Source organism: Tiliqua scincoides, chromosome 4 (genome assembly GCF_035046505.1).
Source record: "Tiliqua scincoides isolate rTilSci1 chromosome 4, rTilSci1.hap2, whole genome shotgun sequence".
Taxonomy (NCBI): Eukaryota; Metazoa; Chordata; class Lepidosauria; order Squamata; family Scincidae; genus Tiliqua; species Tiliqua scincoides.
This window is the reverse complement of record NC_089824.1, coordinates 30368273-30440361: the sequence shown is the minus strand read 5'-3', so window position 1 is coordinate 30440361 and position 72089 is coordinate 30368273. Positions and strand designations below refer to the sequence as shown.

Here is a 72089-nt window from a genome sequence, read left to right as displayed (position 1 = left end):
AAAAGGGCACCCCCCCCCCAGATTATCTAAGAGCACAGGCAGGATTGTAGGGAAGGAGGCGGTCCCTCAAATACCTCAGACCCGAGCCGTAAAGGGCTTTAAAAGTCAAAACTAGCACCTTGAATTGGGCCCGGAACAGAATCGGCAGCCAGTGTAGCCGCCGGAGCAATGGCTCGACAGAGTCAAACCAACGTGCCCCAGCAACCACACGAGCAGCCGCGTTCTGTACTAGTTGTAATTTCCGGACCGTCTTCAAAGGCAGCCCCACGTAGAGCGCATTGCAATAATCTAATCTAGATGTCACTAGGGCATGGGTTACTGTGGCCAGGTCAGGTACGGTCGCAGCTGGTGAATCAGCCAAAGCTGAACAAAGGCTCCCCTGGCCACTGCCACCACCTGGGACTCCAGGAGCAACTGTGGATCCAGGAGAACCCCCAAGCTGCGGACCTGCTCCTTCAGAGGGAGTGCAACCCCATTCAGAGCAGGACAATAGTCCAGCACCCGAGCTGTGGATTTCCGAACCAAGAGCACCTCTGTCTTATCCGGATTTAATTTCAGCTTGCTCACCCACATCCAGCCCCTAACCGCCTCCAGACAGTGATCCAGGACCCCAACCGCCTCCTCAGAATCAGGGGGAAAGGAGAGATAAAGCTGGGTGTCATCAGCATATGACAGTGGTCAAAACACAACAAAGAGGCTCTTAAAGGCAGTCAGATCTCCCATAGCCTGCAGGCCCATAGAACTAGTCAGCATAAAAAAAAAAACCAAATATGCATATTTTAAAAAACCCTAAACTCAGAAATCTAGTGTAAAAGGAAATGTCTTTAGGTCCCATCAGAAAGCCTTAAAGGAGGGAGCAGTTCGTAAACTGAGAGGGGGAGAAATCCATAGAAATGGTGCCACTGCAGAGAAGGCCCTGCCCCCACCTACATAGATAGTGGCACCCATAAAAGGGCCTCCTCTGATGACTGGAGAGGACACTCCGTATTATATAGAAGAAGGTGGTCTCTCAAATACCCTGGTCCCAAGCCGTATAGGGCTTTAAAAGTCAAAACTAGCACCTCGAATTGGGCCTGGAAATGAATTGGCAGCCAGTCTTTACCTGAACTTTAAGTTTCAAAAACACCATGAAATGTGCGGTGTCCCTCAAACACTGAAATATCCAGTGAATCCTGTGTGCACTTCTATGTGCACTGTGTGTACAGTGAAACCCAGTGTGCACTTCTATAACATAACTATCCATTTGAAGAGCGAAGATCAACTCAAGCCCCACACTTTATTTTAAGGGAGAGAGATGCAAAATACATCTTAATGAGCTCACTGAAAGAAAGCCTTTCAAACATTGTCATTTACTCGTAAAATAAATGCTATTTGCCAATGGCTCGCAGTGCATTAAGTGTTTGAATAGCATCTGTTCAGATTAGGCTGACTTCCTTTTGTAAGTACTTTGGTTTCTGAACAGATAATCTTACTCCACAGACTATTTATAATCTACATAATTTTGAGCTCCTTAAAGACAGAACGGCTGCCATGGTAATTTTTGGTCAGCAAAGAATTCCTATACATATTCCTTGACTTCATAAGAGGCCTGATACTCATAGCAGCATGGATTGATGGGGTGGAGGCAGGTTGCAAGCCGATGTCCCCAAGATGCCAAACTTACCAAGTTCTCTGACACCGAAAGGCCAGTGAGTGAACTGTGCTTTTGTAACTGGAAACCACTCTGTTGGTGCCAGTAGGCGTTTCACTTAGTTGCCCATTCAATAATTTACATCAGCAGAAAATTTGCCTCATCTGTACAACTCAATTTAATATATCCAAGAAAAAAAAAAATCAGTTTTTCCTACATCAGCAGGAAACCACAAAAGGGGGGGGGGGCAGGAAGAGATGCTTAAACTATTTATTAGGGAATTATGGTGTAACAGCCCAATCCTAAACTGCAGGGTGTGTAAGGTTGAGGTGGTGCCAAAGTGGCTACCATGGCATCCAGCGTGTGCCAGGCAGCTTGGGCAGCTCCTTTGTCCCCTTCCCCCGGGTAAGGGAAGTAGCCCCGCAATGGGGGCTACTTTATTCTGCAACTGCTCTTGAACCGGTGTAGATTCAAGGAGACCCATTTCAGGGCACATGGCCCTACACGGGGCTCAGGATCCAGTGGGGCTGAGCTCCACCCAGTCCCGCCCCCTGCTGCCCTGCTCCCCCCATTACACTTTCTCCCCACCCACCCCTTCCGCCCACCCTGGAATGCCTCCTCTCTGCCTCCCCCCCCACCCCATTCACCACTCCGCTGCCTGGCAAGCCGCTTGTGGCAGAACAAGGGTCCAGCACCAGAGCTGGCCCAACGTGGGCTTGCGCTGGACTAGCTCCAGCTCTGGGCCTGTGGTTAGGCTTGCAATTGTGCTTTATGGCATGTTTGCAACAGTACATGCCAGTAGTAAGCCAGCGCTCACAGTGCTGGATCATGCCCTCAGTCTCTGTACATTTACCCAGAAGGAAGTCCCATTGAATTCAACTGAGTTTATTCCCAAGTAAGTGTGCAGAAAAAGACAGTACAGCCTCACAGTGCAATCCTATGCAGGTTTTCTCATAAGAAAGTCTCACTTTCAATGGGGCACTTTCGGTTGCAATCCTATACACACTTTCCTTGGAGTAAGCTCCACTGGACACAATGGAACGTATTTCTGAATGACTGGGATTGTTCTGAGATCTCAAAAAAAGATGCCGAATCTACACCAGCAGCAGCCACGGGCCATGCGGATGTGAAGAGGGACAGTTGCTCTTCCCCTGCTAAATATAAGAAGACATCACTTTCAAAGGTGCCTCTTTGCCCAAAAGCTACAGGGAAGATAGCAAGACAATAAAGCAGATAAAACATTACTAATATTAATTCTAGCACAATCAGGTGAATTAGGGCCCAATCCTATCCCATTTTCGAGTGCCGGTGCAGCTGAAATGCATCCTTGAGGAGAAGGAACAAATGTTCCCTAACTTGGACAGGCCTCCATGATTGTGGTGGGCTTCCCCACCACCCACATGATGCAGCACATGCCCCATTGGCATGGCTGCACTGGCGCTGGAAAATTGGATGGGATTTGGCCCTTAGTCCCAACCACTGAAAGCATAGGCTTATGCCAGTAGTTCCCAAACATTTTTGACTGGCGGCTCCCTTGACCTACTGGACCATTGGCTGTGGCTCCCCATTACAGCTACATTCCCATACATTGTAAAGAGTGGAAGGTTTTTCACGAGGTTTTTGTGGCTTCCCTGGCTGGCTTCCATGGCTCCCTGGGGTCCCACTGGCTTCTGCTGTTAGGCCACCCTTTGATTTTGAGCAGCTGCTGTTCCTCGGGGACATAATCCATGAATTCTATTGAAATGTCATTTTGTGCAAAGAACACAATTAAGATTTTATGCAAAAGGCTCCTTATGTAAAGTACATCCAAACGACGCAAATATCAACAGGGCTTATTAAAAGGGAGACTCACAAATCATGAATGCAGGACACCGCATATAAAGGAGAAAAATCCGTACGACTCCCACCACAGCACATCAAGTTTTAACATTTTAAAATGGCACCCTAATTCAAGATAATGCATCAAAGTGTGTTTATAAACACAGCTTTGTAAAATGTTAATAACATCAGCCTCGTAAAGAGTTTATACTCTTGTCAAATCCGTAAAATGCTCCATTTCCATAATGTCGCATTCCATATTCGGAAAGCAATTAAATATATTGGCTTGGATTCTTGCTGCCACAAGCAGAGCACAGAATTTTGCACACATCCTCTACAAAAACAGCTTCTCTTATGGGTCGGGGGATCTTTCAAAATAGCAGGCAATGTACTGCAGTCAAATTTAGGAGGAAAAAAGGGGGAAAAAATGGGGCTCTCCCTTGCAAAGAAGAAATGCCTTCCAAGATCACAGTTACACTTCTGATCCAAGCCATAAGAATAAATAATGCAGTATACTTATATTCCATTTCAAAATAAATGAAAACGTTTTTATCCAAAAATCTTTAATCAAAACAGGGTCAGGCTGCAATCACATAAATTCTTACCTGAGAGCAAATCTTATTGACCTCAATGGGATTTACTTGTGCTGGGGCACCCGTGGCACTGGGTGCAGCAGTGTCAAAAGGGCAACCCATGCATCCAGCGGCCCTGCAGAGGACACCGGAGGTCTCCTTGTGGGAAGGGGTCATTCCAAGGAAAATTCCAGGCCTCACAATGGGGCTTCTCAAGTCTGCAACAGCTATTTTGCCCGCACAGACTGGAGAAGCTGAAAAGCCTGACAGAGAGGATAGGATCCAGCAGGGGAGGCCTCTGTTTGTCCCGCCTACCCACCCGCTGTCACAGCAAGAGAAGAAATAATAATAATAATAATAATAATAATAATAATAATAACAACAACAACAACAACAACAACAACAACAACAACAACAACAGGTATTTATATACCGCCTTTCTTGGTCTTTATTCAAGACTTTATTCAAGGCGGTTTACATAGGCAGGCTTTATTAAATCCCTTATTAAATAGGGATTTTTACAATTTCAAAGAAGGTTCTTTCTTTCAAGAACGACTACATTCAAGGTGTTTCATTCCGATCTGGCTTCACATTCTGGCCTCCATCCTCCCACGCTCAGAGCAGACGGAATAGCTCGGCTTCAGCTTGTCAGCTGCTCCAAGGTCGCACGGTGCCGGTGGCCTCGAACTGGCGACCTTGTGGATGTTATCTTCAGGCAGACGGAGGCTCTACCCTCTAGACCAGACCTCCTGCCCAGAATAAAAGAGGAACTGTGAAGGAAAAGAGATGGATGTGTTATCACACCCGCTTGGGAACATGCGCGAATTGGTCTCCACATGTACCCAAACAAGCCTGTTAAAGGAGCTTAGACTATTGGTCATAGCACTTGTAGACAATATTATATATAAAGGGTCTATTTTTCTGTGAGACTGTATTACTCTTATTTAAAGCACCTCTGCTAATAATATTCCATTCAGTGGGATCTCTCCCCCACACACAGCTCCATTCTCCCAGGAAATTCAGAGAGCATTATCATCCAAAGTAACCTATCAATCTGTTTTAAGTCTTGTTAAAATATATATATATGTTGAACAAAGGATGAAGACAATGTTCTCCTTTCTTGGGATGTTAAAGCTTTCTGTGTTTCCCTGGAGAGAAAGCCGCATGGGGAGGGGGTGATTTTGAGTGAAGATAAAGTGGTAAGTTCCTCCTGCCTTTTGGCCGCCCTGCCCCACCACCACATCTCTTTTCCCAATCACAGCCTTCAGAAAGCTGCTTTTCATTTTTAAACAGAACTTTGGCAGCATGTTACCACATACATATCTAAATATGGTGCTGACTTTGGTCCTATCAATGCAAGTTTTGTATGACTGTGCCAGTGATCTCAGACTGACATCAGTTTGGCTTCAACAAGGGGAAAGACACTTCTGGTGCAGTGGGTGGATTGATTTCTGCCAACTGCCTCTGGCCACTCCTCCATGCTTCCAGAGCAAGTTTCAGGGGTGTGGGTGGCAGTAGGAGAAGAGAAAATGAAGTAAAGCTGGTGCACGAGCAGAAGTGTCCTTTGCACTTTGTAGGAGCCAATGGGAAGCCAAATCCTAAGCGTGATGGGCATGCGTGTTATCACAAACACTGTATAAGGCATGTTTTGAGCATGCAAAGGCCAGTGCTGCCAACAGGAGAAGGTGGCAGTTGGGGCAGTGTGGGCAGGTTGGAAGTGGAAGGGGACAGGATTGATGGTGACGGTGCATGCCATATTCTATCCCCCTTGCCTGGCCTGATCCATTGACATGGATCAACTTAGACTTCTGCCAGTGATATTGGTGGCACAAGTCCAAATTAACCCATAGCAGTGGCTGGGACTTTTCCCCAGGGCATTGGGACAAATGTCCCCTTACTCCAAGGAGACCTTCTGCCTGCTAAATTAGCCTGCGGGATGCAGCAGAGCCCACACTGGCGCTGTTACATTGGCATGGGGGAACTTAAGTAGGATTGGGCTGCTCATCCAGGAAAAACTGTTATCATATTCTTAACATGAGTGTTAGTTTTTCTTTCACATCTTACACTTTCAGTCGGCCTGCTTTGTGCCATGCAAAATATGACCCGCCCAGCTGATTATAACAACTGAAGGTTGTCCCATTTTACTGAAAATTGTGTGAAGAGAAGGAAAGAAAGAACTACAACTTTAGGCTAAAATATGGTTTTGAAGCGCAGGTGTTCTGATGCTCATTGAGTCGGACTATTACATAATTTAAACCACATTTTACAAAATACATAAAATACGTATCTCAGAGCAGAAAGTATAACGTTGTAATAAATCATACCAAGAACCTGACTTATATAAAGTTGCCTGCATGAGCATTATGTCAGTAATTGAGTTCCTGCTCGCCTGCCTGAAAGGCATGAATATGGTGTCTGTACTGCTAAAAGCCAAAAAGTCATTGATGTGCCCCAAACAAGTCAGCATTTCTGCAGTGGCAACATGCATTAACATGCATTGTAATTAACATGCTTTAGCAGTGCCATTGTCATTGGGTGGCTAGAAAATGTCACTGCCTGTTATTTGAAAGATAGATAATCGGTTCCTTGAGTCATAGGAGCAGGCAGTGATTGTACAGGGAGGAGGGAGCCTGAGAAGAAAGTGAAATCAGCAACTTCTTAATGCATTGGGTCAGTCGGCCCCCTATCTGCAATTAAACCATCCATCTTGCATTGCAACGAGCACCACCAAAAAAAGCAAGCAAGTGATGGTCACACTTGCAAGCTTCAGGAACACTATTTTGGAGAGTGGGAGAAGACATTTCTCATGAACTTTCTGTCCACTGAAGGCCATGACTAATCAAATCATAGTGTGCCTGCTATTTTTCTGCAAATAGCATGCATGGGGTTGATCTGGATCAGGACTGCAGGAGAGGGGAATAGGGGTATTTAATGACTGGTGCATTGTGTTCTGGATAACTGCGTCCCAGTCAAATGTATCCCAGTATTGGACATTTGCGTCTCTCTCTCTCTCTCTCTTTTTTTTTTTTTTTTTTTGCATCCCAGACTCTTGTGTCCCAATATATGTATATTTATATTAGATGTTCATTTTATTTTTAAAATGCAAAGGTAAGGGATAGGCAGGGATGTGTGACTCAACTCGGAAGACTCAATCTTGAATTGCCAACCAGGTGTTCTCCCTGACTCGTTCAGATTCCAGTTGCACATGTTTTGGAACCAGAAGTAACTCCGTATTCAAGAGAACTCCACTTGTTTCTGAGAATGTGTCTCAGAAACAAGTGGAGACACAGGCTTGAAAACTTGAGTCTTTTGACCAGCCACTCCATGTGATGTCTGTGTGTGCTTGCTTACTTTCTTTCGCAGCTTCCACAGCACCTCAAAGGACTTTGTGGGCGATCCAGGAAGCTGCATTCAAACTGCACATGCAAGCAAGTGAAAGGACGGTAGGTCTGGCTCCAGGAGTTGTGGGCAGCGGTGAAAGGAGGGAGCTTTACGTTTCGTTTTCAGGGATGCATGAGGCTGGGACATGAGGAGGAATGAGAAAAAGATTGGGCAGTCAGGACAGAGGGGAATGAACCTCCTTGTCCATTTCAGAAGGAATGGACCATCCATTGGCCAAAAAGATGGCCATGTTTTTCTATGGACAAAGAAGGGGAGAATAAGGAGCCCAATGAAGGGGAGGGAATTCTGGCTACCTGGATACACGGAATCGATCAGCACTTTCCGCACTGCTGTCCTCACTCAAAGAGCAGATGGATGTTCTTTGTTTACAGATGGAATGGGGACAGCAGCTCCATTTTTTCAGCAGAGCTGTACCCAACTCATTTGCCAAAAACACACTGACTCAAGTCAGAGTCCCAAAGACAAGTCCAGGCAAGGCTGTCTAGACAAGTCCCCACAGTCACCCATTAAGACTTATGCACGTCGAGTCAAAGGGGAAGAGGCAGGGCTAGATTCAAATTTAGCCACAGTGAATTGGCATATCCCTGGGGTTAGGGCTGGGATAATAGTTTTAGCATAAATGACGTGGGGTTTGTTGCCCAGTTATAATAATAATAATATAATATACAGTATTTATATACCGCCTTTCTTGGTCTTTATTCAAGACTTTATTCAAGGCCGTTTACATAGGTAGGCTTATTAAATCCACGCAGGGATTTTTACAAATTGAAAGAAGGTTCTTTCTTTCAAGAACGACTACATTCAAGGTGTTACACTCCGATCTGGTTTAACATTCTGGCCTCCATCCTCCCACGCTCTGAGCAGATAGAACAGCTCAGCTGCAGCTTGCCAGCTGCTTCAAGGTCGCACAGTGCCGGTGGCCTCGAACTGGCGACCTTGTGGATGTTAATCTTCAGGCAAATGGAGGCTCTACCCTCTAGACCAGACCTCCTGCCTCGAATTATACTGGGATTCGAAAAACCGGGACACCAAAAAATCCAGACACAAACATCTAGGAATGCCAATTATCCAAACAGAAGCATCCAGGATGCAAATACCCTAGTACCTGGGTCTTTAACTGTACTGTCCACTGCAGCTCTGCTCTTTATTGAGACCCACACACATGCTTGCGGGGGGAGCTTCCATTGACCCCAAGGTTTTTTTTCCAGGGCACAGGATGCCTGATCTCGATGGGGACCATAGGAATGAGTTTAAAGCTCCCTACCCTTACCCTTCCCCCAAAAAACAAATGTGGTATGTCCAATGCCATGATGAAAACCACATCTAGCTTGGGTCTGCAGTTCTTTACCTAAAGATATCAAAGATTAGGACTGAGATTTTCTGCATGCAAACTTTCCATTTTATAAAGAAAAAAATTGATGGCATCCCTTGTAACATTTATTTATTTTATTCTTCCATTTTTATTCCATGCTTCTGCCAGCAGGTTGCCATGGCACTTTACCATAATACAATCAAATTAAAAATGCAGTAAAACCACAATTAAAATTACATTTAAAATCCATTTTGATTATTGTATCCAAACAACAGAAGATGACAAATCTGGAGGTAAGAGAACCCAAGGAGACAAATCCCTACTGAGAGTTCATTAATAAATCTATAGGTACTTGTCTAGGCTATCAAAGTGTTGACAGAAATGTCTTCATCCCCTTCCTAAACATATGATCATCAGAAGAACTTCTTTTAGAAGAGAATTACATTGCCACAAAGACCCTCAATTTGGTGGCCAGCTTTTGAGCTGCTCATGGCCAGGGCACACAAGAAGCCTTTGCCCATGACCTTAAGATTTACATACAGGTTGTAATGGTTGGTTGGTTGGTTGGCAACCTTCAGTCTGGAAAGACTATGGTATAAGCCTACAGCACCCGGTATTCCCTGGTGGTCTCCCATCCAAGTACTAACCAGGCCTGACCCTGCTTAGCTTCCAAGATCAGGCATGTGCAGGGTAACAGTTGGCATCATTTTTTTCAAATGATTCATCATACAGATGAATCAGTCCTGGAACGTGCTGGAATCCCTAGCATGTATTCACTGCTGAAACAGAGACGCCTGCGTTGGCTTGGTCATGTCGTGAGAATGGATGATGGCCGGATCCCAAAGGATCTCCTCTATGGAGAACTCGTGCAAGGAAAGCGCCCTACAGGTAGACCACAGCTGCGATACAAGGACATCTGCAAGAGGGATCTGAAGGCCTTAGCGATGGACCTCAACAAGTGGGAAACCCTGGCCTCTGAGCGGCCCGCTTGGAGGCAGGCTGTGCAGCATGGCCTTTCCCAGTTTGAAGAGACACTTTGCCAACAGTCTGAGGCTAAGAGGCAAAGAAGGAAGGCCCATAGCCAGGGAGACAGACCAGGGACAGACTGCACTTGCTCCCGGTGTGGAAGGGATTGTCACTCCCGGATTGGCCTTTTCAGCCACACTAGACGCTGTGCCAGAACCACCTTTCAGAGCGCGATACCATAGTCTTTCGAGACTGAAGGTTGCCAATACATCATACAGAAGAATTTAATTATCTCTGCCAGTGTTTCTCAACATTTGTCCCCCATCGTATCAATTCACATGATCCACCTATTGGAAGAAAGCACATTTACAGCACCTGGTGGGTAAAGAGCACTGGCACTGTTCCTGCACCAGTCAGGTACTGGGCCCAGCACCGGCAGGAAGAGGACGCGCTGCCACCGGGGGCATGTTCAACCGCTGGGCAGAGATGTAGCCTCTGAGGGCAGGAACAAGTGTGGAGGAGGGCAGGGAGGGGGGAGGAACTGGGGCAGCGAGTGGGGCAGGATCGGTGGAGCTCTGCTCCGCCACATCCTGAACTCTGTGTCAGGCCAGAAGGCCCGACACAGAGTCTCTCAACTCTGCACTAGCAAAATGGCTGGCGCAGACTTGAGAAGCACCATTGGGGACTTGGGGCTTCCCCCAAAGAGACCTTCGGCTTCTTCCCAGCACCCATAGGATACAGCAGTAGCCGCTTTGGTGCTACTGCTCCAACAGGCACCGGGAATTGGGCTGTTACTGCTCAACCCTGTCCCCTGCCATGTTGTAGAATGCAGCCGCGCCAACGGACATTACGCTGCATGCAGTGGCGGATGCGTGATCAGACAACCTTCAGGAGGTAAGTAAAAATATTTTTTATTTCTAAAATAATAAAATAAATATATGTTTCACTTTCCCCTGATAGGCTGCCCAATCATCTATGGGTCTCTTCAGACCTGTGCCAGGCATTTTGCTGGCATAAGTCTAAGAGAAGAGGAGTGGGGAGGTTTCAAAAAGAGATGATAGAATCCTAGCACAAGTCACTGGCGCCAGGATCCACCCTCCTTCCCCTTCCTCAAGCTTCCGCCCTCTCCCTGTTCCTCCCCAAAACTCTTCCTGCTCTCCCTCCCTGCCCATGACACTCTTCCCTTGCCATGACACTCTTTTTACTGGTGCCAACAGAGGCCTCTGGATCCGATACAACACCCCACTGTTGCCTGTTTGCAGCAGTGGCCCAGAAGCGTGCAACAGCACTCGGCTTTCACACCTCCAGAAAGCACTGTGTGCTGCCAGAACACAAGTTCAGCAGTGCAGGGCAACCGTAGGATTGGATCCCTAATCTGTATCCTACAGCTCTGTAGCTGGCATATGTGGACAGTAGGACCACGTAGTTTGGCGTTAGGCTTTAAAGACCCTTGCTGTAAGATCCAGGTTGGTGTTGCGTTTCAACTATATGTCAATTTTATTTCCATATCAATCCTGACATGGAGCTATACAGTACAATGAAGCTGGCATCTGCCCAACTATTCCAGAGGCAGACTGACGTGAACCTTGACATGGAGTTTGGAATCCACGACAGCAAAAAGGAACTTTTTAGGTGGCCCTGAGACTGGGAATTGAGACTGAGACCAAGAATTGCTTGTTTCGAAAAACAGCTGAGGAAAATGAATGAATTAAAAAGAGCAACCAAGATGTGCTCGGTTCAACAAGCACTTGAACCATTTTGAAAAGTAAAGATGTGACGAGAGAATTGCTTTAAACGGGGCCAATTTATTCTTAAAATGGTTATGAAGAGATAACGCTAACTGCAAATGTTGCATTCACAGTCTTATTAATACAGTGTCATCATAAAGGAGAGATAAATCTTTCTGGGAAAAGGGAGAATTTGTGACTGCAGTGACACCAAGTGGCTAGAAGTCATGCTGACCACCGTTCTGCGCCAGTCCTCCAAAGGTTGATCCTGCCGTTCAGCAAATGGGCACACTACCTGTTTGAGAGCTTGCTTATAACTGTTTTCACCCAATGCTTCCAAATCATGAGCAAAGTAGTCTTTCCACAGATAACGGGTGGGTAGGCAGCAGTCGAAATGGTGCATTAGACATGCTATGAAAGGTTGGGAAGAGACGTACAGTACTGATATCCAGCACTTCAAAAAAACAAAAAAGTCACACCGGGGTGTGTCATGACAGGGCTGCCCTTAGGAGTTGTGGGGCCAAAATGGAAATATTGTTGTGGGGTCCCAGGTTCACAGTCAAGGTATGCAGAATTGTAGAGACTATCATCCCCACGCTGTACAGCCCCACCACCACCACCCCATGGAAGGGCTGCGTGAGCACCTTCCTTCTGAAGTGCTCCAGTGGGAGGAGTGTTCAACCCATAATCTTTATTTTCAATTATTGAAAGGGTGCGCTTTGTCTGCACAGGTCATTGGTGACACACAGCAAGGGTCAGGGCAGGCAATACACACTCACTCCCCCTTCCCCTTTAAGCTCAGTCTATGAAACACACTCTCACTCTCCCCATCCCTGAAATAATTTTTTAAAAAAACTTTCTTCCTCCTCCTATGGAACTAGGGAAAGCTCAGCACAGGTTCCCTGAAGCAACTCAGAAAAGCACTGTTTTTGAGGAATTGCTTCAGTTATCAAAATATTTGTCTGGCAAGACATCCATTTATCTGCAAAGGGGATGGAGCCTGAACTTTAGACCTTTCCAGACATTCCTGTTCTCTCTGGACAACCTCAAAGTAGCAGCAGCAGCAGCTCAATGTCATTGCCCCAGGAAGTGCTCCCATTGTGAGGGAACTGCTCTTCAACAACAAATCATGCCACTGTTCAATGGTTCTGGCAAATTGAGATTCTTGCCCCCAGCTACTGCCTTTGTTGCAGGGCCCTAGTTGTGTTGGAAGTGGGCTATGCTTGCGAAATTGCTGCACAAGTCTCTCCCCTAAAAACATATGCTATTTGCTGCCCACCACTTCAAAAAATACTTTTTACGCCTCTGATAGGAGTTGCTGTACCAGGGGAAAATGAGAGTAAATCAGCCACCACCAGGGAGAACAATTAAAGCAGTCCCTACCATGATCTCCTTATTTTCACTAGCAAAGCAAAACCAGGTGTTCTTCCAGGGTGAGTGGTCAGCAGAGGCTGGCGGGTTCACAGATTGCTAGGAGCCTGGACAAAGTCTGGGCTGGAGGATGGTACAATAACTTAAGGGAGCGGGTGAAGCACAGGGCAGAGCCCATGCTTTTTATGCAGAAGGCCCCTAGCATCTCCAAGCAAAGCTGGTAACGTTCCATGCCTGAAACCCTGGAGAGCAGATGCCTTCAATATAGATCAGCGGTTCTCAAACTTTGTACCGTTGTGACTCACCTCATTCTCCTTGCTGGGTCATGACCCAATGCTCCCTGTCATGCCGCAAAGCATTCATAGGATCAATAGGAATGGAAAGGATTTAAATGCTGCTCCAATCCCCAGCCCCCAGTTCATTTCACATTTTGATTTTCTGTACCTGGACAACAACTGCTTCAGCAGAGCTTATTAGCAGAGCAGAGCAGATACAGATCACAGAACTAAGCAAATTGTTCTATTGCCACAGCTTAACAAAAAAAAGGTTAAAACACACACACACTTCCCCCAACTAAATAGAATAATATGTTTCACATTTATTTAAGGAGTTGTATTTGGACAATCCGTATCATCATTCAAAAACTAGTTTCATATTACTCTTTTCCACTAGATGGCGCTCAAAACATACAAAACTATATAGCTGTGATATCTCATTCCAATGGGTCTTCCAAGTTATGCCCTTCTGCAAGTCTGCTACCTTTCCTCTTTGTTTTCTGCTAGGATCCACACTCCAAGGACCATCCAGTGAAACAAATTCAACTGGCAGAATAACCATAAACATCTATATTACCTATACTGTAATTATAAAACTATACTGATCTCAAATTGACTCGTGATTACACACAAGACAAATAAAATAAATTTCTTCTTGAACACCCCACAAGTCCCACTTCTGCAGCACACTTCCTCTTCTTCCAACACTCTGTAATATTACCACGTCTTTGAGATCAGCATTTGCTTGGTGTCCACAACTTCAAGGCTGGCAATGTGGGGATACAGTTCCTCTGTCTTCTTCCCAGAAACAGAACAAAAAGTTTCAAGGCAACAAAGACAGGTCTGAAGCAATCAGGCAAAAATACAGGTATCAAAAGGTACATACTAAGCAAGCAGAAAAAAAGAACACCATAATCCCCACTTCTCTTTATCCCCAACCATTCAACTCATGTGGGCCCACAAACACACAATGCCATTCAGGGAAATCTAAGCCTGCATTTAATAGGAGCCAGTGTGGAACAATGAAAGGGAATTTCCAAACTAAGAAATTTTCCTAATTGAGCATCTGCTGCTCCAAAGTGTTCCCACTTTCTACCTTGAAAGGGGCCCTAGGACTACATCTAGATGAGTGGAATCTTTGATTTTAAATTGACTTTCCTTCACTCTTGTTTTCCCCTTTTAAAAACATTTGAAGGTCTAAAGATAAAAGCAAAAACAGAAATCTATTGCAGAAGGCTATTTGCCAAAGTGGGTGATGAACCAATGATTTTCCGCTGCTAATGGCTGCCTCTTTGTAACCTCCTGATTCCTTCTAATGGACTTGCCTCCATTAGAAAATCCTTCTGTGCTGCTTTAATTTATCTCACAAAGGTGTGCTTCCAATGCGTCCTTTCAAGAGGAAAATTTGTCACTGAGATCAATATCTATATGTGTGAAGTCCTATCTGTACCCTCCTTTAGAAAATCATTCTCTGTGGGCTGAAAGGAAATAATAGATATCTGAAACTTCATCAGACTTCTGATACTTGAATTTCCATGGCCATATTTGACTGAAGAGCCACTGAAGTGTAATGATGACTGACTACTTCTTTGTTAGGATGATTATTAGCCAATAGTCCTGGAAACCAAGAGACATTCCTAAATGAGTTTCCAGCAGTTGAGAGATCTACAAAAGATCTTTTTCCCTGACTGCTCTGAATGTAAAAGGCAAGCAAAGCAAAGCTAGGCAGAGATGTCTTCAAAACTAAGGGAAGGGGTTGGATATGATCTGCGGCTTCTGGGTGAGACTGAATGGAAGAGAAACTGGGAGAGAGAGGCAGAGTCAGCCGTGTCACTGACACAGAAGTGGCGCAAGTCCAAAGCGGCCCATAGGGGCAAAGTGCCTTACCTGGAGGTAAGGGGAAAAGTTTCCCCTTACCTCTGACTGAACCACTTTGGGCCCCTATCCTATGCTGGATACAGCGCAAGCCTCTTAGCTTGACTGTTCCAGCACAGGATAGGATTGCACCCTAAGTAAATGGGGGTTACACCAACCCTAGTGACATGTAGGCTGTAGGTATGATATTGTAATTTATTCTGTATGGTCTGGTATGGGAGAAGTTTCCATCATGGGGGTGACACAGTGAGCTTTGCACAGAGTGAGACAAACCTTAGTGACACCTTTGACTGACACATTCTCTAATATGACCAAACTAAAGCTATAATGTAATATTGGACCAAAGGAAGGTAGTAAAACTAGCTCTGTTGTTTGTTTTGCGAATATGAACATATAGCTTCTAGCCCTCATTGGCAGATCTATGGAGTATTCCTGCGCTCCTGATCAATAAGGTAAAAGCACATCAAATGGTTCTTATGTAAAGAACTGGGTGCACACTTTGCACTGCATACAAGAATGACACCTCAGCCCATATCAAAGCCAACTCTAGAATGGACAAATCTGTGCCTCCCTTACCAGTTGTGTCCAGTTCCTTATATGGCTGCCCTCCTTATATTGGCAAAATAATAAATGGACATGTGCCTTTTAACATCAGTGAGGTCCATGGCCTCATGCAAATAATCTTATCTCCAAAGGACATTCTTAAGAACAAAGCCAAACAAAACTAAGTTTGAATATAGGTGAGCTTCATTAAAGGTGCAACAACAGCATATGAGAGTGAATATAAAGAAAGGGGAAAAAATTAAAAGCTGATCTTGAAAACTTTTTAAAGAATGAATGTTTATTGTTGAATTTGATTAGCTCTTGCAAAAATATGAATCACTGCCTATAATTTTGTTTTTAATCAATTAAAAATCCTATAAGCTGCTCAGGACTGGAACCTGTCATCTTGTTGTGACTCTGTCTTGTTTTTCTTTAAAGGGGCCAGACTTTGGCTGGCAGGCGGGATCTGGCCCATGGGCCATAGGCTGCTGAGTAATGGGACATCTACACTTTACGGGCAGGAGGTCTGGTCTAGAGGGTAGAGCCTCCATTAGCCCCAAGATAACATCGGAAGGTTGCCAGTTCGAGGCCACCAGCAGCTCTGCGAATGGCGAGACCTTGAAGCAGCTGACAAGCCGAGCGGAGTTATTCCATCTGCTGTTTGGTGTGAGCAAAGAAACGTCTTGGCTGTCCTTCAAGTTGAGAGATGAAGGAGCTGCTTGTCAGCCTGCGTGGGAGGCAACTGGGGGCCAGAAGTGATACCAGACCAAGAAAGATCCATCTGAAATGTTGTGTGGTTCTTGAAAGAAAGAACCTAACTATGATTGTAAATATCCCCTCCAGGGATTTAGAAACAGCCTGCCTACGTAAACCGCCTTGAATAAAGTCAGAGGAGTAATCCAATGACCAGAAAGGCGGTATATAAAAAACCCAGTTGTTGTTATTGTTGTTGTTATTATTATTATTATTATTATTATTATTATTATTATTATTATTATTATTAATAATATTATTACACTGATGGCACTATATAATAGCATTCATGCATGAAGCTCTGATGTTACTGTATAATGCAACTCAGAAGCTGAGCTCAGACACAATAATTTCTCCTTTTAGCCACCAGACCCTTCACGCCCTCAAACTTAGAACAAATATGCAAAATTATGGTCAAGAAATTTATATTTTCCAGATTTTTCTCTCAGTAAAGCATATAAGGAATTAAATCACTCTCTTCAAATTAAATAAAAAAAAATTGTGATTGACATGTACCAAAATACATGTGGTGACTCACACTCGGGACCTGTCTATAACCCCATCCTGCAATAAGATTGCAATCCTATACATCAGTGGTTCTCAAACTGGTGGGTCACAACCCACCAGTTCGTGTAACACTTCCCCCATCCCTTTAAGGGGGAAAACGGAAAAGTGCAAAATGGAAGTGCTCTGCACCTGCTTCTATCGCAGGTTCCAAGCTTCGGGAAGTGCTGCGGAGGGCTGCGCAGGGCTCCCTGCACTTCCTGCAGCCTGATGAAGCCCTACACCATGCCAAGTAAGTCACAAGCACACACCCCATCACCCCCTTTAGTGGTGCGATCCTGGGGATTGTGTCACTGCCCCAGCCCTTCCCCTGCAAGAACTTACTGAGGGAGTAAAGCTCCCTCAAATTTTGAGAAACTTTGCTATACATGCTTACCTGGGAGTAATTCCCACTGAAATCAATGGGGCTTACTTCTGAGTAGACATGCAAAGCTTGCACCAGAAGAATGTTAAACAAGAACTTAAAATGTAACAATGCAGAAGTTCATGCAACAAGTTAATGACCTGTTGGCGGAGATGGGAGGACATGGAATCCATGCCTCACTTTCTTACACTGGAAAAACATAAGAAGAGCCTCACTGGATCAGGCCAAAGGCCCATCTGGTCCAGCTTACTGTATCTTACAGTGGCCCACTAGATGCCTCAGGGAGAACTCAAGACAAGACACTTGCATCCTGGTGCCCTCTCTTGTATCTGGCATTCTGAGGTAGCCTACTTCTAGAATCAGGAGGTTACATACAAAGGCAGACCTCCCATTCACTCTATAGGGCAAATGCCCTATAGAGGCACAGAGCCTCTCGTGCCTTTAGGACCCCACAGAAGCCATTCTGAGGCTCCTGATGGGTTTGGTATCTGTGCTTCCGGTTTTCCAGAAGCACAGTTTAAAGTATTGGGGAACCTTCAAGAGGTTTCCGTGATGCGTCCTGAAGTCACACGATGCTTGTGCACTCCAGATAAGTGGGAGGAGGGTGGATTTGCACGTGGGGGTGGTGGCAACATCCCGTGGCAAGGGCACCATCAAGGAACTTTGTTCCGGGGCGTGAGGCTAGGGAGATTCACCACTGGTTGCATATACCCATCATGGTTTGAAGACTGTGATGGACATTTCCTCCAGAAATCTGTCCAATCCCCTTTTAAAGTTATTCAGGCCAAATGCCATCATCACATCCTGTGGCAAAGAGTTCCACAGACTAACCACACACTAGGTAAATAAGTATTTTTTTTTGTCTGTTCTAACTCTCCCAATACTCAATTTTAGTGGATGTCCCCTAGTTCTGGCATTGTGTGAGAGGGAAAAGAATATCCCTCCATCTACTCTATCCACCCCCTGAGAAGTAGAAGGGACTGAACTGAATCCTTGATTCTTCCAAAACAGCTGCTCAGTGCTATCATATCTGCTACAGCCAATTTCATTTTTGTCCCTGGATTTGCAATTCACAACCCTAGGTCAAACATTTCAGAAATGTGGAAAGTGTATCTGCAGGTCTGGGAACAATGTCTGCCATACTCTTTTGCATGCACAGTATTTTCCTTTTTAATAAATATCTTCTCTGGATCAGGATGTATATCTGCAAAAGCTGCTTTCCAATCACGCAACACTTTTCCTACAGGGAGATAACTAGTATGTAAGGAAAAGATCAACCCTTGCAGAAATATGTGTCACCATGAAAATATAGCATGGCCCAGTGGATGAAGTCATATCCAAACCCAGCCAGGCGCACAGTTGGCAGAGATTCCCAACTACCCACGATGCAGGATTTCTATGACTGGAATTTCCCACATTGTTTATCAAGAAGCAGTCACGTGGAGGCACAGTTTGGATTGGAGCCAGGATGCAAGAGGGAGCTCTCTGCCCCACATGTGAAGCTGCATTAACAGCAGTGGGGAAAACGTAACATCGAGTTGATGAATCAGTGTGTGAAAAGGGTTAGGCTCTATCTTCCTTCTCACCATGGTCTCAGTCCAAAACATCTCTATGAGTCTGCTTTTTTAAAAAGATGTCAGGAATTCAAATCATGATCTCCTACATCTCATCTAATTTGACCATCACTGCAGGACCTTGGCAGCGTTCCACAACTTCATTTGCCTTATTCATGACGTTCATCACACCCTCCCATTAGCCCTAGGTGAGGGAGACACGCCCCAGCCTTTCTTGAAACTGAGGAGGTAGACGGGGATGGTCCACCATTTCCAGTTCAAAACTTGAAGACTAGAAAGGGATCAGGGAACTGACCTTGTTCTCACATGGAGGACAAAACTAGGGAAATGGGAAGGGGAGTCCTGGCAACCACAATTGTTGGTTTGGTTAGTAAAACTAAAAACTGTGGGCATCTGGACCCTGAACAAGTCATTATACCAGTCTTTTATTATACCTAATAAAATAGAAATAAAATGGATATACTTCAATGAAAGGATGGATGCACCAGAATAGGTGGAGTCTAAAGCACTTTGCATAAACAGGTTAATTTCTGTTAGAAGGGGCTGTACTGGGGAAGGGCCTCTTTTCATCTTTTCTACTCAGAATTCTTGTCTACAGATTCTCATGTTATTTGTGCTGTATTTGTGTCCCTCAACTGTCTTCGGTACTGAATGATTCCTCCTTCCTATTTAAAACCTGCTAAGCTGGGGAAACAAGGGGATTTTCCAACATTCCGGTTGGCCTGACCTATGTGGCCAGGCTAACAGAATCATTTATCAATGGGCAATGCCACTCAGTTTATAAGTAGGAAACATGCTGAGAAATCCTGAATGCACACAGAGACATAAACCACAAGCCAGGGCCACAATCACAAGCTGCCACCCGCCCCCATTGGCTGAGCTCCCACCCCCCCTCCACTGATTGGGCTGCCACCCCTTGCCTCCCTTTTGGAGGCCAGGGAGGCCGCATATAGACTCCCCAACCCTTCAAAGCCCTTGTAAAACCCTTGGAGGATCAAAAAACATCACTTCCAATTTCACGGGGGAAAACTGGAAGTCACATTTTTATGCCCTTAGAAGGCATTCTGAGGGCTGAGAAAGCCTTTTCTCAGAATGCCTTCTAAGGGCTTAAAAATGTCCCTTCTGTGAAGCTGGAAGCGATGGTTTTTGGCCCTCCAAGGGCTTTACAAGGCTTTTGGAGGGTCTTGGAGGACTGGGATGCTTCCCTAGTCCTCAAAACACCTCTGGACAAAAGGCCCTTAGGGTATGGCCTTCAGATCGGCATGCCTGCTGAGTGCCATGGACAGCTATCATGGGTGGGATGGAGGCAGGGTGCTACCTCCCCATCCAAGCCCAGGGCATTTGTCCCCCTTGCCCACCTTCAGGTACGTCATAGCTAGGGGGGTCCCAATAGTGTGCCGCTTTAAAGAGTGGGTTCCAGTGCTAAAAGGTTTGGGAACCACTGCTATATAGGCTTTTTCAAATGACCTTTGTGTGTAAAATGAATATGTAGACAAGGAAGCATGCAACACCATAGCGTCAGAATTAGTGCCCAACCTACATATATTCTTCATAAGATCTGGAAAAAAAAACAAAAAAGCTCTGTAGGTTAACCAAACCCCCCAGCTGTTTGCTTCATGTTATATGTGAGGTTACAAAACAGTAAACCCCCTGGAATACCAGGCAGCGCAATCCTAACTTTTGCTGGAACAGGCAGGCTAGGAGGCAGCAACCCCAATGGGTTTACTCGGACCAGGTAGCGTTTATTTGTGGGTTTGTCAGGTAGTGCAGATCCGAGCAGAACAGAGCTGTACCATGCAGCCCGTGAACGGGGCTAGAACCCAGCATAACTGCTCCCACTACCTGCCTGCCCACCCCCAGAGAACACCCACCGCTCACCATCTCCTGGCCCTGGAACGCCTCACTCCTGCCTCCTCCCACCCTCCCCATGCTCTCCCAGACCCCTGAGCTGGCCAAGCTCAGCCACCGTGGAACTCACCTGCTGCTGTCACCGCAGAGGCTGGATCTGGCCTTCGTGGACTAGTGCACCTTCATGTTCTGGTACAACTTACTCCCACTGAAGCAACCCTCCCGGGACGGCGCAAGGGGCTTGTGTCGGCCAAGGGTGCAGTTAGGATTGTACCCTAAGATGTATTTTTCTCATATGATGCCGCGTCCAAATGGCATTATTGTCAGAACAAAATCGGTGTTTCTATCTGAAGCCAAGAACAGTTAAGATGCCTTTTCAAGTAACTTGACTGAATGCCAAAGTGGATACTAGCCATGATGAGGACTTTCCTGAAATAGCTGTGGGACACCAGACATTTTCCTTTTTGAAATGTAACGGTTCGTACCTTATGCCTTGGGGAATTCCTGCTTTTCTTCTAAACATTTACATGGTTCCAGCTTGTTTTTAAGTGTGCTGAACCAAAGTGCCCAGTAACATGAATCATCAGTGTCAATTGTTGCCAAAGAATTTTAGCTGAAGAGAAACTACACTTTCAGCTGAAGAGCAACGGCACATGGCAGGATTGGTTGCTGGCTCCAGTTTCACTCATTTATTCATTTAAGTCATTGGGATTGTGGCAAGAAAAAGGTTAAAGATCACTGGTCTAGGAAATCGTAGTACTATCCCCAAATATGAGGCAAAGCTTGCTAGTGCACGCTGTTCACTGTACGTTTAGGTGCAGCAGAATAATAATTCAGAATAATAATTCCAAATATACATTTTACAAACAAAGCCAGGCTTGTCATTGACCAGACACTCAAACAACATTGATTGTGTAGTGAGTGTTCTTATGAGTGTACCTATGAGAAGCACATTTCTCCCACACACACACACATATCCTTAAGAGATAAGAAGTTCTAGGGACCGTAGTACAGAATTTGCTTTAGATGAGAAAGCACTTGAGACTTCTGGATCCTTTTAAAATCCTCGCTTTATTCAAAAATACATACGCCAAGCATAGCAGAGGCAAATGCATGAATTCAGCATGTACTGCAACTGCTAATAGTGCATCACATTCAGAGAGTAACTGTGCAGCTTAAGGTTGCATCCCATTAGTGGCATAGCTAGAGGGGGTGCAAACCACTAAGTTTTACCAGGAGCCTCACCGCAGCATGCAAGCAGCTCCTCCTCCTCCCCTTTAGAGCCATTCTGAGCTGGAAGGAGCAAAACAGAGTCCAATGCCTAGTGTTGAATGGGAGGGGGAGGAGCCACTTGCATGCTGTGGTGAGGCTCCCTGCAAAACTTAGTGCCTTGCACCCCCTAGCTATGCCACTGCATCCCATCTCTCTGAAAAAATGGTCGTCCCCCCCACCATTCTGCAAAAATGGCTTCAAACTGTGTCTGTCCCACTCTGAATAGCTAGAGTTCCCAAACTGTGATGGGTATTTCATTCAAATATTTAGAGAGATTTCCAGCTGTCAAGAAACAATTTCTTGTGACGAAACTTGCTCATCCTGTTTAGAAAACCATCTGCTGAACAAAATGGTCTGCTGCTCCCTGCATTTGTAAGGTGCATTGTCCACAATTGGACGAATGCCCGCATTTCCGGATGCTTGCATTGTACATTTTTCAGTGCAGTTCTTAAAAACATAATATGTGAAGAGGTCCTGCATCATCAAGCAGTATTGTGCAATGTATTCAGAAATATATATTCATGCTCTCAATTGTTAAAACTTTGTTTTTGAGCCCAGTGAACAAACTGGTTAGGCCAGTGTTATAAAACTCTAGTCCTATTGTGCTTTGCGGCTCTCAAACCAAGGGCCCAATCCTAACCAACTTTCCAGTACTGATGCAATCGCAGTACAGCCCCAGGACAGGGAACAAATGTTCCCTTACCTTGAGGAGGCCTCTGTGACAGTATCCCCCCACTCGGGATGCAGTGCACACCCCACTGGCATGTTCTGCATAAGTACTGGAAAGTTGGATAGGATTGAGCCCACAGTCTCCCAAATCCCATTTCAGTCTCTGAGACATTACTAAAATCTGAAGGGGATTTTGCACCACAAAAGCCACCACATAAAATGATGCAGGCCTTTGAATGAACTCTGCTTAGAACAGTTTCATCCATTTGGTCTCAAGTTTTCTTCAATCAAATGACAGTTCCTACAGGGACAGCAGTTCCCAATTATTATCTATCATCCAGTCATGTGAGAACAGCTGCAAGTCTTGACCACAGCAGCACAAAACAACTTGAGAATATAGCCAAGCCCCCCCCCCCAATTTCAATTAATTTTTCATTCCCACAGGAATCCTCTACATAAGCTCAGCTCTCCTCAACACTTCCTCCCTGCTCTGACACCCTCTTCCTTTTCCAATCCAGGAAGTGTGTGGAGTAGAGACTGACCCATCAACACCAGCTAGGGCAGCAAATGGCATGCTTGCACAGGTACTGGGAGTTCCTGGGCTGGCCCTGGGTTTGGTGTTTGAAATAGGGTACCAGTAGGCTGCACTCTTGCCCCATTGTCTTTTTTTCTGGACCTTCTTGCTTCAGGCAATATTTGTTAAGAACAAGTGTATGCAACATTTAGGCTATTGAGACCAACAGCCAGGGCCTATGAGAGGAATCTTATTGGGGGGGTACAAAATTTCTTTTGGGCCCCTTCCCAAAGGGGAAGGGGGCAATGGGGGCAGGAAGAAAGGGGGGTAAAATAGGGCAGGGGAAGGGTGCTGACAGCTTTACCCCCCTCTCCTAGACCCTGACAACAGCAGCCACCTCTTCCTACCCAATTATGCTGCTAATGCCCTAACAAGGCTGGGGCCAGGAATGCATCCTCTCCTTCTGCTTCTATGTCCAAGATCTCTGATCACAAGCACTGCTTTCTCTTTTGAAGATCCAGTAACATCTCCTTGTCTACCATTGTATGACTAATGCCAGTACAACATCTACCCTTCTAAGCAAAGCTTCACAACCCCACAAATTAACTGCTGCCTTCCTTTCCTCTCCCCCCAGCAGATTTTTAGCCAAAGAAGCAAGATCCTCCTAGAAATGGTTTTGTCTATTCCATCCACTTTCTCTTCTGCCCTATTCCTTTCATTCTGATGAGTCAATCACCACCACCAAATCAGTACCAAATAATTCCCCTCTTCCCCCCCCCCGCACATACGTATTTTTTGCAACACATTTATTCTGTCCATGTCATAAGAATTCCCAGGATGTTCAAACCATGAGTGGATATCAAGTGGTGGTACAGTGCGGGGTGGGGGAGGATAGGGTCCTGGAAACATAGCTGAAAGCCTGAGTCAGGATCTCTATAGTCCAGCCCATGAAGAGGGTGACTAGATACAGTGGATGACTGAGTACCTATATCTTTAATCACTGTATGGAAGAAGAGAATTTGGCAGGTGCAGTTCAATATGGAAGGGTTTAAAAAGTTGCCCCTGCCCAAATTCCCTCTTCTATAAATGGTTCAAGGTGCAGGCACTCTGTCCCCCTTAGTATCTGGTCACCCTGTGTCTTAGATCTGTTTTCTTTTAACCCACAGGACTAGCTCCCCTTCACATGCACACACATTTAGGGATCCCAGCTGCTGTGATTTGCATCCACAGAATAACAGGCACACAAGCTGCTGTTACAGTAAGTGACAAGTTGTTGCAAGGTATGTCAAGGTTAGTCCCACCCCATTCAGCATTAGGTGCGTCTAATTTACTGGGACTGCAACTGTCCAGAGACTGGAATAGTCAAAGCGGCCACTGCGAGACTGTCAATCTGCAGACCAGATTTCCTGGTCATTTTGGAAGCCCTGAATTTTCTGTCATTAGAGTGGTAAGATTGACAGCCCCCTAAGGAGCCAGTGCAACAATTCAGAGGTTTGGTCATAACAGTGATTTAGCTGCACCGCCGCCCCCCAAAGAAAAGAAAAGACAGTGGTTGATTCTCTTCCAAACTCAGACTATGCTGTGTAGGGAAAAGTGATACAGTGGTATAGCTAGAGGGGGGCAAAGTTTTGCAGAGAGCCTCACTCAGGCATGCAAAGGGCCCCTCCCCTTCGGAGCCATTCCAGGCATGGGGGAGCATTTACACACCATGGTGAGGCTCCCTGCAAAACTTAGTGCTTTGCTGCCCCTCTTGCTACACCACTAATGTGAGAGATATTTGATCATAGTGCAAACACTTCCAGCACTAGAAAGGGGCAAATAATCTGTCCAACAGTGCTGATCACATGTGGTTTTCTCTTTTTTAGGAAGGAAGTAGAGAAAGTACAGAGGCTCAGACTTTTTTTCCTGTGTCTGTGAGCCCAGCAAGAGGGAACTGGTACTTCCCCCTGAGAGCTGAGTCTGGACAGGGTGTGCTTCCCTCCTCCCTCCTTTGGAATGTGCACATGATCAAAACCAGTCCCTGCCTGGAGACAACAGCACCATTCACTCTCATGGGTGACTCTTTCCAAAATGTTGCCTTATATACCTGATGCATTGTGGGGCAGGACATGCATGCATGCCAGCAGTTTTGCGGAAGAGAGGCTGTTATGCTTCTCTTAAAGGGCTAAGATGTGAAAACAAAGCTCTAATCAAAAAGCAAGTGAATTTAAAAAAATTAGTATATGTGCAGCCTAGTCCTATGCAGGCTAGGCTATGAAAGATTACTTAGAGCACAATCCTATCCATGTCTATTCAGAAGTAAGTCCATTATAGTCAATAGGGCTTACTCCCAGGTAAGTGTGGATAGGATTGGGAAGTTAATTCAAATTTTTGGGCTTGTTCCAAAATCGGCATTAATCGAACTGGCTCCTTAGGCTACAATACTCAGGCTGCAATCCTATCCACCCTTACCAGGGAGTAAGCCCCATTGACTTTAATAAGGCTTGCTCCTGAGTAGAGATGTATAGACTTGGGCTCTAAAACGCACTGATTCTGGACTCCGGAGTCAGCCCCATTGGAGCACAGGGGAGCTCACATTGTCTTAGGAACAGACATTGCATCAACTTGGAGCATAAGCCTAGGCATGTCTGATCTGAAGTAAGTCCCATTGTGTCTAACTGGGCTTACTCCCCAGAAAGGGTGCCTTGCAGGACCTAGGAGAGGCGGGTAAAGGGGGTAATTTGTAACCAGGCCCAGGGTCAAAAGGGGGGCCCAGGAGCCAAAGGAGGGGGCCCAGAAATTTCCCGAGATCTTATGATTTCCTATTTACTCAGAGTTGCCTGCACAGGATGCTGGGGACACCACAACAACTGGTGATGCTGGGGACACTACTGATACTACATGGGCTGGTTGAATCCAAAGATTTTTCCAGCTAACCTCCCCCCACCCTGTTTAGCCCCCGCCGCCCCTATTTCTGCTCATCTGACACCCCCCCCTTTGCAAAGGGGCCCAAAATAAACTTTGTAACCCCTGATAAAATTCCTCTCAGAAGCCCTGGTGCCTCGGGCTGCAATCCATAAGAACACAAGATGAGCCCGGCTGGATCAGGCCCAAGGCCCATCTAGTCCAGCTTCCTGCATCACCCAGTGGCCCACCAGGTGCCTGTGGGCCCTGCATCCTGGCGCTCTCCCTTGCAGTGGCATTCTCAGGCAGCCCACTTCTGAAACCAGGAGGTTGCACACGCCCATCATGGCTTGTAACGTGTGATGGATTCCTCAGCACACTTACTAGGGAGTACTCTCCACTGAACACAATGGAGGCTACTCTTGAGTGATAAGATTGTGCTGTAAACTCGTATTCACCTTCCGGGGCTGTGCCGGGGCTATGCTAAGCGCGTTTCCCGTTGAACTCGCCCTACAGAACTTCCTTCCTGCCATGCTCAGAATCCCCGCAGAGACAGTAAGGAAAGTGGGGCATCGCGACGCGTCTCCTCCCCTTTCCATGCGCCTCTGTGACCGGTATCCGTCCGGGAATCGGCAGCGCAGGGAGGCTCCTTGTGCCTGAGTCACTTCCCACGAAGGCTGCAATCCTGTGCACACTTACCTGGGACTGAGCTCCATGAACACAATGGAACTGAGTAGACATGCCTAGGACTGGGCTGCAAGTTAGGACGATCGGCCGGCCCAAGGCACCTCCTGCCTGGGCCCCCCAAGCCAAGCGGGAAAGCAAAGCACTAAGTTTTGCAGGGATCCTCACCGCGGCGTGCAAGCTCCCCCGCCTGGAATGGATCCGAAGGGGAGGGGCCATTTGCACGCTGCTGCGGTGAGGCTCCCTGCAAAACTTAGGCTCTGCACCCCTCTAGCCACGCCACTGCGGGGAGCGACCCCTCTCGACCCCCCACTCCCTTCGGCGGTGGCCCTTCATCCGCCGCCACCCCGGCTCCTTCGGTTGCAACAGGGCGATCTTGGGGCCCGATCCCAGCTGGCCAAAGCGCTCAGCTCAGGCAAGCCAGTGCGCCAAAGGGGGATCCGGACGGCGCTACGTGGGGCTCTGGGTGTCCCCAGGCGGGCTCGGAGGCGCTCTCCGCCTGCCTTCCAGCACCAGCCCAGCCAGACTTTCCTGCGCGGCCGCGTTCCCAGAGCGGGGAGGCGGAGTCTTCTGGAGCCAGGCCAGCCAGCCAGCCAGCCAGCGCCTCCCCGCCCTCGATATCAGGGCGGCGGAGGAGGAGATGCTGGGGCTGGAGCTGGTGGCTCCCCGCGACAAGGCGGAGCTCTCCTGCCTGGGGTGGTCCGGGCCCTCCTTGGCCACTGTGGCAGTCGCCATTGACGCCTGACCCGAAGGGACAGAAGCTGGGGCGTCCCACTGGCCGTGGGCTTGTCCTGCATGCAGAAGGCATTTTTCCCTGCTCGTCCTTTTAATTGAGATGGGACCGTTTCCAAGCGGAGAACAATAGAGCTGGCTGGGCGCCCGCGGAGATCTAGGAGATCCAGGGGGATCCACTGAGATCGAGAGCAGGCTGGCCTCCACTGAAACTCCCCTTGGCTTTGAACACTTGGAGGCTGCTGGACGTCGGGACGGAAGGAACCTGGGAACTTTGCCCGTCTCGATCCGGGTAGAGGGGAAGTGAAGGGAGGCTGGTCGGCCCCCGAGGAGAAGCTTTGACGGAAGCGGGAGAAAGTCGGGATCGAGTGGAAGGGATCAAGTCTGGGGAAAGTTTGGTTCAAGTGGAAGAGATCAAGTTTTGGAGAAAGTTTGGATCCAGTCGGGACCCAGTGGTTTTGATGAGAAGGTGACTAAATGGAGCGCTTGGTCAGAGCGAAGCGAGAGCTGCTGGGAGGATCTCTGGAGATCTGAGGACAGTGAGAGCGACACTGGATTGAGGCTGCAGTTCTAGCCACACTTACCTGGGAGTAAGCACCACTGACGACCATGGGACTTACTTCTGAGTAGACCTTCCTAGGCTTGCGCTCAGAGTCCGCAGGGTGTGATGCGAAGAGGCGCTTGGCAGGAGGCGCAGGAGAAGTCGGTGCTCGCGGGGATCCTCGGGGGTCCCCAGCGCGGAATCGGTGGGAGATCGAAGGGTCGCTCCCCGAGAACTGCCTCCTCCCAAAGGCACCGCCTGGCTCTGTGCCACTGGGGAGGGAGCGAGGCCTCTGCTTGCGCAAGAGACTGAGTGGCGCCCCTGGCCCGGGCGGAGGGAGGGACCCCGCTCGCTGCCCCGGTGCGTCCCCCGAGGGTCGCCCAGGGCGCCCCCCAGGACTGCCCGGGCTTGATGGCCGCCAACACTGGCATGAGGATGAACGGCGGAGGCAGGACGGATGCCCGCTGCTGGCCCTGCAGCATCAGCTACACGCTGCCCACGATCTCCTCCAACAAGCTGCCCGACCTGCGCTTCATCAGCCGGGGCGCGTACGGCACCGTGTCCTCCGCACGACACGCGGACTGGCGGGTGCCCGTGGCCGTCAAGTGCCTGCAGGGGCCCCTCCTGGACAGGTAACGGGCGGGGTTGCGCTTCGAAGGCGCGGGGAGCTTCGCCTGGAGCATGCACGTCTGAACGGGAGTGGCCTTAAGTCTGTCCCAGGATCTGTCCCGTGTCTCCTTTTTTAATGCGGAGACTGCCAAATCCATGAACTGTTTACTCCATTTGTTAGTCATTAACACAGAAAAAATTATTTTTATTTTATTAATTTGTATTTACACTGTCCTTTCCCTCCCCTCCCTTTTATCCTCATAACAACCCTGTAAGGTAGGTCAGGTTGAGAGATAGTGGTCATAAGCTTTAGCGGCTACATGGGGGTTTCAATGCCAGTCTCCCTGATCTAAGTCCAGTATTATAAATTCCTGACCCCACACTGACAGCCCAATCCTATCCATGTCTACTTAGAAGTAAATCCCGTTGTAGTCAATGGGGCTTACTCCCAGGAAAGTTTGGACAGGATTGTAGCCTAAGGCTGCATTCCTAGCCACACTTACCTGAGCATAAGCCCCGTTGACTATAATGGGACTTACTTCTGAGTAGACATGCATAGGAGTGGGCTGTGTCACCATTGTGGGCAGGGTGACCAGATACAATGGAGGACAGAGTGCCTATGCCTTTAAGCACTGTGTAGAAGAGGGAATTTTAGCTGGTGCAAATTTTTAAACCCTTCCAAGTTGAGCTGCACCTGCCAAAATTTCCTCTTCCATACAGTGCTTAAAGATATAGATTATGGGTGTCACCTTAGCCTGCACATTATTTTCTTTTGGAACAATCCTCACTCAGTTCCCATTGCAATTGTTGGATATTGCCCATGTTTAACAGTTGCATTACTTTTAATAGATTTTCAGAACTAATTTTTAAGGCATTGGTGTTTTTCGCCTGTCCTTGTTTACTCAGAAGTAAAACTCATGATGAAAATAGGATATAATTTACTCCCAAGTAAGTGTGTACTGTATAAGATTGCAGCCAGAAGTATGTCTTGTTGAAGTCAGTTGTGGTTACTTTCAAATAAACATTGCAAGGATTTGATTGTAATCCACACACATTTACCAGTAGATGCCTGCAATCCTATACATAGGATTATATGACTAATGCATGTTTGTGCTGTTCATCTCATAGAATTTATGCCACATTTATCTGTGGCACACACACATATGTGGCACACTTATCTGTCTCACATAGTGAGACCTACTTCTGAGCAGAAATGCTTTTGGCTACAGTGTATACACATCAGTCTGTGAATTTGTGCTTCTCTGGGTATTGTATGGCAGCCACTGCATTTTTAATCTGTCGTCTCCTAGGGATTACATACCTGTCATCTCTTGACAGCCAAGTTGTCTTGCCATCTCAGTGGAAGCAGTGAGACTGGCACTCTGTTTTTGCAGGAATACTCTACCTTTGACAGTGTTCAGATGATAACTGTTGGTGCTCACAGAACCTTTCATGAACAGGCCAATCCATCCATCCTGTGACCTTCTAGCTGAGCAACACACACACACACACACACACATATACACACACATTCGAACAAGATCAAGCCATTGGAAAAGTCATAGATCCAGCAAAGTTGTGATTGCAAATAGTGGACATGGACATTGGTCCAATGGGCTTGAGCTTCATTGATTTCAAGATGTATAGCAGTGGAGTCCTATGAATAGAATCATAGAGTGGAGGGGGTCTTAGACAGCATCTAGCCCAACCCCCTGCTTAGTGTACGCATCTGCTTTGCAGTGTGTTTCCTCAGAAGTAAGTCTTACTGTGTTCAGTGGAGCTTGCTCTTAAGTATGCATTGGAAGGGACAATAAGTGGCAACTAACTTTTGCTGATATGGCCTTGGGTCATTGTGGCCCAAATCCTAACCAACTTTCTAGAACTGACATAGCTGTGCCAATGAGGCATGTGCAACTGCAGGATGCATCCTGCAGTTGGGTGGCAGTCACAAAGACCTCCTCAAGTTAAGGAAATGTTTGTTCCCTTACCTCGGAGCTGCATTGCCCTTACCTTGGTGGCGGTAAGTTGGTTAAGATTGCATCCTCAGACTCTTAAAAATGTCGTCCTGGTGCTAAATACATTCATTATTGATTAATTTTTAACAGAGCCTGTCTTTGAATGTGAACACTTTCAGCCTAGACCCCAAACAGCAAACGCATGAATATACAATACTAATGTTTAATAGCTTCCATTTCCCTCTCAGCTTCTTTCTGCTTGTGTCTGGGCTTCCGTGGTGTAGTTTTTAAAGCTTGATAAGGGTTGGTTCAATTAGATGTTCTTGGCACTGAGCCTCTAACTCTGTGTAATTCTCCTAGACTTCATGTGCACCACCCACTTTGAAATGTGTTCCTGCCAAAACATTTTGATCTACGAAGATGCAGTGTAGTTACTAGACAACTGTAGCAAAAGGCAGTGCTGATAGATTTTCAATAAGTGTATTAGTTTGGTTATCTTACCATTACAGACATTCGTGTCTAAGGCTAGCATAGTTGACCCATTTATCCATGAATAAGGGGAAAACCCTTGCACAGCCCAAGCTTTCTTTGAAAGCTGCTCTAGTTCCTACAGCTGCTGGGGCAAGTTGCTGTGAAGACTGAGCTGTGGCTTCCTTCATTTTTAAAGCTGCTCGCCATGTTGGGTGTTGAAACTGCAGCTTCGAAAATGAAACAGAGAAGCTTGGCTGCACATGCCATTTCACATGCTTGATCTCGGCTATGACCAGTGGCTATAATGAAGTTGCCTTGATTAAATGTCTTCTCTGGTGATATAAGAGAGAAAACAATCTGAATGACTGATTCTGAAAGGGTCTTATGGAGAGAGGCAACCTGGATGCTCAGAAGTGCAGTAGCCAGTACAGATTTAGGACTGAATGAACATTTGCAGCTGCCTTATAGGCTGAAGTCAAACCATTCGTCCATCTATGTCACTATTGCCTGCACTGGCTGGTTGAAGCTTTGTAGGGCTTCCAACAAAGGTCTTGGAGACAGCAGGGATTGCAGCTAGGATCTGATTTAGAACTGAAGTCGATACCTCAGTAGATACCAGCGTATCCAGTATTGCTTTTTAATCTGAATTGCCCTCCTCTGTGTCAGTGTGAGAATCACAGAGTGCCAACACCCATAGCCTCCTGTGACTTTCCTGGCTGCTGTCTTAATCATCACAAGTGATTCAGTTCCAGTTCAGAACCCTAGTTGGTCACAAGAGATTTGCATAGGTACAAATTGCTGTGCATGAGTCTCCTTCCATAAGATGCTGGGGAATCTAGTGAAACTGATACAGGTGATGGGTGGCTTGGTGAAACCCTTGGTGAGGGTTAAATGGCCACTCTGAATTGTTAGTTGCTTCTCTTTGCATTGGGTAATGATCAATATTAACATTATTATAATTTATGCCAAAATTTTACTCCCACCACCTTGCTGGAGCATTCCCTAAATTATTGATGTGCATGATGCAATAGAACACTCTGAGAAATCATGGTACTGAGATCTCCGGAACTCCTGCAAACACACAGTAAAAGGGAAATTCTGTTTTGAGGAAGTGCTGCCTAATCTGGCTGCAGTTAGTTATTACTCATAGCTAATGTGATCAGATCCAGGAAGGCATCTTCAGCAGTTGCATGAAAGTGAGAGAGTTATATCAGGTGTGTTTAGTATGCAGGGGTGAGAATAGCTGCCTCCTCTAAAGTTCTCTCTTTGCACAGCCACAGGGGCTATCTCTTTTCTGTACACCTGGGCACCATACTTATGGTCCCAAATCCTTGTACTACTGTGGCCTAGTTCAGACATAACACAAAAATATGGTCATTCATTCTCTAAGCCACAATGCAGGTGAGGAGCCCAATCTCAATTGGTTTCAGCTCCTGTTAATGCTTGATCAAGTCAGCTACCCTTTTACAAATGGCTAGCAGTAGAAATGGAATGGGGAAACCTTCCTCAAGGGTTTTTTTTTCTGTAAACTGTTTCTTCCCCATCATCCTGAAGAAGGGCAAATGCTGCAGGTGATCTACCTTTTCAGCCAGTTGTGGTTTGGGGGTGGGGGCTCTTGGCTATGTGCCCTATTCTGTTTCTGGCTCACTCCCAGTCCTCCCCACTGTGCTCCGAGAGAAAAGATCAACCAATGAACAGAGGTGATGGATCATAAGCATGTTCTCTTTCTCTCTAGGATGCACAGTGATGAGGATTGACTCTTGAGTTGGTGTCCAGAGAGTAGAAGTATGAGCTGCTGCTTGATTGGTCTCCCTCTTTGGGTGTCCAGCAGGAAGAACAGAGCCTAGTACATCCATGGGGAGAGAGCAGGCATGCAAGTGGGGAGAGGCAGTCACTTGTATGAGGAGCAGCCACATCATACTCTCACTTGCTCTCAAACTGGGCACTACAGCGTGGGGATTGGGCCCAGTGTGCCTACACATTCCCCTGTGGTGTCCAGAAAGAGAGAGGGAGAAGCAAGTAAATGTGGTGCTTACCAGAAGTAGCCTTTATCTTGCTCACTTTCTTACTCAGTGACTGCAGTCGTCACACGGAGAGAGAGCAAATGAGCAGACAGAGTCCTTGAGCAGGATGGGACTTCCCAAGGGAGGACGACAGGCAAGCAGATGGAAACAGTGTCCACTGCATCTTGCAGCCATTATTTTCCCAGCCTTCCCTGCCCCTGGGGAGACAGCACAGATGAGCAAGGAGAGAACTTGCTCACTACCTTTCTCTCAGTGCTATCCAGCAATGGGCAGAAGACCTAAGAGCTACAGTGAATACAGGTAGTCCTCTACTGATGAACATCCAACTTACAGGCATCCAGACTTAAGGACAGGTGCGTCATGCTTTCATGCAGATGCAGTCTGGCTGCTCCAGTGTTTTGTGCTGGCGTGATACTGCTGATTTTAGAGATAGAAAGAGGTGCAGGTTTGTGAAAGGGGGGGCTGACAGACACTGATTTTGAGAGGGAGAGAGATGCTGCATTTTGGAGATGCAGAAGTGCTGAATAAAGGAGAGCCAGTCTCATACTTCATACTTCTCAAACTGTGGGTCGGGACCCACTAGGTGAGTCACAAGCCAATTTCAGGTGGGTCCCCATTCATTTCAATATTCTATTTTTCATATATTAGATTTGATGCTACCATGGTATGTGACTGCATTTGAGGAAATGTTACAGACCTGTACTTTTCACAAACTACCTCGTATGTATATTATTTTAACAATGATAGTAAATGGGACTTACTCCTGGGTAAGTGTGGGTAGGATTGCAGCCTAGGATTGTTAAAAATTTTTCCTGCTTGATGACATCACTTCCGGTTATGGCATCCCTTCCAGGGGGTCCTGAAGGATTCTCATTCTAAAAAGTGGGTCCCAGTGCTAAATGTATGAGAATCACTGCCATACTTAATAGAACTGTGCTCATGTTACTATTCAGATGCAAATTGTAACTTGTTGTAAAATGTAAAATGCAACTAATACTAATGCAACCTCCCCCCCTCCATCTGCTCTAAGGCCCATTTTGCACATTATACAATAACAAAAGCAGTTACCACAGAGTATGGGGGGAGCACTTATCAGCATATCCCATATTTGTGGTTTCAGTTAACCATGGATCGAATCCATCGGATACCCCCCATGTACCCCCTGTACTCCCTCTGGAGAAGAGGGGAACCAGCCTACTGGGGCTTCCCTGGCCCTCCTAAAAGGCATAAAAATGTCACTTCCAGTTTAATGAAAAAAAACAGAAAGTTACCTTTTTAGGCTGAAGTGGCCACTCTGAGACCTGCAGAGGCTGTGGACAAATGTGTGTAACCTCTGCGAGGCTCAGAAGACTCTCCATAGGCAAGGGGAGTCCAGCTCCCCTCACTTCAGAAGGGTAGGGGGCATCCCTGGGTATACGTGGTTTTAGTTAACCATGGGGGGGTTTCAGACAGAACCCTCGCAGATACTGGGTCATGCCTATACATACGTTCACTAGAGACTGTATTAACTATTTTGTAGATTAGAATTTATTTATAGAAACAAATCTTTCTAAACTGTTTTTCATTCACTACAGAAAAACAATGTTTCAGATTTAGTACATTTCAACTTGAGTACAGACCTCTGGAACCTAACTTTTACTTAAGTACAGGACTACTTATACAAGCTTTGTCTAGTTTGTAGCAGTGCATTTCTGGGTTGGGGTTGAAATTAGGCAAGGTAGAAAAGTCCGACAATATAGGAACAGAAACAGAAATTAAACAGAGACCAGCAACGCCGAAAAGAAGTATCCTCTCCAAGGCAGTATTATGTACTTAGTTGTAAATTAACATGTTTTAGGAATTAGATTAACTCTGTACTAGGCATCATTGTTTAGAAAATATGGGAATTCTACCAATGGGAGGCTTGACTTAAATCATAATTTAGATTGTTTTGATCTAAATCAATCCACCACAAGTAGATAATTTACCCAGGTGACATCAGGTTGATTGTTCAGTCTGTCAATGCGGTTAGGCATTTTGCTATCAAGATGTGTTTGTTGGAATGGAAATGGAGCCAAAATCTACAGAGATGTGGTTGCCAAGCAGCAGAAGGAAAGACTTGCAGGTGGGGGCATTGACCATATGCCAAGAGGTAAATTGGCATAGAAAGAATAGTTACTGCATGGGATGTCATGTTTATTAAGACTGTTTCTTTTTTTAATGTATTGCTTAACTGTAACAATATACAAGGCAGTACAGAAATAGCTCTTAAAGCTATAAAGTATTTTTTATCAAATGAAAATAGGACAAATTTTTTTTTAAAAAAAACACAACATTGAAAGTTGTGTTGGGGTAAAGATCAAGCCTGAAATAATTGAGAATTTTTTTAATTATCTTTTAAGCTCTTTTTGCACCGTTTGTGCTGTGGGTGAATATTTTGAGCACGGTATTGACCATAGCAGAAGTGGCATTTAGATTCTAGCCCACATGCAATTTATATTTGGCTTATAGACAGGCTTCAGTATGGTGTGGGAAACTCCTGCATGTTGTAGATGGGGGTTTTGAATGTCCAGCTAGTTAGAAAGAGGTGGCTGCCTTTGGGGTTATTTAATGGAACCATCTGCTCAGTCTAACATCTCAGTGAAAGGGCAATGCTTTGCATCCAGAAGGTCCCTCCTGATGTGTATGGACAGGTTGGGAAATCCACAACCCTAGAGATCCACTGCCTGCTGCAGTGGAAACACTGAGGCAGCTGGACAAATTGTCTGATTCACTATAAGGCAACGTTATACAATGTTCATATGTAACATCAGTGCTGATTTTTTTTTAAAGTGTTAATATCCCACTTTTCTCAAACAAAAAATTAACAAAATATGTGCAAGGCGGATAACAACATATAAAGCACAGTCAATTTGCAAAACTGAACAAAAGCAATAGTAATAAAACACAATCACGAAGGAGCAATCAACATCACAAATTGTGTGTGTGTGTGTGAGAGAGAGAGAGAGAGAGAGAGAAGCCAATGCAAAGCAAAAAAATTCTGAGCCCCACTGGAACATTAATATTTGTTTGTTTGTTTATTTGTTTATAAATAGATAGAATTTATACCCCATCTTTCTACTCTGCTAAGGGCACTCAAATAAAACAATACTAAAAACATTGATATATATGATAAAAACAATTAAAACAATTAAGCACACTTGGATCACAGATCCAGATCACTTGGATCACACTTGGATCACAGTTAAAATATGATTCATTAAAAAGCGCCAACCCCCCCCCCCCCCCAGTGTCAGCATAAAAAGGCTTTCCTAAATAACAGGACTCAAGAGGGGGAGCTATTCTCAATTCTAGGGAGAGGGAATTCCACAGGTGGGGTGCCACCATTGAAAAGGCCGTATTTCTTGCTGCTGTCCCCTTTACCTCTGCTGATGGCAAAACAGTTATTAAGGCCCCCTCTGATGACCTGCGAGAACCCTAATAGAGAGGATTCTGTTCTGAATTCAACAGGGAAGGAGTTTCACAACTGTGGAACAGAGAAGGGCATTCCTCTTATTGCTGCCAGATGAATCTTGGATAATGACAGCATATACAAGAGGATCCTATCAGATGATGCCAGAGGGTGGGCCATCTCAAATGGGAGGAACTGGTCCTTTCCTTCAGGTACCCTGGCCTCAAGCTGTGAAGGGATTTTAAGGTCAAAACCAGTGCCTTGAAAAGTGCCTGGGAACAGCCAGAAGCCAGTGCGGTCAAAGGAGCAGCATTGTGGCAGAATCAAACCACCTAGTCCCCAAGACAACACAAGCCACCACACTCTGCACTAAATGCAGCTCACAAGAGACAGTCCATTACTGGATAGTTGCCCTCCAAACAGAGCCCAAAAGCCAGAAAAGTTTTTCAGCCATTTTCAACCACTGTGCTCCAAACTTGCGGACCTTTTGTGGCATACCAATGTTGCGTGGCACAGCAGTTGGAAGTCACTACCTGAACTGTATCCTCAGTCAGCATAGAGAGAAGAGTCTCACACCCAAGCAGCAAAGCCATGCACCACAACTTTCTTTCATGCACTCAAGAAAGAGAAGGGGAAGACCCCAATCTCTGCTAGATCCGCCTGTCACCCAGGCCTGGAACCAACTGGCCTCCCAACCAAACCAAACCAAACCAAACCAATCCACCACTTATACCCACCACTGACCCACCCCTCATTGGGAGAAGATGGCTGAGACAGGGATGGCCTTTGGGGGTGACTTCCCAGAAGCTGAATCCTGAGAGTAGTTTTGGCTGTTGCAGAGAAATTGAAAAATTGCAGTGTGAGTGACTTGTGTATCCACCACTGGTGCAAGTGTTGGAAAGGGAACTCATGCATTTCTTCAACAGTGAGATCTGTGGGCCACTCATCCTACTTCAGGAGAAATGGCTTAGTTCCCTTTTGCTGAAATGTGAATGATAGACTTGTGAGTCAGTTACTCATCTGTTTTTTTCAAACATCTTCAAGAGCAAGTGTTTGTAGTTACGAAGGTCATGGGGCCACGAGTTGGAAAAACCCTCTTTAGATCTTACCTTAGTCATTTGTTTCTCTTGGTATCATCAGGCTCTCTCTGTCCTCAATGCTAATGAGGAGATGATGATAATGGAACACCTTACTGAATTGTTGTCACAACTAATAAGAAGTGCTGTATGCTTTTAATTGTGTGTTTAGAGTTTAATGCTAAGTTGGGTTAATTAAAAGATTAGGGCATTTTGAGTAATTTGTGTGGCAGTGCTAGAGGCTGTAGGCAGGAATTGCTCAATGCTGTGCTTCCTTCCTCTTTGGGCTAAACTTTATCCCTCATTTCTTTACTTCTGCAACCTTAACTCTGCCCCAAGGTACATGTCACAGCGATGGCATGAAGGAGGGTTACATCCATGAGCCCTAATCTAGTTGTAGATCCAGGCAATTAGTAGTACAGAAACCCAATGGCACAAGGAAAAAAAAAACAGCCTGTGCACCTGTATAGCCCAAAACAACAAAAACAGCTGATTGGCTTCTAATTAGCATTAATTTCTGACACGAGACATAATTTCTGACAATCTCTTTTGAGGCAATGTATAAGACAACTTCAAAAAAATATTCAGGAGAACGTCAAGCAGCAAAACCCCAAGCCATTCTTCCCCTTTCCCTTGAAAATGGTTGTTTATGATTGATATGTGTCAGAATTCTGGCTGACTCCTATCTAAACAGAAACTAGTGGCCCATATTGAGGCTGAGCAGCCACTCACGAAAAATATATCCAGCCATGTCAGAGGAACTTGGATGACCAGTCTGATGCATACTGTCAAGAAATGCAGGTTGACCCAGCGGATACTGTATACTAACCAAGAGTATACACGCTCCTTTCCTGCTTCCCACTTTCCCTTTACTGGACAAGCAGCTGAATGGGTAAGTCTTGGTAGATTGTATTCACTGCCTATGTCCCAAGCTATAGAGCAGGTGTGTCCAAACATTTTGGCAGGAGGACCACATCAACTCTCTGACACTGTGTTGGGGGCCAGGAATAAAAAAAGAATTAATTTACATTTCAAATTTGAATAAATTTAGAGATATGAATGAATGAAGGCCTATAAAAGGCCTTGCACAAAGCAAGGCTGGTCTTTCCTTCACTGCTGCTGCTGCATCACAGATGTGAAACAGCAAACAGTGGAGGGATTCCTCGTCCCACAGCTCGTGCAAGAGGTCAAACAGTCGCCCTCACGATAGCAGTTGCATCAGGCCAGCACGGGCTCCAGCAAGTCTCCAGAGGGCCAGAAGCTCATTGGATACTGGGGGCTACCTGCTGGACGGATTAGGAGTCCTCGAGGGCCTCAAGTAGCCCCCGGGCCAGGGTTTGGGCACCCCTGCTATAGAGACTAGGCAGAGGGGGGCTATCTGAAAAAAAACCCTCCCAGAAAAACAATGAATCCCAGGGGTTCATCTTAAAAATCAATCCTACGGTAGCTTCTGCAGAGCGAAGTGGCATGACAATCCACGGAATTACCCATGAACATGGACCAGGCAGAACACAGGTCAGAATATAACTAGTTTATTCAAAGCCTAGACTAAAAGAATTAAACGAAAAAGAAAAGAAAGGTGGATAATCAAATTACATCATGGTGATGGAAAATGTTTGGCAGGAAGTATAAAGAAAAGGTTGTCCAAAACCAAAAGGATGCAATAACGTTTAACACCCAGTAAATGGAGCTGAGATGTTACTCTATCTGCACGCATTGTCACGTTGAGAAAATTTGTAAGGACCCAATCCCAAACAATGTGCGCCAGCTCACCACCAGCGCACACTGTCACAAATGTGCCGTAAGACACAATTGTGGGGGTTAGTGCCAGCCCATTGTTGGAGCAGGCTTGGCATGAACCCGCACTAGGCGGATGTCAATTATGGCCGGTGGAGCACCAGGTGGCGGAGGAATAAGTTGGAGTGGGGGGAGGTGTTTCAGGGCAGGGCTGGGCAGGGGAAAGGTGTGGCAGGGGAAGAGAGCGGGAGAAGGGGTCAGGGCCGGCAGAGCTAGCACAGAGTTGAGCAGCCCCATTGCAGGGCTACTTTCCTTACTCAGGGGAAGGGTATGAGTGTCCCCTTCCCCCAAAGAGGTGTCAGAAGCCGCTGATGGCTGCCTGAACACTCATAGGATGCAGCGGCACCTTGCACACTGGGCAGCTCAAGAGTGAACTGCCCGCAAGCTGGAATTGTGGCAAATGTGCAACAACAACATATAAGCTTCATGATCCCTATTCTGGGGTGGCAAACATTTTTGAGAGCATGTGCCCAAATTTCTACAAATTTTCTTGTGGGCTCATGGGAATTTTGAGCAAATCAAAATCAAGCTATTATTATTATTATTATTGTTATTTATAACTACAACAATTATATTTGTATTTTACAATTTTTTATGGAGAAAGAGAACAAAATGCTTGAAAGCATTCTTAAAGAAGGCTGTTTAGGTAGCCAATTTCCAGTTTCATTTGGCAGCAATGCTTACCATATATATGTTTATATGTGATTCCATATACAGGTGTGCGCCACTTAATGACGGGGATATGTTCTTATGTTGTTATGCAATTAGGTCATTATGTGAACATTCAGTCCAATCTATTGCTTTTGTTGTGTAAACAGACACTCCCTGCCAGACACTAGCTGGCTGCATAAGCTACTGGAGATAGATTGCCTCTTCTTTGCATTGAGCCTCTTTGTTGTGTAAACAGACACTCTGCTGCAGGCTATGGGAGACATGATTGCCTCATTAAGAGCATCTTTATTGTGCTTTGACCACTGTCACATATGCGGTCTGTCGTTAAGCAAACAGTTGTTAAGCGTTGCATACCTGTATATATAATTATTGGGTTATTATAATGTATTGGGTTCCATTCATGCCATAGGTTCACCACCCCTGCCCTAGTCTATGCTACCAACATTGCAGGGAACCTAGTCCTTTTCACTTGTGGTTCAGCATGTAGTTACTCCTCTCTTAGCTTCCAGTGAATGGAGTCACTCAGGCAACTGGTAGAGAACCAACCCCCCCCCCTTTCCTGTGGGCTTGGAATTTTCATCACTTGGCTGTAGTGATGTCATCACATTACCGGATCAGAGGAGTGGAAACTATTGGGTCAACCCACCCCACCCATTGGTTCAAGCTAAATAAAGCTACAAGCCAACTGATAAGCACATTCCAGTCTCAGCAGAAAGCCAGCCAACTCAGACGGGAGGATGAGCTGAGCATACATTTAGCAGGTTGCCAGTGGAATTTCCCAAACAAAGGGCAAAGGCTGCCTGTAAGGAATATCCCAGTATTGCACAAAAGCTGCAGGGGAGCTAAAACTGTCCAAAATATAGAAAAATGGGGGGATGGGCAGAACTATGGGGGAAGCAGGGAAAAAGGGGATTCATCACACATGCGTCACAAATCTCCATTCACATTTGCATATGTGTATCAGCTATGTGGGCATAAGAACAGCCCCACTGGATCAGGCCATAAGCCCATCTAGTCCAGCTTCCTGTATCTCACAGCAGCCCACCAAATGCCCCAGCGAGCACACCAGACAACAAGAGACCTCCATCCTGGTGCAGAAGCACCCTCTTGCCTGCAGATCTCCCATGCTGGATCAGGGCAGTGCTGTGTAGCTGCTATGTAAGTACAGTCCAAATTGAGCATGTGTGGTCTATTTGATGTGCCTCTTGTGGAAGAGTTTCACAAAAAATCTTGAAGGCTCTGGATAGATCCCCCTCCAGCTATCATGAACGTAACTACTTGTGGATTTTCCCTTATTTCCTATTATATTTGACATTTCTTCTTATTTTTGTGGTATGTTGCAAGTCTTTCTTCTATTTTTGATACTGGCCATCCCAAGTTCTCTAGCTGAAAGAAGAAGAAGAAGAAGAAGAAACCCCTGCTTTCTGTGAGCAAGTAGGACCATAAAAATACACTAACACAGCCCAGTCCTATCCCCTGCCACTCCACAGCATGCAATTGTACAACTGGAACATGTGCTGCATGCCATGGTGCAGGGGAGGGTGATCAGAAGACCAGCAAGAAGTAAGTAAAAATCTTTTTTTACTTACCTCCTGACAGGCATCCTGATCACCTATGGGTCTCCTTGGACTCACACAAGCTACTTTGCTGGAGTAAGTGCAAGGAAAAGAGGGGCAGAGTGGGCTGGAAAATTAGGGATAGGATCCCAGCACATGCCTTTACTGCTGAGATTCAGCCCCTCTGCCCTCCAAACCACATTTTCCCTGCCCTGCCCCAAACTGCCCACGGTCTGCCCCCTCTGTCACTGACCCTACTCCGGTGTGGGCTGGGTTTATTGGTGGCGAGCGCGTGAATCTCCAGCTGCTTGCACTGGTGGCTGTGCCACACTCACAGCAACTTGCCATTTGCAGCATTTATGACAGTGGAATGTGAGTTCTGCCATCATAAAGGCCTCATAGAATTGGGCCACGTGTCCCCTATGTACGTACCAGTTAGGTTCCCGAGGTCAGTACATGTAGAAAAGTATGACATTCAGCCCTTGCCGGCCCAGCAGTATCATGCCTGTGCAGAAGCATCACTGAAGGACGTACTGTGTCTACACAGAAGCGCCAATGCAGCTGTCCATAACTTGGCTGTCCTTAACTTGGGAAGCCTGTGTAATCTTCTCTTTTTCTTGGAATGAAAAGCTCTGGTCTTTTTCCATTCTGTGATAAGCTCCATGAGGGGAAAAAAAAATGTTTCTAGGAGTGGTTGCCTCTCATTGCCTAGCGTCTTCCTTTTGTATTGGAAGGTTCCACTTTTGTAACCTACTTTATGAAGTCAACCTTACACAATAACTCCTTTGAAGATCACAATGCATTTGGCAGCATTGGACTTAGTTTAATGCAGTGACTAAGGGCCCAATCCTATCCAATTTTCTGGTGCTGGTACAGCCGTGCCAATGGGGCGTAGGCTGCATCTTGTGGTGGTGGGGCAGGTTTCCTCAAGGTATGGAAACATTTGTTCCCTTGCCTCAAGGCCACATTGCGGCTGCATTGGTGCTGGAAAGTTGGATAGGATTGGGCCCTAAGGCTGCAATCCTGTACATGAGAGTAAGCCCCCCTGAACAAAATGGAACTTACTTCTGAGTGGATCTGCACAGGATTGCACTGCAAGAGACTGAACTGCAAATCAGGGCTTGATTTGATTCTTGCTGCTGTCATGAACTCACTAGTGGCCTTTGGCAAGCCTTTCTCAACCTTAGCTCCTCCCCTGCAACGCGAGGAAAATAACTGCTAGGGTTCCTTGAAAGTGAAGTACACAGTATCCTCCTGCAGTTGCAGCTTCTTTGGATTCCATCCAGAGAATGTTAGTCATGCCCCAATGCTAAGGATATAATGGAAATTAAATTGCATTCATTTCCATGGCTGCTGTAACTATCTACATGTTTTCATGCCCTTTCATTAACATACATTTGTATATTACTTTCTTGAAAGAGAGACGCCCAATTTCAGAATTTTGATGTACCATTCTTAAGTCCATGTGTGAAATATTTTGAACCATTTCTTCAAAAACCTTGCCTTCAAAAATCATGGGAGCTTGCAGGGGTGGAAACTCGAATTGTGACAATTTGACTCCAGTCATGAAAACTCTGGTTTGTCACGACTTGTGTTAACTTGAGTCACTGATGTCACTGACTTGGACCAACTTGCCATGGCTTGAATTGACGAGTAAAGACTCACTGTTTGTGTTCACTTGTGACTCTATTTTTGTGTGTGTGAGTGCTTGCTTCCTTTTATTCATTGCTTCCATGTCATGCCAATCACCACATGGCTGATCCAGAAGCCAGCATTTAGAAGGATGCTGGTGGGAAGAGGGTAGGTTGGTTCCAGGAGGCGGGGACTGGAGGGTTGAAGGGAGGAGGGAGGCTTAAGGTTTTTTCCTGCATGAACCTGGGGGGAGAAACCTGAAGAAGGCAGGGGCAGCCAGGACACAGGGGAGGGGGTCCTCTTGGTGATCTAGAAACAATTGAACAAATTGATGTCCTGATTTTTCAACATGTTGCTAACTGCAGGTGGGATCAGAACATCAGAGGACTGTTAAATGAGAACTCTCTCACACACACACACACCCCACTAGCACCTCCCTTTTTTCTGTGGACTCACACCTGGCTTGAGCCTCAACTCGTTTCTCGTAATGACTCACGACTTGTGTCAAAATGACTCTATAAGTGTTTCAGGTCCAGTTGTGATGGCCATGTGCTATGACTTATGAGTCAAGTAAAGTCAGGGGGTTGGTGACTTATGACTCAACCTGTGACTTGGGATCAATGACTTGAGCACATCCCTGAGAGCTTATAAGAAACAAATGAGCATTTTCTTTATTTGGCCTCCTTTGACCTTTTGATATGGTGCAGTTATATTTACAAATACACAAATATGCAGTATGGCAGGTCGATTTTTTTCATTCTTTCATGCTTGCTGTCTGTGGATCCCTCGATGCCATTTCCTAACTGTTCTCTCAAACAACACTTTTTGTTTTCCAAAAACAAATAGTCTTTACAATTGCAGTGAAACGAACTCTTCTTAGAACCCAAACCTATCCCCCACCAGCTCAGACCACACAGCCTCTCTGATGGAGTATGTGTTGCATGCTAGGGGGTGGAACTAGATGGCCAGGAGAGGTAAGTAAGAATCTTTACATGGCCTCCAATGGGTCTCCTTGGACCTATGCCAACTCTTTAGCTGGCATAAATCCAAGGAGACTCCTGGGGATGGGTCAGATCCAGGAAGGGGAGATAGTATCTCAGCATGTGTAGTTGCCACTGAGATCCTCCCTGCCCCCTCCTAGTCCACTCCCTACGCTCAAACCACCCCTGACCCTGCCCAGTTGTCTTCCTTGCATGGCCTCTGGCTGTTTTCCTTTGCACGCCATCCTCAAACCCCAAAGTGCAGGATTCTGGTTTACTGTCCCTGTAAATAAATCAGAGTCCTACACTTTGAGTTTTGACAGCAGTGCATGAGGAGTATGGTCAAGAGGCGAAGGTTATGCTTTGTGCTTAAGTGAGCAGGATGCAGATCATTGTAGCTGGCATTGGTGGCAGGTTGGAGGTAGGCAGGTTGGTGGTGATGGCAGCTTCAGACCCAGGGTGAAAGACATGGACCCTTGGACCAGCTGCTGATACATCCTGCATCAGCTGACCTCATGGATGGGCTGGCTCTGCTCTGAGTAGTTGTACACAGAATTGCACTGTTCAGTGTATTATCTAAGTTTGGAACCATTGACTTCTTCCCACCCCCCAGCAGTACCATGTACCCCCCAACAGTACAACCCCAGCAGTATGACGTACAATTCCTCAGAATATACTAAACCGATATACAACCTTTAGCATATTGTGGAAGGATTTTGTTATGAATATGCATATAGGTTCACAGAAATGCTGCCTCTTGGCTACTGAGAGTTTGTGAATGGTTTGTGAAGAACCAACAAGAATGGTTCTTGTTGAAATTCTTTATTAAATGAAATGTCTGGAATAGTGGTATGATTTGATGTTTGATGCTGTAGTAATTCTACTTTGCTGTAAAAAAAATATATATAGTGGAGACTCTGGGTTTGTAGTTAATAGGTTGTATCCAAAGAAAGTGAGTTATGGCTAAGTCCAATAGAAATGAAATGGGTCTTAAGCCGATCACTTTTCTCATTGATTTCAGTGTTATTTAATCCTGATAACAGACTTCTTTCTTAGTGAATACTTGTGCCAACAACGTAAATGGATTTCCTCAGAATGGGCATCTTGGGAAGCAACAGAATCACGTGCGGCACACACACAAATCAACACCCAGGAGCAGTTTTTATTTTCTTTTTGTTTTGGTCGTAGTGTTAATGCTTTCCAAGCTTGTAAGGAACATCTCTTTAATGGGAAGTGTTCATAGCCCTCCTGGTATGCAACTAGCCCTCAGCTAGCTCCCTGATATGCCTTGTATCCTGAACCACAGCAGGATCGGAGCTTCTCCCAATAGGACTGAACTGCCCCAGAGGGAATGTTTATGTTACATTGAGAGTTAACATTTCTTATACCAACGATGTAGTTTAGAAACGCAACTTACAAATGGCATGCTCTTGGTCAAGGGTGTCAAACATAAGGCCTGTGGGCTGGATGCGGCCACCAGAAACTCTTTATCAGGCTCTTGGGCACCCCAACATCTGAGCTGTGTTGAGGTGTCACTGCTGAAAAGCTGCTCCACATGATAAATGCGCTCTCCCATATCTTGAAAACATGATCAAGGTTTGCATATTTTTCTCTTCTGTCATTTGCAGTGAATGAGTTCCTAAGTGAGAACAATGTGCTTATTTCTGGTGAATGACAGACATTATGACCTGCATAATGACATCACTTCCTGCTTAATGACATCACTTCCAGCCCTCAGCAGGCATCAGGAATGCTATTTGGCCCACTGTATGAAATGTTTGACACCCCTGCTCTAGGTTCTAATATAGTAAAACTAATTTTTCATTTTTCTTCTTCTTTTCTTTTTGTTTTCTAGTGATAGAGACAATCTCCTAAAAGAAGCTGAAATTTTACACCAGGCCCGGTTCAGTTACGTTCTGCCCATTTTGGGAATTTGTAATGAACCAGAATTTCTGGGAATCGTGACGGAATATATGCCGAATGGCTCGCTGAACCAACTTTTACATGGAGTAAGTAATTGAAGGGTTGGAGAAACTAAAGGGAAGACAACATCATCTTTTTAGAGTTTAAAGGAAAAGCTTCTAGAACACTGGACAGGTTCTTAGTGTTTAGTTGTGATAGTTTTAATGAAATGTTCTTAGCCTGATGCCTATTTTGTTGTCTTTTAGACACAAGCAAAATCCATCCTGTTCTCCAGTACTTTTAATGGTGTTTGAAATCTTTTCATGGGGTTTAGCAGCATGTACAGATGTTTATGCTTTTGTTTCATGTTTGATACTGTATTTTTTTACTATTGGTGTATTGTACCTTGAAGCCATGTGTAAACAAATGTAGAATGCAGCCATCATCATATGTTCTCCTTTTAAAAACATCTTACATGCCCTGTGTTAGGCTTGATTTACTGGTAGTGTGGAAGACATAATTCATAGACTGTAGCCTTTTGAGGCAGGGCCATATTAACCCATGACCAGCCCCCTAGGCTTTCAGATATTTCGGCCCCCTCCGGCACTTTCACCCCACTGAAGTCGACATCCTGATCCTAGTATGGTAGGTACTAGACCGAAGTACATAGTCCTATATCAGTGTACCTCAACTAGTGGTACGGGTATCACCAGTGGTACTTGAGGTGGTGTCAGCTGGCAGCGAGACCAGGAATGCACACAACAAACAATGGTAGGAGACTCGGCTCGGCAGACAGAGCTCCAAAGCATGCTTTTCCGCACTTGAAAAGGCCCTCCTGTCCACCCTGAGCCTCTTACTGGTGTTTGTTGCATCACATCTGGCCTTCCAGCCCAGAAATTTGTGGTCATGATGCCTTTGCCAGTTACTTCTGGTGGAATAGGTAGACTATGTGAAGTGGTACAGCAGAGGACAAACCTGTTTAAACTGCCCTATATCCATTTTGAGGATTGATTAGCATATGACTGTGTAGGCTTTAACCCAATCAGCCTTATGAGTAATATGACCCTGTTCGGAGGGTATCAGTCTCTAATTAGGATGAGCTCTAATTAGGATGATTAGAGCTAGATTAGATCTAGAGAAAAAAATTAACTTCTTCAAGAGATTCCTAAGATCTCTCTGTTTCAGGGCTTCCTGAGTGAGATTCCTGCTGATTTTGGCACCAACTGTTTCAATGGCAAATAGCAGGTCTGCTCTTGAATATGCCTAGAGAAGACCCTATTGCTTCCCTGTTGTCTGAATGGAAACAATGTACTGGGTTCATATAAACCATGATTTACCATGTGGTAACTCACCACTGTGTATGTGTATAATGACTTTGTAAGCCATACATCTATATTTGTCCTGTTAGGACCGCATGTGTAGATTCCTGATCATGCACAGAAGTATGGAACGATTCTTCACGGTCTCACCACTCAGCTTACAGATACCCCCTGGCAAATTACCACACAGCAAATTATCATCACAATTCACCATTACTTACGAAGCTGCCTTATATAGTATCAGAAGATGATTTACGTTGGCTGGAAGTGGCTTTTTTAGGCAGCATCATTTTTAACCTGTACCTGTAGATACCTGTAGATACCAGGAAATGTCTACAAGTACCTGTAGATACCAGGAATAATCTACAGGTACCTGTAGATACCAGGAATTGAACCTGGGACATATTGCTTACAAAACATATTCTACCACTAAGCCACTTCCCTATCAAAGAGTAATCAGGGAGGTCACTTGTAGTGGTGTAGCTAGAAGGGGTGCAAAGCACTAAGTTTTGCAGGTGTCTGAACATGCTGTGCAAATGGCCCCTCTCCCTCCCCTTCAGAGCCATTCTGGGCGGTGGGAGCAAAATGGAGGCGTAGACTTGACTCCAAAGGGGAGGGGCCGCTTTCATGGTGCGTTCAGGTGCCTGTAAAACTTAGTGCTTTGCACCCCCTCTAGCTACGCTACTGGTCACTTGCAGAAGCAATTAAAATATTTGGCAGCTGGGAATAAATATGGCATAGTTGCAGTTGTTCTACCTTATGTTGCCTTTATCAAACAGATGCATTATGTATTTATGTTTACTCTTTTCTCATACTTTGAACAGAAAAATATATATCCTGAAATTGCTTGGTCACTGAGGTTTCGTATTCTGTATGAAATCGCCTTGGGAGTAAACTATCTGCACAACATGAATCCTCCACTTTTACACCATGATTTGAAGACCCAGAATATTTTACTTGACACTGACTTTCATGTTAAGGTACTTTCTTTTTCTAGTATGGTCTTCCACAGTGTAGTGACTTGAGTTGAACGGTTGGGGATTTTCTGTAGAAAGGAGAAAGGGTTTTCTCTAAGGAGTATGCAGCTACTCAGTATCACACAACCAACTTGTGACATTTTATAAATGTGACCACATTTCTAAAATATAATCCAGGGCAAGCAAATCATTACTGATATCACTGCGGTGTCATAAATCTTCTTGTTTCTCTCTGTGCCCAGGAGGAGTATGTCAAATAAACACCTGGCTTTGTCTTAAGAAGGCTAAACAACTCCTGAAAATATTCTTGTAGCTTTCATTAAGGACCTCGAGGGTAACCTTACTGGACTGCAAACCTTCTTAGTGAAGAATCAAGGAATGGCACCTCAGAAAAGGGACACCCTTTCTCTAATGAGGTTAGGAAGAAAAACACTGACTTTTAACTAAAAGTAGGTAGACTAATGGTGCAGTCCTGTTCTTCAGTAGCGCCAGTGCAGCAACCATTTCGCTGGCCTAGGGTGTCACAAACATGCCATAAAGCACATTTTCGGCACTCTGAAAGGGCAGCGTTAGCAGAAAGCCCTACACTGTCCCACCAGCACTGAATCCAGAAAGTTGCAGGAGTGAGGGAGGGCAGAGAGGGATGGTTCAGGCCCAGGAGGGGGCAGGATCAATGGCTCCAGTGTGCACTGTATCTTATTCCCCCTCCCAGGCCTGAAAGCCCAACACAGGATTTCTTGGACTTGCAACAGCTATTTTGCTAGTGCAGATCTGAGTAGCCCCGTTCTGCAGGCTGGGTCTTTACCCAGGATAAGGGGATTAATGTCCCCTTACTCCAAGGAGACTTCCAGGTTGTTCCTAGCCAGCATAGGATACACCATGGGCCACATGGCCCCGCTGCACCAGCACTGGTTAGGATTGGGCTTCCTGGTAAACATTAGGAGAAAAATCTCATTACATTTAGAAACTATTCAACAGTGGAATATTTAGGGAGGTTATGGAGTCTCTTTGAAAAACATCTTCCAATATTGAATCAAGTCAATATTCTATTGAAATCAGTCAATATTTTGTTTTCAGGCAAGGAATTGTCCAAAACGACAAATTGAACCCAATCCTATTCTGCAATTCTTATTCTTTAGTTTGAAAGCTCGGACTGAGTTTCTGAACAAGATGTGGCAGAATGTCATGCCCTACATTTTATGTGTAAACCAGTGTCCAGAACTCCCTAACAGCTAGGTTCTCAAATATACGGTGACAGTACTGTACTGCTTTCATTTCACAGGTTGAGATGAATGTATCTTGAGTAGAGGCTGGTTCACACACAACGATTTAGCACCATGAGAACAAACCTTGAGCTCAAATATTCTCTCCTCCCCTCACACACTCAGTTTGCTAACTTGGATGTAGTAGCAAACTATGTAACCGTGAACGTAGTTGTAATGGCAAATTAAAAGAGGAATAACTAACTTTCTACTTAAGAGGAGAAGAGTGTATGCAAGCAAAGGCTTATTTCTGATGGAATGCCAAACCATGGTTGAGCACTGTCACCCACTCTCTCCCCACAGTGCCAAACCATGGTTTGAAAGCCCAGAATGAGCTTTGGTTTGGCACTGAGCCAGAATGCTGCTTACGCCCAGCTACAGTGTTCACTTGTGGTCCATTCATCAAGCATGTGTCAAGGGAAGTTCAAATCCATGTCTTTTATCTCCCAGATTTTTCACATACAGTGCTTCAAGTGCTGTTTGAAACAGTGTCTCTGAACACATGTTCTTGCTGATGTATTCTGTAATTCCGGAATGAGCTGAATTTTTGTTCCTTCCAGATTGCAGATTTTGGTTTGTCAAAATGGCGCATGGTGTCCATGACACTATCGCGAGGGGAGAAATCAATGCCTGAAGGAGGGACTATCATCTACATGCCACCTGAAGATTATGATTTCACTCAAAAATCACGTGCAGGTGTAAAGCATGATATATACAGGTATTCTATTTTACTATTACTGCTGTTATGGGATTAATAAAATAACAAACTATTGTTGCTTTTTTTTTTAATCCTTCCTTATTTAGCTTTCCAAAGGCTGTATTTTAGCTACAGTGGGATTTGAGGCCATGAGCTCTGACCATTTCAGAGAGCATCACATATGTACAGAATGATTTCTTTTTAGAGTCAAGCAGCACAGTAGCTGGGCCAGTTGGCTCTGGAGGCAGGGTGACATAATGACACCGGACGTTACCACATGGGTCATTGCATTACCCCCTGCATTGGGACATCATTCCCCCTGCATCTGGAATGGCTCTGGTTTGGAGCCAGATGGACACAGGGGCTGGCAGAAGGGCCCATCTTCATTCTACTCACCGCTCCAAGCACTTGGGCAGTGAGCACAGCACACACATCCTGCAGAGAGCTTGGCAAATCCACAGAAAGCTGCAGAGGAGGGGTGCCTCGCCCCACCCCCACACTGGGCTCATTATGCCATTGGACTCAAGGCAGTTTATATAGTCATGCTGAACATAAATCATTTTCCAAAGGAATTTTTGCAATTATTCCATGAGAAATCTCACAGAACCCTTCATTTCTCCAGATGTTTCCCTTCACATTTCAGTCATCATCCTGAAAGCCAACTCTTCCATCCTCCAAGGTCTTAAAGGCAGCTGCAAACCAAGCTTCAGACCAGTTCTCAAGATGTTACCTGTTTTTTTGGCAGCTGGCTCCTCCACATTCCCTTGCAGAGATACACCAGTGACTTTTCACAATCTCTCATAGTTCCTCGATCTCCCTTCCAAGCAGCCAATCCTGCTTAGCTTTTTCGGACACCTCCAGACCACACCTCCTGCCTAAATTACTTTAAGCTGCTCTCTAAAGCAGTGTTTCTTCTCTGAAATAACTTACAAGGGTGAATTTGCACATTGCGACATCATGTCACATCTGGCTGGCCTGACACAGCGTTCACAAACCACAACTGATGTAATTTGATGTATCTCAAATGCATCACTTTTCTTTGGAAGCAGTTTACATGTCATCTGTGGAGTGAACCAATTTAGAGTCAGGAACATGTTTGTGGGCCTATCCTATCCAACTTTCCAGCACTGATGCATCTATGCCAATGGGATGTGGTGGTGGAGCAGTCACAGAACCTCCTCAAGGTAAGGGAATGTTTGTTCCTGTACCTCAGGGCTGCATTGCAGCTGCATCAATGCTGGAATGTTGGAAAGGATTGGGCTCTGTTATGACTTAAGTCTGAATCTTTCTATTGTGTGCACATTTGGACAGAACAGTTCAGCCTTTGGGTACAGGGTAAACAGCTAAGTATGTATAAGTGCTTCAGCTTGGCATTTTGAAATAGATCCCTTTGCCAATTTCAGCGCAGTGTTTATGCTCACAAGCACTTTGAGAAGCTCTCTTGTAAGCCTGTAAACATCAAACTTGCATCAACATGAATTATACTAGGCAGGGATCTCAGGCTTGAAATATTATGTGTACTGTAATGCTTTGAATACGTGTGCCCTCCCAATATGACTTCGAGTAAGGTATCTTGTGAACACAAAGTCATGGACGAGGGATCCTAGAAACTGGACTCAAGTACGTTCAACCAACAGAGCTCCTAGCCCCATTTCTTTAGTGTGCAACGGGAAGATGTGCCAACCAGCATTGGAAAGAAACTTGTAGAATGACTACTTGTCGAATGAGTCCTTGAGTACTTGAGATACGGTAATACTTATTGATTTCTATAGAATCCCTTATAAAACAGCAGTAACTGGATTATCTGTGTTTTTTGGCAATTGACTTCAGCAACAGTAAAACATGGAGCTGCTATATGCTAACGCATGATGTTTTGTTTTCACTTTGAACAGTTATGCCATTATTATGTGGGAAGTGATGTCAAGAAAACAGCCCTTTGAAGGTCTGATTCTTTTCTTTATTGCTGTCCTGTAATTCTGTGTAGGAGGTGTTGAGTTTGAATAACATGCAGCAGTTGTTTATGAAATCAATATATATGCAGTATACAAGAACTGGTATCAATGGTTTCACTTATCCGCAGATAGACGGATCAGTGGGACCCCTCCCCCCCCGTACCTCCCATTACAAGTACCTTTGTTTACTGTAGTAGTGCTTCCAACATGAGTGCTTCCTACTTAACATTCTTCCTGACCCAAAGAACATTCTTCTTGAACTGAAGAACCAAATGGGCAGGCAAACAGCCTGCACACTAGGGGGTTCCTGCTGCATTAGACCAATCTTACCATTTTTCTTAAATATCGTCTTGCAGTTAAATTACAGCACAACTTGTGTTGGAACAAGGAGGCCGCAAATCCAGCACAAGTTTGTGACTGAATGCAGCCCAGCCCCCTGCAGCCTCAGTGGGTCTACTCAGAACTGCACCACCTAAAGATGTGGCGCAGCCTGGAGGGGATAGGATCCAGCATAAGTGGATCCTATAAGCACATAAGTGCTTGATCCTGGTCCCGCACTCTTGCTGCCCACCCTCCCCTGCCCTGAAATGCCTTTTTCCCACCCTCTCCAGGCCCCTCCTCAGACCCCGAGCTTGGCCAGCATATATTTACCCCATTTCGTTGCTGCAGAGGCTGAATCTGCCCTCCGTGGCCAGTGCATCTCCATGCACCAGCACAGCTAACTTCAGAGGAGGCACAAAGGTGCTTTATAGCATGTTTGCGACCCTCCCAGGTTGGCACAAGGGACTTGCGCCAGCCCAGCACAATCTCAGAATTGCACTCTTAGGGCGCAGTCTTAACCCCTTATGTCAGTGCTTTCCAGCACTGACATAAGGGCAGTGCAGCTCCAAGGTAAGGGAACAAACACTCCCTTACTTTGAAGAAGCCTCCGTGAGTACCCCCCAACTGCAGGATGCACATGTCCCATTGGCACGCTATGCCAGTGCTGGAAAGCACTGACATAAGGGGTTAGGATTGCCCCCTTAATTATTTAAATAAATGAGAGGTTGGGGGGGGGTGATTTTGGTTTTGTACAATTATATTTGGTAGCAATATAGCGCAGCGCCAATACTGTCTTTGTGTTCACCTGTGACTTGCTACTGACTAAGAAGTGCATGTATTTCTAATAAGTACATAATATCTACTTTGACAGATGTTATAAACCCCTTGCAGATTATGTATAGCGTGTCTCAAGGCAAGCGTCCGGATACAAGTGAAGAAAGTTTACCACTTGACATTCCTCACCGAACACTGATGATAGCCCTAATGGAATGTGGCTGGGCACAAAATCCAGATGAAAGGCCTTCTTTTTCAAGTGAGTTGCACATTTTGTGTGGTGGTTAGGTAGCTTGGCAAGCATTCTGGAAGCCCTGCTACTGCATCATGCTGTGAATTCTACTGAACATGCCCAGGAACTCCTTATACTCTTCTGAAATGAGAGGATGCTGTACATTGGCAGTGTTCAGCCTGGAAAGTTCTAGAAGCGTCCTGAGCATTGGTTGGTCACACCGAATGTGTATGTATTACAATTAAGGGCGCAATCCTAAGTGCGTCCTGGGCTGGCGCAGGTCCTTTGTGCCAGCCCAGGAGGGTTGCAAATGTGTCATAAAGCACATTTGCGTTTCCTCATGTGTCGGCTGGGCTGGTGCAGGGACATGCACAGGTCCACGGAGGCTGCATCCAGCCTCTGCACTGACACAGAGAGGCAAGGCTGCATCGGCTGACGCAGGGGTCTAGGGAGGAGGCAGGAGGGAGGTGTTCCAGGGTGGGGGGAGGGCAGGCAGAGGACATTCCAGGGGGCAGGCGGGTGGGTGGGCGGGGAGCAGGAGGCAGGGCTAGCACCCTGCAGTTATGGCAGATCCCAACCCCATTCCCCGAACAGCATGGAGCAGCTCCAAGCCACTCCATTCTCCTCAGACTTGTGTCACCTCCTAAGGTGGTGCAAGTCTGAGGAGACCCATTGGGGCTGTGGTGGCTTCCGTGGGGGTAAGAGGAAGAGTTTTCCCTTGCCTCCGGCTGAACTGATTGCAAAGGGGGAGGGTGAAACAAAGCAGGGGAGGGTGGTGATGGGTGAGCAGAATATGGGCAAGGAGGGGTGAAGCAGGGTGAGGGCAGAGTAGAGACAGCTGGGAGAGTCTTTGGAGCCCAGGTCTACCCATCCATGTGGCATCAGGAGTGTCCCCAGCATCCCGTATGGGAAACAAGTCTGAGTAGATACGAAAATGTCAGATCCCAGGAAATTTCTGGGCCCCTTCCTTTGGCTCTGGGTCCCTCTTTTGACCCTGGGCCTGGGTTCAAACTAATCCCTTTACCCCCCTCTCCTAAGCCCTCTTTTTTCCCTGCATAGCATGCAGCCACCACAAAACTGGCTGTGCTGCGTTGGGGGGGGGTGCGATTGGGAGTATTGGGAGAAGTAAGGGAAAATATTTTCCATTACCACTTGGTAAGCCCCTTGGCTACTTGTGAATCTCCTTGGACCTGCACCAGTTCTTTCGCTCACACGAGTTTGAGGAGACAAAAGGAGAATATTGGGAATAGCATATAGCATTCTCGCACTGGGCGCCACCCCTTCCCACACTCAACATGCCCCTGGCCCTCCCTCAATCTGCTCTGATCTTCTCACCCCCCTCCCATTTCGCCCACCCCGCTGACTTATCAGCTTTAGCATTGGCCATTGTCACATACGGAGTCCTCTCTACACCTACAGTCCTGCCCTGGCCAGACACCCCTTTCCCAAGAGGTTAGTACAAGGAGCAATGAGTAATTAAAATATTCAGTTAAATTAAGCTGTTTGAGTTTAAGTTTCTGTACATGAGCTGCAGGCCTATGGGGCCATGTTCCTCTTCTTGCTGAATTTAGACTATGATAGGAAACACCTAACTGCTCTGGCCAGTTGCACCAGCCCTGGTGGTGGTTGCGCAGCCCCTGGAGGGCAGGGTGCCAGTTGCAGGTACTGAGCTACTTGGAGGAAAGAAGTGCAGCCAGGTTTGCGGATGGCACCCTTGATACTCAGCAGTTGAAACGGGTGTCTTTTAAATGGAACATAGGCACAGCTTTTAAAACCATTGTATTTTCTTTCAAATAAACTATTGAACTTGCCAAGGCAAGCATAGTTGGAGATTGGCTGCCTCTGTGGGTGCATCTTTACAGCATGGTATATGAAACATGCCCGTAAGTCGTTTTCATAAATGCGATTTGATAGCTCAGCAATTACTGTTGGAGATCTATTGCTGTAGAACTGAGTGTCCTTGTTCTTGTTTAGAGTGCTTAATAGAGCTTGAACCGGTGCTGAGAACATTTGATGAGATACCTATGCTTCAAGCAGTAATTCAGTTAAAGGAAGCCAAAGTAAGTAAGCATTCATTATAAACTAATATACGCATACACAAAATGTAGGCATTAACCTGCCTGTTCAAAGAAACTTGATCACTATGGAACTGAAACTTGAAATTGCACACCTTGAGTACACCTTATCTCTGGAGTTTCAGGATGATTAATACAAGCTTGCTAATATGTCTTTCAGTCACAGTATGAATGGCGATGTGTTCACCTGTCTAGCAAGATGTCCGGCGATGAGTCAATATCTCTAAATATACCATTAACCCATCTCAGTTTACAGGAGGTAAATCTGCTTTTAATGTTATTGTTTTTTGTTATTGTTATTAACTTAGCATTTTGTATTGTGCTTTTGAACACTCCTCCACATGTATTATCATCTCCCTTTGCAGTGTGCTGAGGAATCCAAATATATACAGGTGGTGCTTCGGTATCCTTGGACCTTCCCCTTCCCCTCCCAACAGATACCAAAAATTGTGGATAATTATATCTGCTGTTTTGGCACCTGTTAATCCTCCAAAGAGGCTTCCCCGGGCCTCAGAGTGCCTTATAAGGGCAAAAAAATCACTTCCGGTTTCCTGAGTGAAACCAGAAGTTGTGTTTTTTCATGTTCTGGAGCCAATCTGAAGCCCGCAGAGGTTGCGGGCGGACGTGCACCACCTCTACAGTTCTCAGAAAACTCTCCATTCGCAGCTCCAGTTGCCTTCAGAGGGTTCAGATTAGGCCAAGTCTGGAAAATCCACATGCCAAAGTTAGACCAAGATGGAAAATTTGCAGATAAATAGGCTCAACCTGTATACTTAAAAAACCTATATACATTAAAGAACACTTAAAACCTGTATACATTAAAGAACACTTAAAAATTTCCTGTCAGGCACACACTCAAAAATAGGGAAAGGCTGGATTTTTTTTTTAAATGTAGCTCAGTTTTGTGGGTTGTATTGAAAGAAAGCCATGACTAAGCACCACTGAAATCAGTGAGTCAGGTTAGTGGTGACTAACAGCCCAATCCTGTGAAGGGCCTATGCTGAGTAAAGTGGTGGGGGTAGGATTGCGGCATAACTTAAATCCAGCTTGTCCAGGCAGGAGAGCTCCCATGAACATATTTAAGATCCTGCACCCAAATGAAAACTGTAACAATGTACAGAGATCACAAAATCACACAACTCTGTTTAATTCAGAATACCCCAGGTGCTATAAATATTGTCAAAAAAGACACATGATTCAGTCCAGAAGCTTAGATCATGAACGAAAAGCACAATGACTCAAAAGGGGGGAAAAGCATCCTTTATCACAAACTTCCAGATTGCTTCAGGTATACCACACAATAATAAAAAATGTCATATTTTGAGAATGTGGTTACCCTGACTGAATTCAAATTCAATGTAGAACAATTTTAGAACAAAAAGATGTAATTAGGGACTGTATAAGTGGATTGGAATTTATTCTGATTTTGCTGTCAGTACCAGCAAATAAATAAAAATGACCTATTAAGCATTTTATTCTACTCTAAGTTGGGCCTCACAGTGTGAATGGACAATGTGAAATAGTGATGTTAGCAAACTTAGAGGTAAATTCAGAAATATAGAGCCAAGTTCCCTCTGCTAGCCCTACAACAACCACCGAAAACTCCCGTTTTCTGTTGAGGGGGCAGGGGCGGAACATACTTTGGTTGCTGTAAAAAAAAGGTAAAGATGTGCTGTAATTGTCCCTGTTAATAAATATCTCTTAAATGTATTTTCCCTATTTGATTATGTTCATTCCAGGATACAAGCGGTTCTTCAAGCCAAAGTGAGGCACTTTCTCTGCGAAGCCTTTCCCCGGAAATGCCCCAAAAGTACAATATCCTTTCTCCAGGTATACCCTCTTTCTATAGCCCAACTTTGTATAATGACGATCAGTTCTGACCGAGGATGCATAGCAAGTGCCAGCAATGTGCTAGTGACACATTAACTAAGTGCAGTGGCATTAGCAAGGGCCTGAACCAAAGTAATGGAAAAAGAAAGGAACATGTTAGCAGGCATCATATGATCTTCTGTGTGCTATTTGGGCTAGCCATACATGCTCGTAATATGTTTTAAACAATACATATTATGCCCTGAGCCAAACTATGAAAGCATAGCAGAAAGGAACGTATGTTTATTATTCTGTGTATGGGTTGAGTGTGCAGGAAGCAAAGTATAAATGCATACAAAATGGTAAAACAAGGAGTGGAAGTTTAAGGACAAACCTAGGGTCATAAGGGGATTGTATAGCAGGCGTCTCATGTTTTTCTAACTCTGAATAAGCAGGTGTGCTAGCTAGCTCTTTCTGTTGTGCAGTGGGTAGCCTTTCTTTGTTCCAGAGTGAGAAGAGTTGAGAACCAGAGCCGTCCCAAGTGCACACACTGAGTGTCACACTATTTTTAGAGGTGCCACTGAATTGGTAGGCACAAAAAAGTGCACGCCAAAGCAGTTCTGTGGTAGGATACATTTGTTGCATATGGAAGGTTCAGGCCGAGGCATTTCTATGTGAGAGTGGCAAAGACCTGTTCAGAAACCCTGAAGAACCACTGCCAACCAGTGAGGCCAATACTGAGCTAGATGAACCAGTGGTCTGACTTAGTAAGGAGCATCTTCCTATATAATGCTGCAGAGGATGCTAGGATACGTTTCTACATCATGCACAGCCCCACAGGTGCGCATCTGCCTTCTCTGTAACATGGCAAACTGTGGGTCACCTCTTGGTGGGCACAACCTGATTGTCGGTGGGTCATGAAGCTATAACTAACAGACAGATAGAAGGAAAGTACATGGAGCCCTATGGAAAGCGGAACAGAGCCACATTTACGCATGAGTAGCTGACTGCGCCTTAGTGCAATGCAGAGGGCAGACCAAGAGGAATTCAATGCCACCAGAATGGTCCTGATCCAATGAACGCAGCCCCCAAAAAACACTCAAGAAAAACCCTTCTTCTAAGTTGACAAGCGTGTTGAGCTCTATGGAAAGCAAAACTAAGAGCACAATCTTAACTTTCGCTGGAACAGGCAGTCCAGGAGGCCTGCACTGTATCAGTACAAGGTTGGGGCTGACTGCAGCTCAGCCAGAGGCAAGGGGAAACTTTTCCCCGTACCGCTGAGGAAGCTGCAGCAGCCCCAAAGGAGCTACTAGGATCTGCACCACCTCAGGAGGTGGCTCAGATCCGAGCAGAACGGAGCAGTCTGGAGCTGCTCTGCGCTGCCCAGGGAACGGGGCTAGGATCCGGCATAACTGCCATGTCTCGGCCGCACCTCCTGCTCCCTGCCTGCCCTGGGAATGCCCTCCTTCCCACTCTGAATTCCCACTGGGAATACCCTTCTCCCACTCGGCCGACACAGCCTTGCCTCTGGCTGCCGTTGTGGAGGCTGAATCTGGCCTCCACGTGCCAGCATGCCTTCACTTGATACATGCAGAACTGCAACATAGAACATTGGTCTGGATTTATGGACTGTGGTTGCACAAAAGCAGAGGTAGCACATGACTTGTGCAGTTTACAGTAAGCCAACACCCATTCTAGCATAGCTAGCAATAGCAGTGCAGGGTTTTGAAGGGGAGAGAAGAGACATTTGCTGGCCAGTTGCAGATGGAGATTGTACTTACACAGAACCTTCTTCTAGTGTGCAAGCCCTTTCTTTAACCTACAACTATGATCCCCAGGGTCACCTTGCATCAAGAGAAGTGAGGCCTGCCCACAGGCCTGCCATGTTTCATTACTGAAAGGGAAATATTTTGTTTCTGTTTCTTTGGCTGTGCAAGGGCCCAGTTGGCTTCCTGCATGAGTGATGACACCATGTACTTTACAGGAACCAAGCTTGGCTGCATTTTTTTTAATGCATGATGGGACCTCGTGCTCTTCAGTTCATCTGCAGCTGTGGCAGCAGTGAAAGAGGAAGCAGCAGTACCCCTTATGCATACAGAGAGGGTAGCCAGACAACAATCTTTGCGCCGTTAAGCTGCTACCCTGCTCCTGCTGGACCCAGTGGCTTTACTGTATGTGGAGAGTTTCTGGTTCTTCTATTTCCAGAGCCAGCAAACAGCCCCCCTGGTGGTGCTGTTAGCAAGGGGTGCAGGTGGAAGAAGCTGCAGTTTCTCAGGAAGGGAGAAAAGAGGCAACGCTCAGGTGCCTGCAGCAGCATTTGATTTAATTGAAACAATTTTATCCTGTTTCCTTCCACTAGGGAACTCCAGAGTTGCTAGCAACATAAACGCATGAAACAACGATGACACTATCAAAATAACATCGTAAAATGCTACAATAACCAAATCAATGGTCAGGTTAGATCAGGGGTGTCAAACATATGCAACCCCCAGAGGCGGTTTATCTGGCCCCCATGATAATTAGGCTCTCCCAGCTTGGTAATTGGGGTCTCTCATAACTTGAAAATATGAACAAAATTCACACATTTTCTCTTCTGTCGTTTGCAACTGAGAACAAAGTGCTTATTTCTGGCCATCATCTGTTTAATGATGTCACTTTCGCCCCTCAGCAGGCACCATGAATGCTAACTTCTGCCCTCTAGTATGAAACGGGTTTGACACCCCTGGGTTAGAGTATCAACTCAGATTCCCTTCTTTCAGGACTTAGGGCTCAGACCTAAACTAAATCCCTCCCCACTGATGCAGCTATGCCAGTAGAGTGCATACTGTGTCCAGGGGAGGGGGGAGTCACTGAGGTCTCCTTGAGGTAAGGCAAGCCTTTCCTGCCTCAGTGGCCCATCTACACAAACTAGATCGCTTGGCACAAGTCGGAGAGTAAGGAAAAGGGAAGGGGACAAGAAATGGGGTTAGGATCTGGTGCATGCTAATGCTGCTACTTTAATTTGGGCAGGCCTTCATGTAATCCTATCTCTGTTGTCTTCACAATATTGCAGTGGCCCTGTTGTAGATAGCTCCCCACCGGGTATGGTGACATCGGAACAAGAATACATTCCACTTTCCATCCTGGGTAAAGGACAGGCAGCACAGAGCAAGTGTGGTGTGACTTTTGTGCCCTCCTTGAGTGCTGGGCTAGGCCACTGTTAAGCTTGATGCACACAGGAGCATTCCTGTGCAGCCTCCTGTTTGCATCATGCAATTGTGAAGTGACTCCTGCAGGCGCTGTCACTGATACGATCAGTTTGCGTACTAAACACTAGAAGCTCCTAATCATCCTGACCCCCACAATCAGAAAGGGCACAGTTGTTCTTTCCCCCTTATTCAGTCTATGCAATGTATTGATTACGTTCAGTGGTAGGGCACACATTTCACATGCAGGAATATTCCAGTTTGTTCCTAGTCAGTTCTAGGTTGGACTGGGAAAGACCCCTGTCTACAGCCTAGGGAGCCACTGCCAACAACCCATCCTGAGCTGGCATATGTCATGGTTTAGTCCAGCCATTTTCAACCTTTTTCAGCTCAGGGCACACTGTCAAGGCACTAAAATTGTCAAGGCACACTCCCAGTTTTTTACTTACATTAAATTACTACATTACAATTAATTTTTAATTAATATAATTAATACAATTAAATCATTACATGACAAAGGGCACAACCTAACCAGGTCTACTCAGAAGTAAGTCCTATTTTGTTCATTGGGGCTTACTCTCAGGAAAGTGTAGTTAGGATTGCAGCCAAAGACTAGGGGGGAATGTGCCTGTGGGACTTACTTCTGAGTGGACATGCCTAGGATTGGGCTTTTGGTTGCACTCTTTTTTCTCAAATACAGGCTCAAGCAATTGACATTTCTCTCTCCTCCTCTCCCCCACCCCACCCCCTCCCACATTCCCCTCCCACCACTCCCATTCCCCTCTGCTCTCTCTACGTCAGGCTATAAGGCCTGACACAGAGGCTCTCAAGTCTGGGCCAGCAAAATAGCTGGCGCAGACTTGAGAAGCCCCATTTGGGGCCTGGGGCTTCCCCTGAGGGGACCTTGGGTGGCCTCAGCAATGCTGCTGGATGCAGCAGTAGCCATTTTAGCATCAGTGCACCAGGCAGAGCCGCAGGGGATAGGACTAGGCTTCCCATTATCTTCTTCTCTGTAATCAGATATTCTTAACATGAGAACAGAGCATAAATGATAGAATCAGTCATGTTTGGCAAACCTACCCAAGGGAGCATAAGATACAGACTACCTTCTTAAAGAGTTTCAACTTGATGAGTAATGGTCTGGACCCTGAGAACCATGGGCAGACTTGTGTGTGCAGAACAGGACTTCCCTGCCATCCCCTTCCCTGCACCTGAGGGTTGGGGGACTTCTGGAACAACATTCAGGGTAACATGAGACAGCCTCAGGTGCACAAGAGAGGATTCAGCAGAAATCAGAGATGCATACAACTCTTTCCATGAGCAGAGATGCTCTTCACTTGCGCTAGGGCTCCATTGGATCCAAGCCACAGTTTAGAAAGAAAAAGAACAGATATGGGGCATGTAGTGGCCAAGATCGAAAATATTATTGATATAATTTCACAAGTCCAAGAGGCCTCTAGATTTGGTTGACTTAAATCCTCCCATCCCACATGGCAGTCTGGGAAATGTGGGTATGTGTTGGCATTGTAATAATGGTCATTGATGTGGCGTGAGACTTGAGAATACAAAAATGTCAAAAATTCTACTGAGTATGTTCAAGCCTCGGGGGGAGGGGGGGTCCTGGCTAACATGTGCAAAATGATGTGCAGACCCATAAAGTTCTGGTTATGTATTATGCATTGTGTTTCTATTTTTGTTTTGAACACAAAATAAAAATTGAAATTTTCTTTTTTGGCAAGGCCCCAGTGACTCTTCTGGTCTCCCACACTCGCTGGTTAGCATGAATAAAAATATCTCACTGCCCCAGAGAACTCAGTCGTATGTATCTCAACGAAGTTCCTCTTGCTCTGCCACAAGTAGTTCAAATTCATCCAATTCATATGTGCTGCCACCATCAGGAGCCAATTCAGGTAATGAACTTTTTGTGCATCCTGGTCTGTTTAGGTATTTATGAATAAGATATTGCAATACAGTCTTTCAATTTAAAGATACCATTCTGATATTTAAAATTCAAATATGTAAGCAGTTCTCCATCTCGGTTAGTTCCTATTTTGATGCTATCTATACATTTGGAAGGGCATATCAACTATTTTTTAAAAAAAATTTCTTCATTTTTTTTCCATTAGTTTTTGTGTTGCCTGCTATACAACCAGTGGATCCAGTGGATATTGCTCACCAGTGGATCCAAAGTAAAAGAGAGGAAATTGTCATCCAGATGACCGAGGCTTGTCTTAACCAATCCCTGGATGCTCTCCTAGCAAAGGATTTAGTCATGAAAGAGGATTATGAACTTATCAGCACCAAACCTACAAGGACATCAAAAGTCAGGCAACTGCTTGACACCACGGATAGCCACGGAGAGGAATTCGCCAGAGTTATAGTGCAGAAACTAAAAGACAATAAACAGATGGGACTCCAGCCTTATCCAGATATACCTCTTCTGTCTAAACCCGCATCTTTGAATTGATAAAGAGCAGTGTAAAGAACTCAAACCCCTTTTCTTACTAGTAGCATTCCTGTTTTGGAAATGTCACTTTATTTTTTGCTGGACTGCTCTACCAAAGTTCTAAAAAAAAAAAAAGTATGGTAAGTGAAAGTATTACATAACATCCATGTTGGTTTTAAAATGTCAGAACTCTTTTTACACCAAGTGGAGTTTCCTCATTTGATACTCCTGTATTTTGTAGATCTATCAAGGCAAAGAAAATATAAAATGTTTTAAAAATACACATGACTTTACTGTGTTTGTACATGTTCTGTTGTACCATTGAGAAGGACTCTTGGTTTGGCACGATGGTTTGGCACGTTGGTTTGGCACGTTAGAACATCATTCTAAAATAGCATTTTTTTTAAACCATCTACTTTATTTAGAACACTTTGCAACATGAACTTGTCAGCTGGAAAAGGTTCTGTCTGTCTGCTCTGACATTCCTTTGTGTGTGGCAGAAGATATTAGATCTAGAACATGTTGTAGGGCGTTCAAGTGAAGCACTACTGTAGTCTTTTTGGCCATATCGTTTTTCCATATGAAGATACATGACCAAGGGGCATATAGGAACAAGCATAAGAACATAAGCCCTGCTGGATCAGGCCAAAGGCCCATCTAGTCCAGCTTCCTGTATCTCACAGTGGCCCACCAAATGCCCCAGGGAGCTCACAAGACAACAGACACAATCTGCGTCCTGGTGCACTCTCTTGCACCTGGCAATCACAGGCAGCCTGCCTCTAAAACCAAGAGTTTGCACATACCTACTATGACTTGTAACCCATAATGAACTTTTCCTCCAGAAATTTTTCCAATCCCCCCAACAGCACCTGCTCTGTATGTTGCAGGATAAGATCAGTAGTGCGCTTACAAGCTGTCTTTCAAACAAACAAACGAAAAAACAAAGAACAAAAAACAACTTGTGTCTCATTGATGATCTTGTCCTTCAAAAATGTCTAAGTTTCCAGGAAACCCCAGAACACAGTTTGGAAATCCATTACTCTGAAAGAAAAACAAGTAAGATGTTTGTTTGCATTGCTTATAGGCTTGTCCATTAGTAACATTCAGGGAAATTCACACAGTGTGTTGTTTTTCGGAGTCATCAAGGCCATGTTGACCAACAATCGGTAACAAACTCACTTTTTGAATGTTCTCGCTATGAAAAGGAGGGGAAGTCATTGCTCAGGCCCTAGGAGTGTAACAACTACACCTCCCTATAAATTCTATTTAAACCAAAATCACCCCAAAAAAAAAATGCACTTCAAGTTAGCAACAATAGTAATTTGAAAATAAGAAGATGCTGAGAGAGGATCTAAAGCGAGGGAAATGAAACAGACATGTGAAATCCTTTCAAGAATGTTTCATGGCTCTGCGCCCAGTCTGTCATGAGAATATGAACAAAATTTGGCTGCATTCCACTCCTTCCCAGAATGATTCTGGTTACTGTAGAAAGTGTGACTTCTCTGTAAGCAGAGCAGTGGAATATATTCATGGTCCTTCTACAGGACACATATTCCCCCTTGTGGAGAGAATGTGAAACTGATTGCTGTGTATCCCAATGTGTGTGTGAATACTACAGAAGTTGTGGCATATACTGTACCTCTGAACGACCACTGCAGAAATCTTACTTGCCTCTGATCTGTTGGTGAAAACTTTGTCACAGTCCTCCTCAACCCTTATTTACACTGTGTTGGTCAGATTTCAAGGGGAATACTATCCTTGTGGTGACAGTGGAATCCACCAATTCTGGCCCTGGCATAAGGGCAGATCAGAGGGAGGGAGAGAGACACCAGCCTCAGGGTGTCTCCCCCTTCACTTGATCACCATATATCTCCAGTGGTGGCATACAAAAGTTTTATACTGGGGAAAAAGCTCTGAGTTGGACCTGTAGCACTCTGAGGGTTTGTTGCTGCTGTTTTTCTTTTTAAAAAGAAACTGGTTTGACACACCAAAGGCAGGGATTAGAAACAAGTTATTTTTTCACATTTTTATACCACCCTTCCTCCAAAGGACTCAGGGAGGTGTACACAGCTGCTCCCCTCCTTTTGGGCTCACAACAACCCTGTGAGGTAGGTGAGGCTAAGAGAAAGTAACTGGTCCAAGGTCACCCAGGAAGCTTCATGGCTGAGGGGGGATTCAAACCTGGATCTTCCAGGTCTAACTCCACCTCCCAAACCACTCCACCATCCTGGTTCTCTTTTGCCTTAGGATCTTGGGGACAATGAGGTTAGTTAGAGAGAGATAGGCCTTTCAGCGGCATTCTCTCCAGTAAGTGATAACAGCTGCTATTTCATAAAATCAGAACCTGATTTCCTGCCTGACCAGAGGGAATGTGGAAGGTATCCTGAGGGTTACAGGTAATTCTCAGCTGTTAAGCCTCTCTAGTGCTTGGAGGGGACTAGGAACCAACTTCTACACAGGAAGATATTGCTTGGGGAAAAGTAGTGCAGCTAGAGGGGGAGGTCACTTCGCTATGCTTTGTAGGTGCCTGAATGTGCCTTGCAAACAGTCTCTCCACTTTGGAGCCATTCCGAGGTGCTAGAGCAAAACAAAGGAGATACCTCCATTTAGTTTTAGCTGCCTGAATTGGCTTCAGAGGGGAGGGGGAGGCCACTTGCACTGCACATTCAGGCTCCTGCAAAATTTAGTGCTATGACCCCCCCTGCCAGCTATGCTACTGTTGGGGAACTTTCAGTCAGAACAGTGATTGGATTAGGAGACACTTTTGCATAAACAGTGATTGGGTTAAACAATACATGGAATTGACCACATGGAAGTGAAGGTTGTGTAATCCATGAGCTTGTAGCTTGACCAGGGTTTTTGGAAAAGTGTGCTGGGAGAAGGGTGGCCTGCATGATGTTTTACTAACATAACCAGATATAAAATCACAACTAAGGAAAAAGGGGCTTTTCACGTAACATTTCCTCCTTAAATCTGTCCAATCCCCCTCTGGAGGTATCTAGGCCAGGTGGCATCAAGCCATCCTGTGCAAGGAGTTCCACAAGATGGTAAATAATTGTTTTCTTTTTTCCTTATACAACATCTTCTGTTCCCCCTGTCGTTTTCCTCCTTTTGTTTCAATAAACCTTTTCCTTGTTTTAAATAAACAACCTGCCTAAGGATGCCATCCTATATGCATTTACCTGGGACTAAGTCCCATTGAACTTAATGAAACTTATTTCTGAGTAGACATGCCTAGTAATGTGCTCTCTATTGAAGATATTAGAACTTAAATGTGGTACACATTTTCAGGAAATGGGTTATGTCGGAATGCCAGATGCAAGGGAGGGCACCAGGATGCAGGTCTCTTGCTGTCTTGTGTGCTCCCTGGGGCATTTGGTGAGCCGCTGTGAGATGCAGGAAGCTGGACTAGATGGGTCTATGGCCTGATCCAGTGGGGCTGTTCTTATGTTCTTATGACACAATTCTGTGTTTCAAGTCAGAATACAAGCTCAAGTCCCCACATCTAATTCAAAGGAGGGAGGAAGATGGCAGATGCAGCCCAGAATGCAGCTTATATTGATTCAGAACATTGGTTCACCTAGCTCAGTACTGTCAACAAATTTCTAAGCTTTCAACCACAAATTTGCCCTACCTGGAAATACCAGAATTTACATAAGAACATAAGAACATAAGAACAGCCCCACTGGATCAGGCCATAGGCCCATCTAGTCCAGCTTCCTGTATCTCACAGCGGCCCACCAAATGCCCCAGGGAGCACACCAGATAACAAGAGACCTCGTCCTGGTGCTCTCCCCTACATCTGGCATTCTGACTTAACCCATTCCTAAAATCAGGAGGTTGCGCATACACATCATGGCTTGTACCCCATAATGGATTTTTCTTCCAGAAACTTGTCCAATCCCCTTTTAAAGGCGTCTAGGCTAGACGCCAGCACCACATCCTGTGGCAAGGAGTTCCACAGACTGACCACGCGCTGAGTAAAGAAATATTTTCTTTTGTCTGTCCTAACCCGCCCAACACTCAATTTTAGTGGATGTCCCCTGGTTCTGGTATTATGTGAGAGTGTAAAGAGCATCTCCCTATCCACTCTGTCCATCCCCTGCATAATTTTGTATGTCTCAATCATGTCCCCCCTCAAGCGTCTCTTTTCTAGGCTGAAGAGGCCCAAACGCCGTAGCCTTTCCTCATAAGGAAGGTGCCCCAGCCCCGTAATCATCTTAGTCGCTCTCTTTTGCACCTTTTCCATTTCCACTATGTCTTTTTTGAGATGCGGCAACCAGAACTGGACACAATACTCCAGGTGTGGCCTTACCATCGATTTGTACAACGGCATTATAATATTAGCTGTTTTGTTCTCAATACCCTTCCTAATGATCCCAAGCATAGAATTGGCCTTCTTCACTGCCGCCGCACATTGGGTCGACACTTTCATCGACCTGTCCACCACCACCCCAAGATCTCTCTCCTGATCTGTCACAGACAGCTCAGAACCCATCAGCCTATATCTAAAGTTTTGATTTTTTGCCCCAATGTGCATGACTTTACACTTACTGACATTGAAGCGCATCTGCCATTTTGCTGCCCATTCTGCCAGTCTGGAGAGATCCTTCTGGAGCTCCTCACAATCACTTCTGGTCTTTACCACTCGGAAAAGTTTGGTGTCGTCTGCAAACTTAGCCACTTCACTGCTCAACCCTGTCTCCAGGTCATTTATGAAGAGGTTGAAAAGCACCGGTCCCAGGACAGATCCTTGGGGCACACCACTTTTCACCTCTCTCCATTGTGAAAATTGCCCATTGACACCCACTCGCTGCTTCCTGGCCTCCAACCAGTTCTCAATCCACGAGAGGACCTGTCCTCTAATTCCCTGACTGTGGAGTTTTTTCAGTAGCCTTTGGTGAGGGACCGTGTCAAACGCCTTCTGAAAGTCCAGATATATAATGTCCACGGGTTCTCCCACATCCACATGCCTGTTGACCTTTTCAAAGAATTCTATAAGGTTTGTGAGGCAAGACTTACCCTTACAGAAGCCATGCTGACTCTCCCTCAGCAAGGCCTGTTCGTCTATGTGTTTTGAGATCCTATCTTTGATGAGGCATTCCACCATCTTACCCGGTATGGATGTTAGGCTGACCGGCCTATAGTTTCCCGGGTCCCCCCTCTTTCCCTTTTTAAAAATAGGCGTGACATTTGCTATCCTCCAATCTTCTGGTACAGTGGCTGTTTTGAGGGACAAGTTGCATACCTTAGTCAAGAGATCTGCAACTTCATTCTTCAATTCCTTAATAACCCTTGGGTGTATGCCATCAGGGCCCGGTGACTTATTGATCTTTAATTTATCAATGAGGTCTGAAACATCTTCTCTTTTAACCTCTATCTGACTTAACTCCTCGGTTAGGAGGGGCCGTTCGGGCAGCGGTATCTGCCCGAGGTCTTCTGCCGTGAAGACAGATGCAAAGAACTCATTTAATTTCTCTGCCATCTCTAAGTCTCCTTTTATCTCCCCTTTCCCTCCCTCACCATCCAGAGGGCCAACCACTTCTCTGGCGGGTTTCCTGCTTCTAACATATTTGAAGAAGCTTTTATTATTCCCCTTAATGTTGCTGGCCATGCGTTCCTCATAGTCTCGCTTGGCCTCCCCTATCACCTTCTTACATTTCTTTTGCCACAGTTTATGTTCCTTTTTATTCTCTTCATTAGGGCAAGACTTCCATTTACGGAAGGAAGCTTCCTTGCCCTTCACAGCCTCTCTAACTTGGCTGGTTAGCCATGCGGGCACTCTCCTGGATTTAGTGGAACCCTTCTTTCTTTGCGGTATACACCTCTGCTGGGCCTCTATTACTGTTGTTTTAAGCAGCCTCCATGCACTCTGGAGAGACTGGACTCTTTTTACCCTCCCTTTCAACCTCCTTCTAACCAGCCTCCTCATTTGAGGGAAGTCCGCCCGTCGGAAGTCAAGGGTTTTTGTTAGAGATTTGCCTGGTATTCTTCCCCCAACGTGCACGTCAAAACGGATCGCAGCATGATAACTGTTCCCCAATGGCTCAGTAACGTTTACATCTCTAACCAGGTCCTGCGTACCGCACAAAATTAAATCCAGAGTCACCTGTCCTCTGGTGGGCTCCTTGACTAGCTGATCTAAGCCACAGTCATTTAGCACGTCAAGAAATCCGGTTTCCTTATCGTGACCAGAACACAAATTGACCCAGTCAATATGAGGATAATTGAAGTCCCCCATGATTACAACCCTGTCCTTCCTTGTCACCTCCCTGATCTGTTTCCTCATTTCAAGGTCCCCATCAGATTTCTGGTCTGGAGGACGATAGCACGCCCCCAGTATTACATTGCTGCACAAGCCTGGTAATTTAACCCACAGAGATTCTACGGTGGAGTCGGACCCACCTTCAATCTCTACTTTGCTGGATTCTATCCCTTCCTTAACATAAAGGGCCACCCCACCTCCAACACGCCCCTGCCTGTCCCTCCTGTAGAGTTTATAGCCCGGGATTGCGGTATCCCACTGATTCTCCGCATTCCACCAGGTTTCCGTTATGCCCACTATGTCAATATTTTCCCTTGTCACCAGACATTCTAGTTCTCCCACCTTTGCTCGTAGACTTCGGGCATTCGCATAAAAGCAATTATACACGGAATGCCCCAGGATGGGCTGCTTATTCGCTCCTTTGTCCCCGCATCCTCTCATTGTGCCAAACTGTCTATCACATCCCATCTCCCTACCTTTCCCAATTTCTTCTCCTACCCTGCCTTTGTCTTGTTGTTCTCTAACCTCCCCATCCTCATCCCATAGGGATGAGGAGTCCCGAACCGGATGCCCCTCGGCTCCTGTCGGCCTTCCCCCAGGGATCAGTTTAAAAGCTGCTCTGCCACCTTTTTAATGTTATGCGCCAGCAGTCTGGTTCCATTCTGGTCCAAATGGAGCCCGTCCCTCTTGTACAGGCCCCGCTTGTCCCAAAACGTTCCCCAGTGCCTAACGAATCTAAACCCCTCCTCCCTACACCACCGTCTCATCCACGCATTGAGACCCCTGATCTCCGCCTGCCTAGCTGGCCCTGCGCGTGGAACAGGTAGCACTTCAGAGAACGCTACCTTTGAGGTCCTGGCTTTCAGCTTCCTGCCTAAAAGCCTAAATTTGGCCTCCAGGACCTCCCAGCTACACTTGCCCACGTCGTTGGTGCCGACATGCACCACAGCCGCTACCTCTCCCCCAGCACTGTCTACTAGCCTGTCTAGACGAGAAGTGATGTCCGCAACCTTCGCACCAGGCAGGCAAGTCACCATGCGGTCCTCACATCCGTCGCAAACCCCCCTCTCTATGTTTCTAATAATCGAATCCCCCACTACAAGAAGCCCCCGACCCCCCTCCCGCCGAGGAGTATCCCGAGTGCGCTCGGATACGGGCCCATCCCCTGGAGAAGGGATCCCCCCTAGGGGATTGTTTCCCTCCTCTCCAGGATGACGTCCTCCAGTCCCGAGACTTCCCACCCGGGCAGCCGAGGAGCTGCACGCCTGAGGTTGGGACGAAGCCTGATCGTCCCCGGAAGTCTCCCCACGGTCCTCCTCTGGCTGCCTGCGCTTCTCCAGGTCGGCCACCAAGGCTTCAAGGGAGCGGACGCGTTCCCTGAGAGCCTGGAGCTCCTTGCATCGAGGACACACCCATGACTTATGCCCAAGAGGCATATAATCATACATGTGGCACTCGATGCAGAACACTGGATAGCCCCCACCCTGCTGCTGGCTGTCTGACTGCATAGCTTTTTTGTTGTTGTTGTTGTTTTATTTAGGGGTCCTTTTAAAAACCGTACACTGGATAGCAACCCTTTTCTCTAGGGAAGAGGAAGGGCAGTGTCTGGGGCCCTGGCCTCCTCGCCCTGCTGCTGAACTCGCCCAGATGCTAAACTCTTGTGCCTTACCTGGCACTTAGTTCCCAGAGGCACTTGGTTCCCAGAGGCCACACACGTCTGCAGAGAGCCTCACGCGATGGCCCGCCTAGCTTTATACTCCTGGCTGGCTCCTCCCCCCTCCTTCCTTCCTGATTGAAAGGGGGCTGGCCTTCCCAGGTGAGTTTACAAAAGCTCAGGAAGGCAAATGGCTGCTGATGGGCGTGACCTACTCTGCAGGCTCCTTTGAACCTGGGACCTTCTACGTGCAAAGCCGGGGCTCTGCCAATGAGCTATGGTCCTGCCTCACCTTTACATCAACATGAAAGCTGGTGTGCACAGGTAAGATTACATTCTACTTTCCAAGCATAAAGCCCATGCTTCTGCCCTGCCTGTTTTCAAGAGAACCCGCAACCATTAAGGCCACCATGCTTTGCTACTAATAGGAATGAGAGAAAAGACCTAAACCTGGATGTCTTACACTCATGAATTATGGCCTGTATGGCGACCTGGAGCTGGATGTATTACACTGATGGCACATCATATATATACATAGCACTCTGAGTAAACGGAAGTGCCTGCGCAATAGTTTCCTTGTTGCATATGAGGAACTCTGCTGTACCGATGCCCAGCCAGGATCAACTGCATGCTGAAATGTAACAGAGGTCAGCCTTTCTTGCCTGACTCCGTATCAAATTGCTGCTTGGTTATGGGTATCCTTGCCCACTACCCTCTTGCGCACATGGGGGAATCACCCTGCCTCTGTGGGTGAGGAGAGCTGGAGAAGCATGAATTCTAACACTTCGCTCCCAACAGAATCCAGGGGCTCACTCTGCCTTCACTCTGTCATGTATTGCGGTCTTAAAATAGCACAGCAGGAGGCATAGAATTTCTCAGAACTGTAAATAGCTGTGCACCAACACTCCTCTCAAATTATTATTTTGCAAGAGAGTCCTGGCAGCATTTGTGTCATCCCCCCCCCCCGTCCCCCCCAGGACGTGTGTTTTGTCACTGCTTTTAATTTTCTGGCTGAAGTGTTGTCCACAGTGACTCATTCCTTCTTTTGCTCTCAGGCTCGGAAAGCCAGGCTTGCTGGAAGAGTTTCAGAGTCAGCTGGAAGCATTGCAGCGATAGCCAAAAACAAGC

At 45.9% G+C, this 72089-nt stretch overlaps 1 protein-coding gene across 1 annotated transcript; it reads left to right on the top strand.

Moving 5' to 3' along the window:
* Positions 1-27232: 27232 nt before the first annotated feature.
* On the top strand, positions 27233-63318 carry RIPK2 (receptor interacting serine/threonine kinase 2). The gene is made up of 11 exons (XM_066625995.1): positions 27233-28521; positions 45947-46100; positions 48137-48292; positions 50112-50269; positions 52141-52190; positions 53393-53554; positions 55502-55587; positions 55763-55861; positions 57342-57432; positions 62336-62506; positions 62723-63318. The coding sequence occupies exons 1-11, from the start codon at positions 28301-28303 to the stop codon at positions 63061-63063; spliced, it is 1689 nt and encodes a 562-aa protein (XP_066482092.1). The 5' UTR covers positions 27233-28300; the 3' UTR covers positions 63064-63318.
* The last annotated feature ends 8771 nt before the right edge of the window (positions 63319-72089 follow it).

What these genes read in the sequence shown, in the direction of transcription:
- RIPK2 (XM_066625995.1), top strand. Translation starts at nt 28,301, where the DNA reads ATGGCCGCCAACACTGGCATGAGGATGAACGGCGGAGGCAGGACGGAT. An exon ending in GTAAAGCATGATATATACAG is followed by an intron (nt 50,270 to 52,140) that starts GTATTCTATTTT and finishes CACTTTGAACAG; the next exon opens with TTATGCCATTATTATGTGGG. An exon ending in GTACAATATCCTTTCTCCAG is followed by an intron (nt 57,433 to 62,335) that starts GTATACCCTCTT and finishes TTTTTTGGCAAG; the next exon opens with GCCCCAGTGACTCTTCTGGT.